At 43.8% G+C, this 60321-nt stretch overlaps 1 protein-coding gene and 1 long non-coding RNA gene across 3 annotated transcripts; both read right to left on the minus strand.

The window, feature by feature from the left end:
• Positions 1 to 7068: 7068 nt before the first annotated feature.
• On the minus strand, positions 7069 to 32977 carry LOC121845754 (zinc finger protein 271-like; the record flags this gene model as incomplete). Its single annotated transcript, XM_042317643.1, is given in 7 exon segments — positions 7069 to 7759; positions 7963 to 8224; positions 12585 to 13600; positions 13787 to 13895; positions 14219 to 15144; positions 17818 to 18031; positions 32804 to 32977. Coding segments are annotated over 7 exon segments (3227 nt in total), but the record flags the coding sequence as incomplete, so codon positions are not given.
• Positions 32978 to 45189: 12212 nt separating this feature from the next.
• On the minus strand, positions 45190 to 58866 carry LOC121845753. 2 transcript variants are annotated; one of them, XR_006082763.1, is made up of 6 exons: positions 58794 to 58866; positions 58275 to 58702; positions 57730 to 57889; positions 52705 to 54013; positions 45472 to 45893; positions 45190 to 45317 (listed from the first exon to the last, which is right to left on the minus strand). It is a non-coding gene; the product is annotated as an uncharacterized LOC121845753 (long non-coding RNA). The 2 variants fall into 2 exon arrangements; XR_006082762.1 differs by having other exon boundaries at positions 58275 to 58851.
• Positions 58867 to 60321: the final 1455 nt, after the last annotated feature.

Raw genomic sequence — 60321 nt, forward strand, 5'->3', positions numbered from 1 at the left:
AGAATGCTCTCAGCTCTACAGAATGCTCTCAGCATGCTCTCAGCTCTACAAATTGTCTCATGCTCTCAGCTCTACAGAATGCTCTCAGCTCTACAGAATGCTCTCAGCTCTACAGAATGCTCTCAGCTCTACAGAATGCTCTCAGCTCTACAGAATGCTCTCAGCTCTACAGAACGCTCTCAGCATGCTCTCAGCTCTACAGAATGCTCTCAGCTCTACAGATGCTCTCAGCTCTACAGAACGCTCTCAGCTCACAGAATGCTCTCAGCTCTACAGAATGCTCTCAGCTCTACAGAATGCTCTCAGCTCTACAGAACGCTCTCAGCTCTACAGAATGCTCTCAGCTCTACAGAATGCTCTCAGCTCTCCAGAGCAGCTCTCAGCTCTCAGCTCTACAGAACGCTCTCAGCTCTCTACAGAATGCTCTCAGCTCTACAGAATGCTCTCTCAGCTCTACAGAACGCTCTCAGCTCTACAGAATGCTCTCAGCTCTACAGAATGCTCTCAGCTCTACAGAATGCTCTCAGCTCTACAGAATGCTCTCAGCTCTCCAGCATGCTCTCAGCTCTACAGAATGCTCTCAGCTCTACAGAATGCTCTCAGAATGCTCTCAGCTCTCACATGCTCTCAGAATGCTCTCAGCTCTACAGAACGCTCTCAGCAGAATGCTCTCAGCTCTACAGAATGCTCTCAGCTCTACAGAACAGCTCTCAACATGCTCTCAGCTCTACAGAATGCTCTCAGCTCTACAGAACGCTCTCAGCTCTACAGAATGCTCTCAGCTCTACAGAACGCTCTCAGCTCTACAGAACGCTCTCAGCTCTACAGAATGCTCTCTCAGCTCTACAGAATGCTCTCAGCTCTACAGAATGCTCTCAGCTCTACAGAATGCTCTCAGCTCTACAGAACGCTCTCAGCTCTACAGAATGCTCTCAGCTCTCAGCTCCAGAATGCTCTCAGCTCTACAGAACGCTCTCAGCTCTCAGCTCTACAGAATGCTCTCAGCTCTACAGAATGCTCTCAGCTCTACAGAATGCTCTCAGCTCTACAGAATCAGCTCTCACTCTCTCAGCTCTACAGAACGCTCTCAGCAGCATGCTCTCAGCTCTACAGAATGCTCCCAGCTCTACAGAATGCTCTCAGAATGCTCTCAGCTCTACAGAACGCTCTCAGCAGAACGCTCTCAGCTCTACAGAATGCTCTCAGCTCTACAGAATGCTCTCAGCTCTACAGAATGCTCTCAGCTCTACAGAACGCTCTCAGCTCTACAGAATGCTCTCAGCTCTACAGAATCAGCTCTACAGAATGCTCTCAGCTCTACAGAATGCTCTCAGCTCTACAGAATGCTCTCAGCTCTACAGAATGAATGCTCTCAGCTCTACAGAATGCTCTCAGCTCTACAGAACGCTCTCAGCAGAATGCTCTCAGCTCTACAGAATGCTCTCAGCTCTACAGAATGCTCTCAGCTCAACAGAATGCTCTCAGCATGCTCTCAGAATGCTCTCAGCTCTACAGAATGCTCTCAGCTCTACAGAATGCTCTCAGCTCTACAGAACGCTCTCATGCTCTCAGCTCTACAGAATGCTCTCAGCTCTACAGAATGCTCTCAGCTCTACAGAACGCTCTCAGCATGCTCTCAGCTCTACAGAATGCTCTCAGCTCTACAGAATACTCTCAGCTCTACAGAATGCTCTCAGCTCTACAGAATGCTCTCAGCTCTACAGAATGCTCTCAGCTCTACAGAATGCTCTCAGCTCTACAGAATGCTCTCAGCTCTACAGAACGCTCTCAGCTCTACAGAACGCTCTCAGCTCTACAGAATGCTCTCAGCTCTACAGAATGCTCTCAGCTCTACAGACAATTCTTCCACATGTATTATTTCATTGTGCAAATAGTTTTCCCTTTGACTGTTTATTGTAATAAATTCCCCATTACATATGTAACCAGTAAATGTTCATCTCTGTCTTTTGGTTACTGCTATGTCTGTTATTAATGCCTTGTATTACAGTCATTTACTCTTCTCAGAGTGGAAACTTTCTTTACAGAGTTCACAACCTGCTACCCTTGTGAGAAACAACTTTGTTTATTTCATAACCATCATTTAGGAGTTTAGTCAAGGTTTGAATTGTCTTTTTGTTTGGAGTGCTCCATGTGAGCATGTGGTTTCTCTGTCCTGGTAATGCTGAGAGACCTATTTATTTTTAATTCAACTAGGCAAGTCAGTTAAGAACAAATTCTTATTTACAATGACAGCCTCTCCCCGGTCAAACCCGGACAGCATTGGGCCAATTGTGTACTACCTGACGGGACAATCACGGCCAGATGTGATGCAGTCTGGATTTGAACCGGGGACTGCAGTGACGCCTCAACTGAGATGCAGTGCCATATACCACTGCGCCACTCGGGCAATACAACGTTACACTTCACTAGCAATAGTGAAGTGGAAAGGGAGGCAGACATGCAGAGTAGAGAAATCAATGTGACTGAAAGAACCTGAATATATCAGGATGTTCTGTTGTCATCTGTGGGCTTTAGTCCTCTATGTATGTTACTCAGGTGATGATGGGAGTTATGGGCCTACTGCTGCATCGGCCTATAGAGGCCATCTAAGAGTTCCATGCGCTCATTTCTTTAGCCACCAGTTGATCACGGTGTAATCAGTGTGTCCATTTGGCAAAGGCTGGTGCTTTTGCGTTAGTTGAATTTCCAACAATCATTTTGAGAAAATGTTTTTATTGAGCGTGGACACAAAAAAAATGATCGTATGTGACACTGAACAAAAATATAAACGAAACGATTTCAAAGAGGATCAGAAAACCAGTATCTGGTGGGACCACCATTTACCCCAATACACTGTCAGCCTTCGCAGAGAGTTGATCACGCTGTTGATTGGTGGAATGTTGTCCCACTCCTCTTTAATGGCTGCGAAGTTGCTGGATATCGGCAGGATCTGGAACACTCTGTCGTATACATGTCGATCAGAGCATTCCAAACATGCTCAATGGGTGACATGTCTGGTGAGTGTGCAGGCCATGGATGAACGGACATTTTCAGCTTCCAGGAATTGCATACAGATCCTCGCGACATGGGGCCGTGTATTATCATGCTGAAACATGAGGTGATGGCGGCGGATCCACATGACGCCATACACATTACACGCCATCTGCCCGGGACAGTTAAAACCAGGATTCATCCGTGAAGAACACACTTCTCCAGTGTGCCAGTGACCATCGAAGGCCATTTGCCCGCTGAAGTCGGTTCTGACGCCAAACTGCAGTCAGGTCAAGACCCTGGTGAGGACGACGAGCACGCAGATGAGCTTTACATGAGATGGGTTCTGACAGTTTGTGCAGAAATTATTCAGTTGTGCAAACCCACAGTTTCATCAGCTGTCTGGGTGGCTGGTCTCAGACGATCCAGAAGGTGAAGAAACCGGATGTGGAGGTCCTGGGCTGCCGTGGTTACAAGTGGTCTGTGGTTCTGAATGTACTGCCAAATTCTCTAAAACAACATTATGATAGAGAAATGTTAAATTCTCTGGCGACAGCTCTGGTGGACATTCCTGCAGGCAGCATGCCAATCACACGCTGCCTCAAAACATCTGTAGGATTGTCTTGTGTGACAAAACTGCACATTTTAAAGTGGCTTTTTATTGTCCCCAGCACAAGGTGCACCTGTGTAATGATCATGCTGTTTAATCAGCTTCTTGATATGCCACACCTGTCAGGTGGATGGATTATCTTGGCAAATGAGAAATGCTCACTAACAGGGATGTAAACAGATTTGTGCAAAATAAGCACATGGAACATTTCAGATATGTTATTTCAGCTCATGAAAGATGGGACAAACATTTTATCTTTATGTTCAGTATTGATTTATTTTACCTTTATTTAACTAGGCAAGTCAGTTAAAAACAAATTCTTATTTTCAATGACGGCCTAGGAACAGTGGGTTAACTGCCTGTTCAGGGGCAGAACGATAGATTTGTACCTTGTCAGCTCGGGGTTTGAACTTGCAACCTCCAGGTTACTAGTCCAATGCTCTAACCACTAGGCTACCCTGCCACCCCAGCATTGTGGTGCTATCCAGGGCTCATCTGGGAAAGAGACCTCGGTCTCAGCTTTGACTCCCTGTCAAAAAAATAAACGCAGCCTATTGCCCTCTTCCCTCTACCATAGTAGGGTGGTTCCCCTCTCGTTCTCTCTCTCCTTCTGACAGAGGAGAAACGCTTTAGCCATCGTCTCCCCTTTCTTACTGCCATATCCTCCCACTGGTCAACACGGGATCCTATCCCTTCTGAACCCCACTCATTCTCTTGATCGTCCCCCCGCCCTTCCAATGCTAGCCTTGTGTATACGGTACGAAATTGATCCGTCGTTTTCCAGGAAGTAGCCTCGTAGTCTATTCCCTTTTGTAGGAGTTATGAATGGTTTTGAATGGTCTTCAATGTAAAAACATCATAAAGTGCATCTGGGAGAAGTACATTCATCCACAAACAAGAATATAATCTGAATGCTGATTGGCTGACAGCCTTGGTATAATAAAGCAATAAGGCCCGAGGGGGTGTGGTATATATGCCAATATACCATCAAGTTTATAATTTTTCACAAATTTGAGGATAGAATTGTCAAAGCCCGTTCAAAAAAAGATGGGGACAGGACCCCGGGAGCATGAAGCAGGACGACGCCACCTGCATCTGGCATTACAAACTGATTACCGCTGTAGCGAATCGGAACGCAAGCTCACGAGACCTCTGGATGGTTGTTCCAGGCTAGATCCTCTCCACTAAAACCAGAAACCACATATGTTGAAGAGGTGTCGTAATAGTGGCATGCCGTAGTGTAAATGTCATCAACAACACGTGCCGACTACAGACAATGAAAGGACTAGCACATTCACCATCTATACTTTTATTTCCATTGTTCACGTAACACGATTATGACATCACGTAACATGATTATGACATCACGTAACATGATTATGACATCACACCCATATCAATATTCCACAAACACCTCATTCTGAAATGATTGTCCACACACACACACACACACACACACACACGCGCTTCTTTCAGCAATATCCTACTTTCTAAAACAACTAACATCGTTTGCTAAGATTATGAACATTGATATTAAAAGACAAGTTATTGTAAAGTGTTAAGAACAGGGAAGAAGAGCTACTCTATGGACTACAAACCTAATATTTGGATTGTTGCATAATTAGCATATGAATCACATGAATTAAACCATAATAAAATAGAAAGAACAATGATCGCTTTATTAAAATGTTGATAGATACCACCGACTTGTTTGCCCATGTCATTTCTCACGTTGGATTGACTGATGTGTGATAGTAATGTTGTTTATCTGCTTTATACTGTTCCGTCTGCTGTCTTTATGCACCTTTTCATGCTTTTCTCTTTTTTATAGTTTAAATGTATTTTGATACAAATTGGCTTAATCTTGAAACCATTAACCTTTCACAAAAACATTGCTCACTTAAAATAAAAATACAATCCTTGGAAACATGCATCAGTGTGCAGATATATATATTTTTACATTATGAGGTCATCATTGTTCATCATTCTCAGTCTAAACCGGCACCTCGTTAGGAGACCAACGGTCATCAAGTGGCACTCATTCAATCATCACGATTATCCACCCTACTAGCATCCACTAACTGTAGAGGCTCCTCCTCTTCCTCTTCACCCTACTAGCATCCACTAACTGTAGAGGCTCCTCCTCTTCCTCTTCACCCCTACATCCAGCATTCACTAGCAACTAACTGTAGAGGCTCCTCCTCTCCTCTTCACCCTACTAGCATCCACTAACTGTAGAGGCTCCTCCTCTTCACCCTACTAGCATCCACTAACTGTAGAGGCTCCTCCTCTTCACCCTACTAGCATCCACTAACTGTAGAGGCTCCTCCTCTTCACCCTACTAGCATCCACTAACTGTAGAGGCTCCTCCTCTTCACCCTACTAGCATCCACTAACTGTAGAAGCTCCTCCTCTTCTTCATCATCATCAATACTCATGGAATACTCTTCACATCTTTCGTCAGAACCTCTTCAGTTTTTGTGTTCTGATGGATCTTCTTGTGTCGTCCCAGCTTCATAGAACTGGTGAATGTCTTACCACATTCAGCACAGCTGTACGGTCTCTCTCCTGTATGCGATCTGTTGTGTATCGTGAGTTCAGAAGCTTTTCTGAAGGTTTTCTCGCAGACAGAGCAGGAGAAAGGTCTCTCTCCCGAGTGCGTCTGTAGGTGTTCTTTCAGGCGCCCTGCTTGAGAGAAACTATTCCCACACACAAAGCAGCAGTGGGGTTTTTCTCCTGTGTGTAACTGCTGGTGTCTTTTCAAGGCGGAGGAGAAGCTGAACCGCTTGTCACAGTGGGGGCAAGGGTACGGTTTCTCTCCAGTGTGTACTTTCTGGTGGTCTTGCAGATGTCTTTTCTGAGTGAACTGCTTCTCGCACACAGAGCAACTGAAGGGCTTCTCTCCTGTGTGGATCCTCATGTGTAACTTGAATGCGGACAACTTCTGGCAATCTCTCCTACATATGTTACAGGTATAAGGACTCTCCCCCAGGTGGACTTTGCTGTGCGTTTTGAGGTACGACGCAGTAGTGAAGCGCTTCCCACACACAGAGCAGCAGTGCGGTTTCTCTCCCGAGTGCGTCGGGTAGTGTTCCTTCAAACGTGACAGTTGAACAAAACCTTTCCCACACACTGTGCAAATGTGAGGTTTCTCTTCTCTGTGTAACTTCTTGTGTCTATTCAGAGCTATGGTGGAACCGAACATCTTGTCGCAGTCTGAGCAACCATAAGGTTTTTCAACTGAATGTACACTCTCGTGTCTTCGCAGATGTCCTTTGTGGTTGAACTGCTTCCCACACACAGAGCAGCTGTACCTCAGAGCTGTATTGTGGTTCACCTGGTGTTGTTCAGTTTCTCCTGATGTTGACGGACTCTCCTCTTCCTCAGAACTCAGAGGAGGATTGAGACGAGGAGGATCCATGTCCAATCCAACTTCTTCTCCATCAGAATTGATCAGAACACCAAATTCCTCCTCCTCCTCATCTTCCTCCTTCAGTCCTTCGTTTTCAGCATTCATCTCTGGTGTTTGGTTGTGGTTGTCAAACTCAACAGGTTGTGGTAGTCCAGGTGGTAGATGGCTCTTCTGATGTTTCCATAGGTTGTGGGAACTGGTAAAGCTCTGGCCACATTCAGTGCAGCTGTAAGGTTTCTCCCCTGTGTGATCTCTGTGGTGGACTTTAAGGTCTGCTGGTCTTGCAAAACTCTTCCTGCATACAGAGCAGGAGTAAGGTTTCTCTCCTGTGTGCGTCCGGAAATGTTGCTTCAAACGCGATGACTGGGTAAAACTCTTCCCACACACAGAACAGGGGTAAGGTTTCTCTCCAGTGTGTGTCAGCAGGTGTATTTTCATGGCTCCCAAATGGGCGAACTTCATCCCACAGGTGGGGCAGTGGTAAGGTTTCTCTCCAGTGTGAGTTTTCAGATGTGCTTTCAGGTGTCCCTTCTCACGGAATTGGTTTCCACACAAAGTACAGGGGTAAGGCTTCTCTCCTGTGTGAATTCTCATGTGTTTTTGTAGCGCCGATAATTTTTGGCAGTCTTTTCCACACACTGAACAGCAGTGAGAGCTCTTAGCGTTGTGATTCTCCTGGTGATGTTCAGGTTCTCCTGATGTAGAGGGACTCTCTTCAATGTCAGAACTCTGACTGGGATTATATCCTGTGTGAAAAAAATTGGAACAGGTTAAACAAAGCAGCAGGCAAGTCAAGAGAAAATCCCCAGGTTTTACTGAAATCCTGGCAGGAATATTGCGGATTTCCTGTTTATTCCCTCCTGATTCCGGGAATCTTCCAAACAGGATTTCTGAAAAACCTGGGCATTTTGGGAAAGTTTACCTGACTCACAAACTCATCTCAACATACCAAGAAGAGAAGGATCCCAGTCCATTTCTTCTCCATCAGAATTAATCAGCCCAACAACTTCCTCCTCTTCCTCCTCCTCTTCTCCTTCTTCTTCTTCTTCTTCTTCTTCTTCTTCCTCCTCCTCCTCCAGTTCTTCAGTTTTAATCTTCAGTTCAAGTGTTTGCTCCTCCTCTTTCACGTCAACAGTCACCCCAGCAGTTTGAGTGGAGGCTTCACTCTGGCTCTGGTCAGAAGGCAGAGACTCTGTGGGTTTGTGCCCAGCCTGGTGAGAAAATAAACGTTTATTTAGGATGGAGAATAACAAGCAAAATGGTTCAAACGGCCGTAACATGTTATTTTTGGTCCACCAGCCACTAAAATGTCTTACCAGCTAAACTATTAATATCCTGCTTAAACCTGTTAAGCCTACCCCCTACTTTTTCAAACATTCTGTTAAAAATCGCGCAACATTTCAGCGTCCTGCTACTCATGCCAGGAATATAGTATATGCATATGATTAGTATGTGTGGATAAAACTGGTTAAATCACGGCTGTGACTATAACAGAGCGTGTGTTTCATCGAAAAGCGCAAGAAAAACTGATCACTGAAAACTGGAAAAAAATATCAATGCGCCACTTGCATGTATTGTCTATGGGACAGCAAATTAAATGGGGCTGAGATTGCAAGTCCTACAGCTTCCACACGATGTCGCCAGTCTTGTCAATTGCCTGGACGTTGTTTCTTGGTCAAACGAGTAAGAGAGACCCCATTCCTTCCGGTCTCCGACAGGAAGTTTTGGAAGAGAGATTTCCGAACATGATTTGAAGACGTGGAGCTATTGAATACACATCGCCCCGTGATCAATTTGATTATTAACGTTTACTAATACCTAAAGTTGGATTACAAAAGTATTTCGAAGTGTTTTGTGAAAGTTTATTGTCGACTTTTTTAATTAAAAAAATGACGTTGCGTTTTGAAACTGTTTTTTCTAGATCACAGTTTCCATAGATGGATATTTTGGGTATATATGGACCGATTTAATCGAAAAAAGACCCAATAGTGATGTTTATGGGACATATAGGAGTGCCAACAAAGAAGCTCGTCAAAGGTAATGAATGTTTTATATTTTATTTCTGCTATTTGTGTAGCGCCGGCTACGCTAATTCTTTTGTTTACGTCGCCTTCAGGTATTTCGGGGTGTTGCATGCTATCAGATAATAGCTTCTCATGCATACGAAAAGCATTTTAATAATCTGACTTGTTGGCTAGATTCACAACGAGTGTAGCTTTAATTCAGTACCCTGCATGTGTGTTTTAATGAACGTTTGAGTTTTAACGAGTGCTATTAGCATTTGGCGTAGCGCATTTGCTGATGGCTAGATGGGACGTCTGCGTGTCGGGTGGGCTTAAGAGGTTAAATGACACCAACAAAACACAAAAAAACAGATGCTTTGTAATGTTTCAAAAAACACTACGTGTTACTAGTAAAAAGAAATCTCATAATTCAAATTCAGCAAACATACAAGTATCTTATACAATTTTAAAGGTAATCTTGTTGTTAATCCCACCACAGTGTCCGATTTCAAAAAAGGCTTTACAGCGAAAGCACACTAAACGATTATGTTAGGTCACCGCCAAGTCACAGAAAAAAACAGCCTTAAAGCAGAGATAGAGATAAAATTAATCACTAACCTTTGATAATCTTCATCAGATGACACTCATAGGACTTCATGTTACACAATACATGTATGTTTTGTTTGATAAAGTGCATATTTATATCCAAAAATCTAATTTTACATTGGCGTGTTATGTTCTGAGTACTGAGAATCTGAGAATCTGAGTACAGCACTCAAGAGACCAAAACAGCCAAACAGATATCCGCCACGTTGTGGAGTCAACATTAGTCAGAAATAGCGTTATAAATATTAACTTACCTTTGATGATCTTCATCAGAATGCACTCCCAGGAATCCCAGTTCCACAATAAAATGTTTGATTTGTTCGATAAAGTTCATAATTTATGTCCAAATACCTCCTTGTTGTTAGCGCGTTCAGCCCTGTAGTCCATATTAATGACGCCCGAACAGACACGCATTTACTAGGAGCAGACGAAAAGTAAAACGTTCCATTACAGTCCATAGAAACATGTCAAACAAAGGATAGAATCAATCTTTAGGATGTTTTTAACATAAATCTTCAATAATGTTCCAACCAGAGAATTCCCTTGTCTGTAGAAATGCAATGGAACGCAAGTTATAAATATTCACGTGACCGCGCATGGTCAGTTGCTCCTGGCAGACCTCTGACTCGTTCCCCTCTCATTTGGCCCCCCTTCACAGTAGAAGCATCAAACAAGGTTCTAAAGACTGTTGACATCGAGTGGAAGCCTTAGGAATTGCAAGATGACCAATATCCCACTGTATCTTCAATAGGGGATGAGTTGAAATGCCCAGCCATAAGAAGTTAAGGGCGGTGGGTTACCGTGGGAACGGGACTCTGGAGTCATGTTTGTGCTTGTGAGATTGAATCTGACGAGTAGAAGTGCTATGTTCTCTTCCCTAGGGTGTTGAAACGCAAACATTGAAAAACCAACCTAGCTTGTGAACAAAACCACGTAGATCGAAAAGAAACACAAAGTGACACTTCAGTCCACTTTTCTTTTCAAGTAAATTAGAGAAACTTTTATACCTGTGCCCTGCGCTTCTAAAAATGAATATTTTAACTCTTTAGCTCTTCATGTGCGCACAGCCCCCAGCCAGGCAGCGTTGCAACACGAGGTGGGATAGGCTATAGGAGTCGCAGTTCTTGGACTTTGTGCGATTCATTCTCCAGTTAAGAAACAAAACCGGCAGATGGCGGATGTTAATTTTAGGCCCTGGCCACCTGAATGAAGAGACGTTGGAGTCACTTTCCCAGGATACAGATTAAACTTCTGTGTTCTCGTGACAGCGCAGGTGGTTTCACACTGTCTAGGGGGCAGAGTCAACGAGACTCAAAGGTGACAGGAGACAGGAGACAGCGTGACAGGAGACAGCGTGACAGGAGACAGGTGACAGCGTGATGCAAACAGACGGTCTTCTATTAAGATAAAAGGCTCATCTTGGATCTTCCAGAGCTCTACAGGGGTCGCTGCAGGACAGGACTAGCCAAACGGTGCAGGACAGGACTAGCCAAACAGTGTAGGACAGGACTAGCCAAACGCTGCAGGACAGGACTAGCCAAACGCTGCAGGACAGGACTAGCCAAACGCTGCAGGACAGGACTAGCCAAACGCTGCAGGACAGGGCCAAACGGTGCAGGACAGGACTAGCCAAACCTCAAGTGACATGTGCTCTTCAGAACACTCTTTCCCCATAGTGAGAGCTGCAGACCTTGAAGTCTATAGGGAGTCCATTAGAGGGCTGCCTCACCCTTGTTAAGGGAACCACGCTCAGCTGGTATCAAGGCTTGGCCCTGCTGCACCACAGTCCTGACTAAAATGCATGCTCAATGGAGAGTCTCCCAATGGATAATTTTTGTACATTTTTTATTTTATCTTTATTTAACTAGGCAAGTCAGTTAAAAACCAGTTATGCATTAGGGGGCGCTATTCAAAATTTTGGATGAAAAACGTTCCCGTTTTAAACAAGATATTTTGTCACGAAAAGATGCTTGACTATTCATATAATTGAAGCTTTGGAAAGAAAACACTGACGTTTCCAAAACTGCAAAGATATTGTTCTTCTTATGAGAAACCAATTGCCTTGACGGATATATTATCGAATAGATATGTTAAAAACACCTTGAGGATGGATCCTAAACAACATTTGCCGTGTCTGTCGATATTATGGAGCTAATTTTGGAAAAAAATTGGCGTTGTAATGGTAGCATTTTCCGGTCGATTTCTCAGCCAAGCATGATGAACAAACGGGAGCTATTTCGCCTACAAAAATAATATTTTTGGAAAAAAGGAACATTTGCTATCTAACTGGGAGTCTCCTGAGTGAAAGCATCCGAAGTTCTTCAAAGGTAAATGATTTAATTTGGTTGCTTTTCTTATTTTCGTGAAAATGTTGCCTGCTGCCAGCAGAGCTAGCATAGCATTATGCCATGATAAACTTACACAAATGCTTGTCTAGCGTTGGCTGTAACGCATATTTTGAAAATCTGAGATGACAGTGTTGTTAACAAAAGGCTAAGCTTGTGTTTGAATATATTTATTTCATTTAATTTACGATTTTCATGAATAGGAAAAGTTTCTAGGGGTATTTATGTCCGCTGCGTTATGCTAATTCGTTTGAGGCTATGATTACGATCCCGGATCCGGGATTGCTCATCGCAAGAGGTTAAGAACATATTCTTACTTAAGATGACATCCTATCGGGGAACAGTGGGTTAACTGCCTTGTTCAGGGGCAGAACAACAGATTTTTACCTTGTAAACTCTGGGATTCGATCCAGCAACCTTTTGGTTACTGGCCCATTGCTCTAACGACTAGGCTAATGCTTAGTCCAGGGTTAGTCTTAATCTGTGTCTGGGATATGGGCCTTTAGAATTAAAGGTGAAAGATTGGCCCTATATGAAGGACAAAAGTTGAGCTTTATTGAGAGGACCACAGCAACTTGGACAAAAGTTGGGTTGATAGGATAATAATTTCCACCGACCTTGACCAGTATATTCGGGAAGACAGCAGCATCTTGTAGAAGTAGAATCCCACTCCCAGTAGCCTGGTTAAGGCTCACAGCACCACAGATCCCTGAAGAGTTACGCTGGTGTCTCAGTAGGTTCTCAGAGAGCGAGAACCTCATTCCACACCCAGAGCACTGGTACGGTTTCTCTCCAGTGTGAACTCTCTGGTGTTTCAGCAGTTTTGACTCGATAGTGAAACTCTTCCCACATTCGGTGCATTGGTAGAGGTTCTCCCCAGTGTGGATTCTCTGATGTTCCTTCAGCTTGGTTGAAGTGGAGAAGCTCTGGTCACAATGGAAACATTTGTAGAAGTTGACTCCAGTGTGTGATTGGGCATGTATTTTCAAGGACACCAGTTGAGCAAATCCCTTACCGCATTCTCCACATTGGTACGGCGTTTCTCCGGTGTGGAGTCGTTCATGCTTCACCAGTGTCCCAGATAGAGCAAAGCGCTTGGGGCAGTAGGAGCAGCAGTAAGGTCTCTCGCCAGTGTGCACTCTCTCGTGGTTCTTCAGCTTGGCAGCAGTGGAGAAAGTCTTTTCACAATGAGCACAGAGGAAAGGTTTCTCCCCTGTGTGTGTCTGTTGGTGAGATTTCAGGTGCGCCAACTGAGAAAAACTCTTCCCGCACTCGGGGCAGCTATAAGGTTTCTCACCCGAGTGCAACAACTGGTGTCTCTTCAAGTCTCCCATGTGCGTAAACCTGCTCCCGCAGTCAGAGCAGGGGTATGGCTTCTCTCCACTGTGCACTTTCTGGTGCGTCTTGAGGTTTGCGGCTTGGGAGAAGCCCTTCCCACACACCATACACTCGTAAGGCTTCTCTCCTGTGTGTGTTCTCTGGTGTAGCATTAGTTTGTAGGAGCTGGATAGTTCTTTTCCACACGTTGAGCAGATGTGAGGGCCCAGAGCTTTGTTGTTCTCCTGGTGTTGGTCAGGTCCTCCTAATGTAGAGGGACTCTCCTCACTCTCAGAGCAATGGTCAGGTCTCTCTGCTGTGGTAAAGAGGTCGTATGGATAAGTAAGCACCTTAAATATGTTAAGATTTGAGACAGTCAATAATATAGATGTTTCTTAATTTGGGTAATTGGAAATACACAATTTATTTAAATTTCCTAAAATAAAGTAAACGTGAATGTGTAGGCTAACCCATACCTTAATAAATTAATCTTTGAACTCACCAAAAGCAGGATCTTCCTCCTCTTCTTTTACTTTGACATCTAGTACTAGAGTGAGACCAGACTCCTCTACAACTGTGGGTTCAACCTGGTTGTTTTGGTCAACATAAGCCTAGGGTTAATAATCAGACAACTCATTCAGTATATAATATGTCAACAGCAGCATTAATCTTAGTTATATTGTGTTAAGGGCCTTAATGACTGGTTTAAGGGTACAAAATTCCAGTAACTTTTTAAAAAAATTCCCAGGTTTTCCAGAAATACAGGTTGGAACATTCCTGGAATCAGAAAGAAATAAACAGGAAATCTGGAATCCACCAACACAGATTTAAAAAAAAATTAACTTAAGAAAGAAAATAGATAAGAAAATAAATAATAAAGAAAATGAATACAAAATAAATACAAAATTGTACTGGATACACCATATAAACCTACCTTACTGGTACCATCCACAGAGGTGGCCTCCTGCCGCTGTGACCCACCCGGCATACCTTCATGGATCCGACGACGGTGACTGGTTCTATTCGCTGACGAGGAGAAACTCTTCCCGCAGTCGGAGCACTGGAATGGTTTCTCTCCGGTGTGAACCCTCTGGTGTCTTTTAAGGAGTGACGACGACGAGAACCTCTTCTCGCATTGAGAGCAGTGGTACGGTTTCTCTCCGGTGTGCTGGCGCATGTGTATCTTTAAGGTCCATGGCTGAGTGAATTCCTTCCCACATTCTGAGCAGCTGTACGGCTTGGCGGTACTATTCGCTTCGCTTATATGGGATTGTTCATGTCTTGTTAGAGAGCTTGGGAAAACAAAGGTCTTTTTGCAGGTGGAACACTGGTAAGGTCTCTCCCCAGTGTGCATCCTCTGGTGCATCTTGAGCTCTGCTGCAGAGTTGCAGCCCCTCTCACACTCAGAGCATGGGAAAGGTTTTTTCATGCTGAGTCTCTGCTTCTCTCCGGCGTGCGTCATCATGTGGACCTTCAAGTGCCACATACGTGAGAAACTCTTCCCACACACAGAGCAGTGGCAAGGTTTCTCTCCGGTGTGTGTCCGATGGTGCAGTTTTAACTCTCCTTGGCTGACAAACCTCTTCCAACAGTTCTTTTCCGGGCAGATGTACGGTTTCTCTCCTGTGTGCAACCTCTCGTGTGTTTTGAGGGTCCCTGTATCACTGAATCTCTTTCCGCACACAGAGCAAGGATATGGTTTCTCTCCTGTGTGCGTTCTAAGATGTCTCTGTAGTTTAGATGGGTGAGGAAACTCTTTCCCACACTCCGGGCAGCGGTAAAACGTCTTCTTAGCTGTGCGATTCTCCTGGCGTCGTTCTGCTGATGCCTCATCACTAGAGCTGTGGTTTGGACTCTCTCCTGTTACAACAGTAAGGATAAAACAAGTTATGGTGCGTCCCAGATGCTACCCTATTTCCTATATAAGCACACTACTTTTGAACTGGCACTATACAGGAACTAGGGTATCATAATCTACTGTAGTGCTCTAGGTTCATGTATTAAACTAATAAATAAACTCCTCGAGGGGCATTAAAGTATCGTCTGTGGGATTTAAAGTATTGTCCATCTGTGGGTAGGGGACTTTAAAGTATTGTCCATCTGTGGGTAGGGGACTGTGGGTGGGGACTGTGGGGGGACTGTGGGTAGGGGACTGTGGGTAGGGGGACTGTGGGTAGGGGACTGTGGGTAGGGGACTGTGGGTAGGGGACTGTGGGTAGGGGACTGTGGGTAGGGGACTGTGGGTAGGGGACTGTGGGTAGGGGACTGTGGGTAGGGGACTGTGGGTAGGGGACTGTGGGTAGGGAACTGTGGGTAGGGGACTGTGGGTAGGGGACTGTGGGTAGGGGACTGTGGGTAGGGGACTGTGGGTAGACTGTGGGTAGGGGACTGTGGGTAGGGGACTGTGGGTAGGGGACAGTGGGTAGGGGGCTGTGGGTAGGGGACTGTGGGTAGGGGACTGTGGGTTGGGGACTGTGGGTAGGGGACTGTGGGTGGGGACTGTGGGTAGGGACTGTGGGTAGGGGACTGTGGGTAGGGGAGGACTGTGGGTAGGGGACTGTGGGTAGGGGACAGTGGGTAGGGGACTGTGGGTAGGGGACTGTGGGTAGGGGACTGTGGGTAGGGGACTGTAGGGGGTAGGGGACTGTGGGTAGGGGACTGTGGGGGGGACAGTGGGTAGGGGACTGTGGGTAGGGGACTGTGGGCAGGGGGCTGTGGGTTGGGACTGTGGGTAGGGGACAGTGGGTAGGGGACTGTGGGTAGGGGACTGTGGGCAGGGGACTGTGGGTAGGGGGGGACAGGTGGGTGGGGACTGTGGGTAGGGGACTGTGGGTAGGGGACTGTGGGTAGGGGACAGTGGGTAGGGGACTGTGGGTAGGGGACTGTGGGTAGGGGACTGTGGGTAGGGGACAGTGGGTTGGGACTGTGGGTAGGGGACTGTGGGTAGGGGACTGTGGGTAGGGGACTGTGGGTAGGGGACTGTGGGTAGGGGACTGTGGGTAGGGGACTGTGGGGTGGGTAGGAGGCTGTGGGTAGGAGGACTGTGGGGACAGTGGGTAGGGGACTGTGGGTACTGTGGGACAATAAAGGGACTGTGGGTTGGGGACTGTGGGTAAAATAACAATAAAGGGGACTTGTGTCTCAAGACAGTGGGTAACTGTCAGGGGACATTTAAAATAGGCAAACATTTATTTTAGGGGACTTAAAAACAGAAAGTTGGACATGTGTAGGGGACTGTTATTCCCCCCAGTGGTGAGGGGACAGTGAAAGTAGGGAACAGTGGGAATTAAAACAGTGGCAACAAGGAAGTGGGTAGGGGACCAGGCTAGGGGACTTGGGCATGGGACAGTAAAGGGGAAGTCTTTAATGGGGAAAGTAAAGGTTACTGTAAACAGGGGACACTGTTCTTTCCCCTCAGGGGACATCATTACAACCGACACTGTTCTTTCCCCCTCAAAATAAAATAACAATAACACTGTCTTCTGTCTCAAGACATCATAACCATCAAAACCTTTTAAAATAGGCAAACATTTATTTTCAGGGACATCAAAACAGCCAACAGTTCTTTCCCCCTGACTTCATTACAGCCAACACTGTTCTTTCCCCTAAGACATCATGGGACAGCCAACACTGGTTCTTTAATGGTGAAACTAAAGACATCATTAAACAACCAACACTGTTCTTTCCCCCTCAGACATCATTACAACCAACACTGTTCTTTCCCCCTCAGACAGACATCATTACAGCCAACACTGTTCTTTCCCCCTCAGACAGACATCATTACAACCAACACTGTTCTTTCCCCTCAGACAGACATCATTACAACCAACACTGTTCTTTCCCCCCTCAGACATCATTACAACCAACACTGTTCTTTCCCCCTCAGACAGACATCATTACAACCAACACTGTTCTTTCCCTCCTCAGACAGACATCATTACAACCAACACTGTTCTTTCCCCCCTCAGACAGACATCATTACAACCAACACTGTTCTTTCCCCCTCAGACAGACATCATTACAACCAACACTGTTCTTTCCCCCTCAGACATCATTACAACCAACACTGTTCTTTCCCTCCTCAGACATCATTACAACCAACACTGTTCTTTCCCCCCTCAGACATCATTACAGCCAACACTGTTCTTTCCCCCTCAGACATCATTACAACCAACACTGTTCTTTCCCCCTCAGACATCATTACAACCAACACTGTTCTTTCCCCCCTCAGTCAGACATCATTACAACCAACACTGTTCTTTCCCCCCTCAGACATCATTACAGCCAACACTGTTCTTTCCCCCCTCAGACATTGCATGGGTGACAGAACAGCAGATTCTGCAACAACAAAAAATACCCCGCTGCTGACATCCGTTTCATCTACAAAACATAAAACATAACAAAGAGTCTGTCTGGGGCAAAGAGTGGCTCTGTTTCCCCTATTGAGGATTCCATCTTTAAAGACTCATCAAATTGAACTGTCCACTTGAGAGAACCATTTTATTTCTAGTTAACATTCAGTCGGCTACTTACCTGTATAATTAAAACTCCACTCCTCTAAATCTTCCTCCTCCTCTTTGACTACGATGTTAAATCTAGGTATTTCACTGAAGCTGTCAAGGCCTCCAGGGTAACCAATCTCCTGCCCCTGTGGTGTGTAGTCCCGGTCACCGTGGCTACCGTCAGGACCTAGTGACAGCGTTGGTTGGGGTTCAGTTGAGCAGGATGGTGACGGCCCACCAAAGTCCTAGAATACAGAATCAAATCCAATTGTATTTAAAGCGCTTTTTTTTTTTTTTTAAATGAACAAGAAGTCCATCTTTAAACCGATGTATAACACCTGTATGTTTCATGAATTTTTATAACGAGTATTTCTGTTTTTGAATTTGGCGCTCTGCAATTTCACTGGATGTTGGCCAGGTGGGATGGTTGCGTCCCACACCCCCTAGAGAGGTTTAACTGGTATACTTCATTTTCCACAATTGTCTTTAACCAATGGTTGTGTTCATTTACATCTGCAAGAGGGAAACTAACTTTTCATGGCCACATGGTGCCATCTTTAGTGTTAATGGTATTGTTTTAAATGTTTATGCACACAAAAAGTGCATAGTGCTGCTAATTGTATATGTTGTTTGTTGGTTTTCAGTATAAAACTTGGTGAAATGATTTACTGACACTGATAATACTGACTATCCTGACAACACTGACAACACTGATAATCCTGACAACACTGATAATCCTGACAACACTGATAATCCTGACAACACTGATAATCCTGACAACACTGATAATCCTGACAACACTGATAATCCTGACAACACTGACAATCCTGACAACACTGACAACACTGATAACACTGATAATCCTGACAACACTGACAACACAACACTGAAAACACTGACAACACTGAAAATCCTGACAACACTGATAATCCTGACAACACTGATAATCCTGACAAACTGATAACACTGATAATCCTGACAACATTGATACAATAACACTGTAATCCTGACAACATGATAACATGCCAAATCTTCTGACAACACTGATTACAACCAACACTGATAACAACACTGATAACATGATAATCCTGACATCCTGACAACACATAACTCCACCAGTCCCATCTGTAACATCATTTACAAACTGATTATACATTCCTCAACAAACATCATTTACAATATTTCAACAAATATAATATTATTTAACGAATTAGTATATACTTTTTGAACATTTCCAGCAAATCTTAACAATAAACACTGACAATCCTGATAACCGTTTCATCTCTAACTGCATGTGTGACATAACTCCACCAGTCCCATGTATATCATTTACAAAGATTATACATTTTCCAAAATATATATATATTTTATTTAATGAATTAGTATATTTCAGTTGAACCATATTATTTGTTGTGTTATTTCTGGTGGATTAAATTGAAATTGCAACTAACTTTCTGTGGCTTGTTTAAAAAAAAGAAATTGAGATATTTCGGAGAAGATTTCATTTTAATATAACCGGAAGTACACCAAACATCTTAGTTTTGCACGACTAAGATCTCAGCAAAAAACGTCAATTTATGACGTTTATTCTCATCGCTGAAGTTATTTGGACTATTTTGAGTCCAACTGTATATTGGCTACGGCGTCTCAAAATGGACAAAAAGTACTATTGCCGCTTTTTTCTCGTTTTCCAAGGTTATGTCTTTTAAAGGGAGTATGCGAGTTGTTTGGTTAGCCGAGCCGAGCTAGGCGCCAGCCGAATCGAAGCATCCTGGCGCATTTATAAGCCGCCTCGTTTTTTTGCAGACAAGGCCTATAGGTGATCATACCTCTCTAGGAACTGATCTGTCGTCAGTATTGTGGAGTAATTCTAATTATAAATTAAGATTTGAATGTGGAAAAAGCTGATCCGAGAGCAGCGCTGCCTTTCTTTCCATCCTATCATTATCAACACACGCCTCACTTAGCGAGGATCCTCTCTGCATGGTGTTGAGGGGAAATGCATGTTCGTTCCATGCATCATTAAAAACACTCGTAAGACAGGGGTGTGGCCAAGTAGCCACGCAAAACGAAAATCGTACCGATATGGGCAATGACTTGATTCTTATTTGTTGTTGTCATTAGCTTTCATGTCAATTAGTCAGGTACGAGGTACTACGGGGTCTAAATCAGTGGTTCCGAAACGGTTGATTTATTTAAGTTGAAACAGTAAAAACGCACAAGGTGAAATGTAGAATTTGGGTAGTTCATCATCAGTTTCTAGGCCGTCATTGTAAATAAGAATTTGTTCTTTTTACTGACTTGCCTAGTTAAATAAAGGTTAAAGTAATTTTTAATTGATTTTTTAATTCATCGGTTCCTGTTGTCATGTTAGTCATTGCAGATCTTAGAGAGATATTTATAACTGATCTGAAATGTCCAGATCAACTAACGTTTTTTTAGCTTGTTCTTCTTTTAGCACATAGATTTTGTTTAATGTTTGAGTCACTCAGATATCACATCAATAAACATTATACATTGGCAAAATGTATAGAATTGCAAGAAAACGTGCTTCAAAAATTGCTACATTTTCTCTGCAGCCCATGACAAAATGTGTAGAATTGCAGGGAATAAGTTTCAAACCTGCCAAAACAGTTTGTGTCATGAACAGTGTTTGTGCCCATAGAAATAGACCTGGGAGAACAGAAGGGCTGGGCTGTTGGTCCTGCTGCTCTGATTGGATAAAGAAATAGACCTGGGAGAACAGAAGGGCGGGCTGTTGGTCCTGCTGCTCTGATTGGATAAAGAAATAGACCTGGGAGAAATGAAGGGGGCTGTTGGTCCTGCTGCTCTGATTGGATAAAGAAATAGACCTGGGAGAACAGAAGGGCGGGCTGTTGGTCCTGCTGCTCTGATTGGATAAAGAAATAGACCTGGGAGAATGTGCTCTGATTGGATAAAGAAATAGACCTGGGAGAACAGAAGGGCGGGGCTGTTGGTCCTGCTGCTCTGATTGGATAAAGAAATAGACCTGGGAGAACAGAAGGGTGGGCTGTTGGTCCTGCTGCTCTGATTGGATAAAGAAATAGACCTGGGAGAACAGAAGGGCGGGGCTGTTGGTTCTGCTGCTCTGAATGGATAAAGAAATAGACCTGGGAGAACAGAAGGGCGGGCTGTTGGTCCTGCTGCTCTGATTGGATAAAGAAATAGACCTGGGAGAACAGAAGGGCTGCTCTGATTGGATAAAGAAATAGACCTGGGAGAACAGAAGGGTGGGCTGTTGGTCCTGCTGCTCTGATTGGATAAAGAAATAGACCTGGGAGAACAGAAGGGCGGACTGTTGGTCCTGCTGCTCTGAATGGATAAAGAAATAGACCTGGGAGAACAGAAGGGCGGGCTGTTGGTCCTGCTGCTCTGATTGGATAAAGAAATAGACCTGGGAGAACAGAAGGGCGGGCTGTTGGTCCTGCTGCTCTGATTGGATAAAGAAATAGACCTGGGAGAACAGAAGGCGGCTCTGATTGGATAAAGAAATAGACCTGGGAGAACAGAAGGGCCGGGCTGTTGGTCCTGCTGCTCTGATTGGATAAAGAAATAGACCTGGGAGAACAGAAGGGCGGGCTGTTGGTCCTGCTGCTCTGATTGGATAAAGAAATAGACCTGGGAGAACAGAAGGGCGGGGCTGTTGGTCCTGCTGCTCTGATTGGATAAAGAAACCTGGGAGAACAGAACCTAAAGAAATAGACCTGGGAGAACAGAAGGGGCAGGCTGTTGGTCCTGCTGCTCTGATTGGATAAAGAAATAGACCTGGGAGAACAGAAGGGCGGCTCTGATTGGATAAAGAAATAGACCTGGGAGAACAGAAGGGCGGGCTGTTGGTACTGCTGCTCTGATTGGATAAAGATATAGACCTGGGAGAACAGAAGGGCGGGCTGTTGGTCCTGCTGCTGCTCTGATTGGATAAAGAAATAGACCTGGGAGAACAGAAGGGCGGGCTGTTGGTCCTGCTGCTCTGATTGGATAAAGAAATAGACCTGGGAGAACAGAAGGGCGGGGCTGTTGGTCCTGCTGCTCTGATTGGATAAAGAAATAGACCTGGGAGAACAGAAGGGCAGCTCTGATTGGATAAAGAAATAGACCTGGGAGAACAGAAGGGCGGGGCTGTTGGTCCTGCTGCTCTGATTGGATAAAGAAATAGACCTGGGAGAACAGAAGGGCGGGGCTGTTGGTCCTGCTGCTCTGATTGGATAAAGTGAAGTATTTCTGTATTTCTCATTCATAATTTCCCCGGTCTTTTCCTGACATGTTTGGGTCTTGTCATTCAGATTGCTGCTGCCTCCTGTTAGTCTGCTACTATGACAAATCAATAGGTAAGAACACTTGCTATGACGCTATCAATGTGCATAATATCTAACAAGCAGAGCGAAGGAAGGGAAAAAAATTATTAACGCTAACTTATTAAGGACACACACACAACCAGTCCGCACGCTGCTCCTAATCTGCAACTTTTTTGGTCGATAAATGTGCAGGGAGATTTTGCCAACATCTACTTAGCAATATTAAAACACTTCCGTTTCCCCCGATCACGCCTGTCATCTGATTATCAACTGTCAATCTACGGATACGACTCCAAAGCATTGCCATGTCGGCACACTCCTCTCATAAAATGAAGTTCCCAGAGTGTTACACTACGAAGCAAAGCTAGATCTACTCAGGCTGCTACAAAGCGAGATCTACTCAGGCTGCTACAAAGCTAGATCTACTCAGGCTGCTACAAAGCTAGATCTACTCAGGCTGCTACAAAAGCGAGATCTACTCAGGCTGCTACAAAAAGATCTACTCAGGCTGCTACAAAGCTAGATCTACTCAGGCTGCTACAAAGCGAGATCTACTCAGGCTGCTACAAAAGATCTACTCAGGCTGCTACAAAAGCTAGATCTACTCAGGCTGCTACAAAAGCTAGATCTACTCAGGCTGCTACAAAAGCTAGATCTACTCAGGCTGCTACAAAGCTAGATCTACTCAGGCTGCTACAAAAGCTAGATCTACTCAGGCTGCTACAAAAGCTAGATCTACTCAGGCTGCTACAAAGCTAGATCTACTCAGGCTGCTCAAAAGGCTGCTACAAAAGCTAGATCTACTCAGGCTGCTACAAAGCTAGATCTACTCAGGCTGCTACAAAAGCTAGATCTACTCAGGCTGCTACAAAGCTAGATCTACTCAGGCTGCTACAAAAGCTAGATCTACTCAGGCAACAAAAGCTAGATTTACTCAGGCTGCTACAAAAGAGATCTACTCAGGCTGCTACATCTACTCAGGCTGCTACAAAAGCTAGATCTACTCAGGCTGCTACATAAAAAGCTAGATCTACTCAGCTACAAAGCTAGATCTACTCAGGCTGCTACAAAAGCTAGAACTCAGGCTGCTACAAAAGCTAGATCTACTCAGGCTGCTACAAAAGCCTAGATCTACTCAGGCTGCTACAAAAGAGATCTACTCAGGCTGCTACAAAAGCAGATCTACTCAGGCTGCTACAAAGCTAGATCTACTCAGGCTGCTACAAAGCTAGAACTCAGGCTGCTACAAAGCTAGATCTACTCAGGCTGCTACAAAGCTAGATCTACTTAGGCTGCTACAAAGCTAGATCTACTCAGGCTGCTACAAAGCGAGATCTACTCAGGCTGCAACTAAAAGCTAGATCTACTCAGGCTGCTACAAAAGCTAGATCTACTCAGGCTGCTACAAAAGCTAGATCTACTCAGGCTGCTACAAAGCTAGATCTACTCAGGCTGCTACAAAGCGAGCCAGCTTCATCCGTATTACGACGGTGGATATTGCTCGTCCGCCTGCCGCTAACTCCAGCAGGCTTGTAACTGCGTGCATGTTGCGCGTCTTAATATAGATAAAGCTACTACGGCGAAAGTATAACTGCCAGAATAAAGGAAACACCAATATAAAGGTGTCTTAATATAGATACAGCTACTACGGCAAAAGTATAACAGCCAGAATAAAGGAAACACCAATATAAGGTCTTAATATAGATACAGCTACTATAAGGTGTCTAAGTATAGATACAGCTACTACAGAGAATGTATATATGAGAGAACACCAACATGAAGTGTTTTAATAGGGTGCTGGGCCACCATGAGCCATCAGAACAGCTTCAATGTGCTTTGACATAGATGGTACAAGTGTCTGGAACTCTATCGGAGGGATGCGACACCCTTCTTCCACAAGAAATTACATCATTCGTTATTTTGTTGATGGTGGTAGAAAATGCTGGCTCTGGCCCCGCTCCAGAATCTCCCATAGTTCAATTGGGTTGAGATCTGGTGACTGAGATGGCATGTGGTTTATTTACATCGTGGTGACTGAGACGGCCATGTGGTTTACATCGTGGTGACTGAGACGGCCATGTGGTTTACATCGTGGTGACTGAGACGGCCATGTGGTTTACATCATGGTGACTGAGACGGCCATGGCATGTGGTTTACATCGTGGTGACTGAGACATGGCATGTGGTTTACATCATGGTGACTGAGACGGCATGTGGTTTACATCGTGGTGACTGAGACGGCCATGTCATGTGGTTTACATCGTTTGACAGGCGGCATGTGGATCGTGGTGACTGAGACGGCCATGTGGTTTACATCGTGGTGACTGAGACGGCCATGTGGTTTACATCGTGGTGACTGAGAGGCGGCATGTGGTTTACATCGTGGTGACTGAGACGGCCATGTGGTTTACATCGTGGTGACTGAGACGGCCATGTGGTTTACATCATGGTGACTGAGACGGCCATGTGGTTTACATCGTGGTGACTGAGACGGCCATGTGGTTTACATCATGGTGACTGAGACGGCACGTGGTTTACATCATGGTGACTGAGACGGCCATGTGGTTTACATCGTGGTGACTGAGACGGCCATGTGGTTTACATCGTGGTGACTGAGACGGCCATGTGGTTTACATCATGGTGACTGAGTGGCCATGTGGTTTACATCGTGGTGACAGACGGCATGTGGTTTACATCGTGGTGACTGAGACGGCATGTGGTTTACATCGTGGTGACTGAGACGGCCATGTGGTTTACATCATGGTGACTGAGACGGCCATGTGGTTTACATCATGGTGACTGAGACGGCATGTGGTTTACATCATGGTGACTGAGACGGCCATGTGGTTTACATCATGTGGTGACTGTGACTGAGACGGCATGTGGTTTTTACATCGTTACATTTAGTCCTCATCTAATATAATGTATAAAACAATCCCATGTCCACATATAGAACAGAGTCCCAACAGCAGAAATAACACACTGTCATATTGACCAGATAAATACTCTCTGAACAGACAGGCTCCTTCATCTATAACACACTGTCATATTGACCAGATAAATACTCTCTGAACAGACAGGCTCCTTCATCTATAACACACTGTCATATTGACCAGATAAATACTCTCTGAACAGACAGGCTCCTTCATCTATAATACACTGTCATATTGACCAGATAAATACTCTCTGAACAGACAGGCTCCTTCATCTATAACACACTGTCATATTGACCAGATAAATACTCTCTGAACAGACAGGCTCCTTCATCTATAATACACAACCTTCACATCTTATATTTAAGTGGTTCTAAAATATTGCTGAATTATATTTAAGGCTTCTGGTTTGTTCAGATAAATTACTTTTGAAAGAAATGGCTTTCCTTCATCTGCCGGGATAGATAAGATGGTGCACAACCTTCACATATTGATTTAATGTGGTTCGGGATAAAGATAAGATGTGAATGCTATATTTAAAAAGGCTTCTGGTTTGCTCAGATAAATTATTCAATTTCTAAATGTAAATGTTGTCTTTCCCCCATTTCTCCTTTCTGCCGGGATAAGATGGTGGACAATCGATTCCAGGTATTGATTGAATGTCTGTCTGCCGGGATAAGATAAGATGGTGGACAATCGCTGCCAGGTATTGATTGAATGTCTGTCTCTTATCAACTCAATACTGTTGTGAATGGAGTTGGGCCATTTTAAATGGTGTAACATTGTGAAATAAAATAAGCAATGTTTTTTTCCCCCCCTCGTCTCTCAATTATCTTGTTGATTGATGACCACCCGAGAGCATTATGAATGACAACCCGAAGAATCACACCTCCGCCTTAAAAACAATCCCTCTGCTTTGTTCTGTCCATCTGCAGCCTCCTCGTGTCACTTAATGACACGTTTCATTCAGTAGCCACTGCGCATCGTGGATGGGGGTGGGGGGACATTGTCATCCTGGAAGTGTATTCTAATTCAAAAGTGTTTTATATTTGGGAAACATGTGTTACCTATAGGTCTAAGTGGGTTCAGTAATTCTTTTTTGTTGTTTTAGCCCTTTTTTCCCCAATTTCGTGGTATCCAATTGTTTTAGTAGCTACTATCTTGTCCATCGCCACTATAACAGAGGGCTCGGGAAGACGATTAGAGTCTTTTCGTCCTCTGATACTGATTAAAACAGTGATTTTGGTGCACCTTAACACAGGCGCCATGAATACTAAGCCAGCCGTTACCAATGTGTTATGTGTCAGAGGAAACACTGTGCACCTGGCAAGTGTTACCTTTATGCTCACTGCGCCCTGCCCGCCACAGGACCTGATGGTGCGCGATGAGACAAGGACAGTCCAGAATATTAAAAGCCCTCCCTAAAGGGTGACAGCTATTATTTTGCCTTAGGACCTGATTCAAGGTTAAAGACAGAGCCTGGGCGCAAACTCAGAGTCTCTGAATTTTAGCAGCTTTTTGTTAAAATCGCGCAACATTTCAGCGTCCTGCTACTCATGCCAGGAATATAGTATATGCATATGACAAGTGTGTGTATAGAAAACACTCTGAAGTCTCTAAAACTGGTTAAATCGTGATTGGCTATAACAGAACGTGTTTAGGAGTCAAAATCCTTCGAAAACTGTTCAAAAAAATACAAAAATATTATTCATCCGCCAGTCAATGTATTGTCTAAGGCTGAAGAAAATACATGGAGATCCCCTTAAACGCCTACAGCTTCCACACGATGTCGCCAATGCTGTCATTTTGGGGTTGCTTTATCCTTGGTTTGGTGACGTATAAGCACTTCCTTTCATTGAGTACATTACAGGATGTTATGAAAGTGAAAACATGGAGTATGATTTCAAGACTTGCTGCTATCAAATACAGATGATTAAAGTGATCAATTTGATAGATTATTAACGTTTATTAATACCTAAAGTTGGTTTAGATAAGTAGTTTGAAGTGATTTGTAAAAGTATATAGGCAGTTTTGTAATTTTTAAAAAGTGATTGCGTCTTGTAAAGGGGCATTTTCTGGATCAGACGGTGATTAGCAAATCACATTTTGGGTTACAATGATGGATTAAATCAGGAAAAGACCCATTGTGATGTTAAAGTACAGTGATTAAAGTGATTAAAGAAGATTCAAAGGTACATGATTAATGTTTTAATTTTATTTCTGTGATTAAAGTACGTGATTAAAGTGATTAAATACAGTTGTTTTGTTGACAGTGTATTCTAAAGTGCATGATCAGATAAAGCTTCTCAGTGATTAAAGTTTTACAAATCTGACTTGCTGGTGATTAAAGTACAGTGATTAAAAGTACCTTGTAGTGATTAAATGAAAGTTTGAGTTTTATCGATTAAACTATTAGGTGATTAAAATTTCCGTGATTTGAGCCACAGGGATTAAATAACAGTGATTAAAGTGATTAAAGTACAGTGATTAAAGGACATGATTAAAGACCAAGTGATTAAACCGGGTACAGTGATTAAATTGATTAAAGTACAGTGATTAAAGTACGTGATTAAAGTGTTTATTAAAGCCTGGGCAGTGATCAAGTCTCTGAGTACAGCGATTAACCACTGCGCCACCCGGGAGTGATTAAAGTACAGTGATTAACCACTGATTACCGGGAGGCCCAGTTTAGTGGTTCTTAACCTGGGGATTAAGGGGTTGCCAGTTTTGCCTTAGCACTACACACCTGATTTCAATCAGTCATTAAAGTGATTGAATTGATCAGTGATTAAGCTGTGTCGTAAAGTGATTAACTTTCAGAAAACTGATTAAAAACACAGATTAAAACAACAGTGATTACACCCTTTAACCTGTGTTTTATATTGAAAGGCAGTAGTGTTCTTTTGCTTCAATAGAGTGATCAGGGGCAAATACAGCCAATAAAGTACAGTGATTAAAGTGATTAAAGTACAGTGATTAAAGTACAGTGATTAAAGTACAGTGATTAAAGTACAGTGATTAAAGTACAGTTAGTACAGTGATTAAAGTAAAGTGATTAAAGTAGTTAGTATAGTGATTAAAGTACAGTGATTAAAGTACAGTTGGTACAGTGATTAAAGTAAAGTGATTAAAGTACAGTTAGTACAGTGATTAAAGTAAAGTGATTAAAGTACAGTTAGTACAGTGATTAAAGTAGTGATTAAAGTAGTGATTAAAGTACAGTGATTAAAGTACAGTGATTAAAGTACAGTGATTAAAGTACAGTGATTAAAGTACAGTGATTAAAGTACAGTGATTAAGTCTAGCAGCCACATTCAGTAAAATAGCTTACAATGAAAGAGCAAGGTATTTCTTGCAAAGAGGATGCATGGCTACCGGAGACACACATGACGTCACAGGCGAGAAGTACACATTAGTCAGAGTGAAGTCAACTGATCGAATGCACAATGCCCATGTTAACCTTGACTGCCAGCTTAATGGAGTCTGCCACTAGCACAGTCAGTGTAGTCAGATCCCCATTGAGACCGTGTCTGTGCCTCGATCTAGGTTGGGCAAAACTAAACATGGCGGTGTTCTCCTTAACAATCTCACTGGAATAAAGACCTCAATTCCTGTCATTATTGAAAGATATTCTGATATCTCACATCTCAAAATAGGCTACTTAATGTTAGATCCCTCACTTCCAAGGCAGTTATAGTCAATTAACTAATCACTGATCATAATCTTGATGTGATTGGCCTGACTGAAGCATGGCTTAAGCCTGATGAATTTACTGTGTTAAATGAGGCCTCTCCTCCTGGCTACACTAGTGACCATATCCTCGCGCATCCTGCAAAGGCGGAGGTGTTGCTAACATTTACGATACCAAATTTCAAATTTACAAAAAAACCTACTGCATTTTCATCTTTTGAGCTTCTAGTCATGACATTGATGCAGCCTCCTCTCACTTTTTATAGCTATTGTTTACAGGCCTCCTGGGCCATATACAGCGTTCCTCACTGAGTTCCCTGAATTCCTATCGGACCTTGTAGTAATGGCAGATAATATTCTAATTTTTGGTGACTAACATTCACATGGAAAAGTCCACAGACCCACTCCAAACGGCTTTCGGAGCCATCATCAACTCAGTGGGTTTTGTCCAACATGTCTCCGGACCTACTCACAGCCACAGTCATACGCTGGACCTAGTTTTGTCCCGTGGAATAAATGTTGTGGATCTTAATGTTTTTCCTCACAATCCTGGACTATCAGACCACCACTTTATTACGTTTGCAATCGCAACAAATAATCTGCTCAGACCCCAACCAAGGAACATCAAAAGCTGTGCTACAAATTCTCAGACAACACAAAGACGTCAGAGTACAGAAATCAGTTAGCCAACTGAGGAACTAAATGTAACCTTGCGTAATAGCCTAGATGCAGTCGTACCCCTAAAAACAAAAAACATGTGTCATAAGAAACTAGTTGCCTAGTTTGTTTTCACTATATATTTGACCTCTTGGTGATGTCATTCGGAAACATAATATTAACTTTCACTGCTCTGCGGAAGATACACAGCTGTACATTTTGATGAAACCCCAAAATTACCCTCCCTGGAAGCCTGTGTTTCAGACATAAGTGGAAGTGGATGGCGGCAAATGGTTTACTTTTAAACTTGGACAAAACAGAGACGCTTGTTCTATATCCCAAGAAACAAAGAGATCTTCTGTTGGATCTGTCAAATAAAACTGAAGGACCTCGGTGTTCCTCTGGACCCTGATCTCTCCTTTGACGAACATATCAAGACTGTTTCAAGGAGAGCTTTTTTCCATCTACGTAACATTGAAAAAATCAAACTCTCTGTCCAAAAATGATGCAGAAAAGTAATCCATAATTTTGTTATTTCTAGGTTAGACTACTGCAATGCTCTACTTTCCGGCTACCCGGATAAAGCACGAAATGAACTTCAGTTGGTGCTAAACACGGATGCTAGAATCTTGACTAGAACCCAAAAGGTTTGATCATACTACTCTAGTTCTAGCCTCTCTACACTGGCTTCCTGTCAAGGCAAGGGCTGATTTCAAGGTTTTACTGCTAACCTACAAAGCATTACATGGGCTTGCTCCTACCTATCTCTCTGATTTGGTCCTGCCGTACATATCTACGCGTACGCTATGGTCACAAGACGAGGCCTCATTATTGTCCCTAGAATTTACATTTCTTATTGTCCCTAAAACAGCTGGAGGAAGGGTTTTCTCCAATAGAGCTCCATTTTTATGGAATGGTCTGCCTACCCATGTGAGAGACGCAGACTCAGTCTCGACCTTTAAGTCTTTACTGAAGACTCATCTCTTCAGTGGGTCATATGATTGAGTGTAGTCTGGCCCAGGAGTGTGAAGGGGTGAACGGAAGGCTCTGGAGCAACGAACCGCCCTTGCGGTCACTGCCTGGCCGGTTCCCCTCTTTCCACTGGGATTCTCTGCCTCTAACCCTATTACAGGGGCTGAGTCACTGGCGCTTTTCCATGCCATCCCCAGGGGGGGTGCGTCACTGACGTGATCTTCCTGTCCGGGTCCCCCCCCCCGGCTTGTTTCCCATGGGGGAGATCTTCGTGGGCTATACTCGGCCTTGTCTCAGGGTAGTAAGTTGGTGGTTTGAAGATATCCCTCTAGTGGTGTCCGGGGGCAAAGTGGGTGGGGTTATATCCTGCCTGGTTGGCCCTGTCCGGGGGTATCGTCGGACCACAATGTCTCCTGACCCCTCCTGTCTCAGCCTCCAGTATTTGTGCTGTATTAGTCTACGTGTTGGGGGGCTAGGGTCAGTCTGGTGTATTTCTCCTGTCTTATCCAGTGTCCTGTGTGAATTTAAGCACGCTCCCTCTAATTCTCTCGAAGGACCTGAGCCCTTGGACCATGCCTCAGGACTACCTGGCCTGATGACTCCTCTCCACGCTTCTTCCGTGGTTCCTGCTGTTCTAGGGAGTTTTTTTCCTAGCCACTGTGCTTCTACATTTGCATTGCTTGCTGTTTGGGGTTTTAGGCTGGGTTTCTGTACAGCACTTTGTGACATTATCGGTTAATGTAAAAGGGACTTTATAAATACATTTGATTGATTTTACCATTTGAAAGTAGTCAACTGGGTGGGACTTCAAAGGATAACATAATTTCATCCAGGTAGGCAGGAGGGACCTGCTAATGAATTATACTCATGAGCAGAAGGATCACATAATTCCATCCTGGTAGGGAGGAGGGACCTGCCAATGAATTATACTCATGAGCAAACATACCATAACTGCAGGCCAACCTTGGCTTTATAACTGTTTAAATAACATCCTCCGGGTGGCGGTATGCACCCTTTCAGGTTGTTTACCAACTCATAGAAGTAGTAGTAAATTGACTAATTCAAAATGGAGATGGCCTCAATGGCGCTGCCCGTGCGCTCAGAGACGCCTTAATGAGAGATACAACGCTGCGATCTTAATAAGACATCTCTATTCTCCCAACCGACACAATCAGAGACCGGTTAGATCTGGTTCAGGCTTCGGAACGGAATTCCACGACGTCCGGTCTCTGCTCTGTTCTTCAGAAACTTCCTTCACCATGGAGTTGAGTTGAGTAACCTAGCTAGGTCTGGGAGAGATCTGGAGACCCAACCAACAGAAATAACAAGGCATTCCACTAGTGCTGAGCAATTCACCAAAATATATGCTATTCTTCATTTTTTAAACAACTAATTGACCAACGTTTAATTTCTTTCTGTGAGCTCAATGCGCACACTGCAGTTTCTCTAGAGATACACCAGATCCAGCCTGAACTGTGAGATGTAGTAGGGAGTTGTAGTTTCCAACAAGCTAATATTCCACATAATTACCACGTTTGATGCGCTAAACTAACTACAATGACCATAATCTAATGTGCATCTATTTGTCTGGTCTGTGTTTCTTTTATGCCTGCAACAGCACGATTTGAGAGGTATCTCTACCTGAAAATACATGATCTAAGTGATTGATGGTTGCATGGAGAGGCAGGTAGCCTAGTGGTTAGAGCTTTGGGCCAGTAACCGAAAGGCTGCTGAATCGAATCCCTGAGTTGACAAGGTAAAAATCTGTCGTTCTGCCCCTGACATGGTGGATGTTGAGTAAGGCAGCCCTCCGCACCTCTCTGGTTCAGAGGGGTTGGGTTAAATGTAGAAGACACATTTCAGTTAAGGTATTCAGTTATACAACTGACGAGGTCTCCCAATTTCCCCAATCAGCAGTCATAAACATATGCCTTCTTTACTTTAAAGAACTACAAAATAGTGATTGTCAAGCAGCAGCTCTGAGATGACTTGACATGAAAGTCATAAAATAAATTAAATAAATTAATGGTTAATATGTGAAACGCAGTAACTCATCACTACCATCATGGGAGTTTTATTACTAGTTGTATCCTGTGCATTCAACCCCAATAATCGAAACAGAAGAGAGTTTATTTTTCTGAATCGAACCGATCTCAAAAATAACTAATCGCTCAGCGCAGCGGGACTGGTCGTGTTCGTGTGTAAACCGAGTATATGTCGGAGAAGAGTGGAGAATGTTAAAGGCTAGCTACTATTCTGCCGACGTGTACTTGGTTTACACAAGATCAATCCCCGCTACTGATAGCTAACGCTAGTTATCTCCATCCAGCCACTACCCATTGTGCTAACACCAATCCGATACTTGTTTTAAATCTGAGTGCACACTTTGGGAAAAGGGTGGAGAAACGGGTCGCAACTAGCTGGCTAGCAACCAAAGTCGTGGTTCTCACCTCCTCCATCTTGAATCCTTCAGGAATTGTTGAAGCAGCTAGCTAGATGCTGTAGCGGGAAATTAATTTCTGAAATCGTCCACGTCCTTTCTCTGAAATGAAATGTTCACCACGAGGTCACGTTAGCTAGCGAATGAAATAGCCTCGCTACTAGTAGCACTTGCCATTACAATTTGACAAGGTTAGCGAGCTAGGCTAACGGCAGCCAGGAAGCTAGCTAACTGCTTTGCTAAACCCGATTACAAAACTATTAAAATAGTACTTGAAATATTGCCTGCTCCGTGTTTACAGTTCAAGTTTGGCAACGTCACAGCATATTTTTCAACCGTATCATTGTGATATTTGACGAATTTCCAACAAAATTACATGGACAGCTAATCCAGACGGCTGCCTAGCTACATCAGCGTCTTTCTGCTTCCGGTCTAACTTCCGGTCCGGATTAGCTTCTACTGTGGACTCCGCTATACCGCCACCACCAGTTCAGGAGCACATTGCAGTGGTGTTTTACCATATGTATATTTTAATTTCTTCATCCAAATAATGTTATTTTAATAATACTGAGTTGACTGTTATTGACATTTCATATGCAGAGCTCCTGAGGCATCATCTAAATATGTAATACACAGAGTGGAAGAGGAGAAGTCCAGGGGCTACATGACTCATGTCATGACAACCTCTACAAGATTGTCAGCAGATTCCATCACCGTCATCTACCATCCTCTGACCACTCCCTCCGCTCAAACCATGAACTGACCCGCTCCTCTTCTGAGGGTGCAGCGTTCAAAGACTCGGCCTCTATTCGTCGACCTGTCATGATATGTTGCTTGTCATTTTTGTTGTTGCAGGGTAGTCTAGTGGTTAGAGCGTTGGACTAGGAACTGGAAGGTTGCAAGTTCAAACCCCTGAGCTGACAAGGTACAAATCTGTTATTCTGCTCCTGAACAAGGCAGTTAACCCACTGTTCCTAGACCAGTTAACCCACTGTTCCTAGACCAGTTAACCCACTGTTCCACTGTTCCCAGACCAGTTAACCCACTGTTCCTAGACCAGTTAACCCACTGTTCCTAGGCCAGTTAACCCACTGTTCCTAGGCCAGTTAACCCACTGTTCCTAGGCCAGTTAACCCACTGTTCCTAGGCCAGTTAACCCACTGTTCCTAGGTTAACCCAGTTAACCCACTGTTCCTAGGCCAGTTAACCCACTGTTCCTAGGCCGTCATTGAAAATAAGAATTTGTTATTAACTGACTTGCCTAGTTAAATATAGGTAAAACACATTTTAAAATGTGATGTTTTTGAAGCGTTTTGGGATTCCATGAAAAACCCTATAGAAGTGTAATAAATTATTATTAGTAGTGTATTGTAAATCCCAGTAATATACTTCTGACGAGGGGTAGCCAACCCTTCTCACGCATCGCTAGTGGACAAAAGCAACGAGTAGTAACAACTTTTACAAGTTGTAGATCACAAATTCTTACTCTTAATACAATTAATTATCAATTAATGGTCTTCATTTTCGGTTCCGCTTCCTGAACCATGAAACACATTATTTGAAGCCTGTTTTGTTGGGTGGGCCTTAGAATTTACTTCCATGAAAATTTGACAATTGGAATTTACTTCCTGGATTGAAATAGCTGTGAAAGCGACGGCAAAGATGACGGATATACTGACCGGATACAGTACGTCTCTCCGTTGGGAGTCGTTGTCACAAAAGCGGCACCGCGGGCTGTCAAGCTTCGGTCTATCCTTTCTTTGGATTGGTGAATACATCTCATATCATTATTGTAATCCAGTTTTGAATATTCAATGAGGGTTGTTGACGTCAACCGCCGTTATTCAATGGGGAGAGATGCTATGCCCCATTTCATGAATATGTATAACCATCTTGAGACGCCGCGGATTTAAAGTGGGTTTTTTTCTTAAACTTGCGGGGATGTCACGTGTCCTACTTATATAAGTACACTCGTTACAATTTAAGCTTTACGCCTATTAGAGCAAATAACTCAGGTAGCAAATAATTATTTGTTGTTGAACAAATCCGACACTCTTTGGCCTCCATACAAAACTCCTTGCTTGGTGGGCGAAACAACGCCACCTGCTGGAGAGAGAAAGATTTCCCGCCGAGTTGGACACTGTTTCTTTCCTCTGGTGAGGGCCACTTCCACGTTAATTCTGGGTTGTGTCCCATAATCTCTTGAATGGGCTTCAAGATTACATGATCAAAGTCATGAAAACGCGGACATTTATGATATATACATTTGCTCATAACCGTTGCCTTTTACCAAAATATTTGACGCTCAGAAACGAATACCCATCTCCTAAAGTTAGAAATTTGAACTACCACTCTTGCAGCCTTGTTACCATACTGGAGCGAGGTAAAAATATTATGCTGGGTTTTGTGACTGAACCTTTCCAGTCAGTCGTTTATTTGTAGACCTGCAAACCAGACTGTATAAAATAAGGACGAAGCCATCAATGGCGCCACCCCATTGTTTCCTATGTGAAGTCTCAGTGGCGCGTTTGAAGATCAGGAAGTGTCATTACAGCATGTCGCCATCTTGCTATATGGAGGAGTTTTTGGAAAGATCACATGCAGTTTGAGCTACTCCAGGAGTTGAAACATCTCATGCAGTTTGAGCTATTCCAGGAAGTGACGTTGAAGGCTAGCTCAGTACTGCTCCCTTTCATTGGGATGTGTGTGATTTTTAAATAATCGGTTCAAGGACATACCTTGTTTGGGGGCGGCAGGTAGCTTAGTGGTTAGAGCGTTGGACTAGCAACCAGTTACTAGATCAAATCCCCGAGCTGACAAGGTAAAAATCTATCGTTCTGCCCCTGAACAGGCAGTTAACCCACTGCTCCTAGGCTGTCATTGAAAACAAGAATTTGTTCTTAACTGACTTGGTCAAAAGTATTGGTCATATTGTATAATGATGTCAACGAATATTGACCATGATGTTTTGCCATATTCCCATTGATTATAATGGGGGCTCCAACTTCCTGAAAACACTGCCTCAGTACCCCGGTCGGCCTTGATATCCTAAATGAGAGAAGGCAGCTTGTTCTCCCCTGCTGCAAACTCTCAAAAGATAGACATATACAGCTGTCGGGAGTTGTAGTTTATGGTGAATGAAATGTAACCTTTCGGCTTCGTACTCCTTTTGGGCATCAAATAAGTTGAAAACCGATATGGTAATTCATTCAAATGAAAACACATGCATTTTACGATGCAGTTCCAGTCAAAAGTTTGGACACACCTACTCATTCAAGGGTTTTTCTACATTGTAGAATAATAGTGAAAACATCACAACTATGAAATAACGCATATGGAGTCATGTAGTAACCAAAAAAGTGTTAAACAAATCCAAATATATTTAAAACATTTCAAAGTAGCCCCCCTTTGCCTTGATGGTAGCCCCCCTTTGCCTTGATGACAGCTTTGAACACTCTTGGCATTCTCTCAACCAGCTTCCTGAGGTAGTCACCTGCAGTGGTGTAAAGTACTGAAGTTAAAGTACTAGTTACATTTGGAATGCTTAGCAGGACAGGAAAATGGTCTAATTCACACACTTATCAAGAGAACATCCCTGGTCATCCCGACTGTCTCTGATCTGGCGGAATAACTAAACAGAGAACATCCCTGGTCACATCCCTGGTCATCCCGACTGTCTCTGATCTGGCGGAATAACTAAACACACATGCTTCGTTTGTAAATGATGTCAGTGTTGGAGCCCCTGGCTCTCTGTAAATAAAACCCCCAAAAAAACAAGAAAATTGTCCCATCTGGTTTCTTAATACAAGGAAGTTGTAATTAGTAATACTTCTACTTTTGATAGTTAAGTATATTTCAAATCAAATACTTTTAGACTTTTACTCAAGTAGTATTTTACTGGGTGACTTTCACAGTTACTTAAGTAATTTTCTATTAAGGTATCTATACTTTTACTCATATGACATTTTGGTACTTTTTCTACCACTGGTGACCTGGAATGCATTTCAATTAACAGGTGTGCCTTGTTCAAAGTTAATTTGTGGAGTTTCTTTCCTTCTTAATGTGTTTGAGACAATCAGTTGTGTTGTGACAAGGTAGGGTTGGTTTACAGAAGATAGTCCTATTTGGTAAAAGACCAAGTACACATTATATCAAGAACAGCTCAAAATAACAAAGAGAAACAACAGTCCATCATTACTTTAAGACACGAAGATCAGTCAACCCGTAAAATGTAAATAACTTTGAAACTTTCTTCGAATGCAGTCGCAAAAACCATCGAGCGCTATGATGAAACTGGCTCTCATTTGTTTTTCAACAGGACAATGACCCAAAACCCATCCCCAGGCTGTGTAAGGAGAGTGATAGAGGGCTGCATCAGATGACCTGGTCTCCACAATCACCCGACCTCATCCCAATTGAGATGGTTTGGGATAAGTTGGACCGCAGAGTGAAGGAAAAGCAGCCAACATGTGCACAGCATATGTGGGAACTCCTTCAAGACTGTTGGGAAAAAAAGCATTACTCACGAAGCTGGTTGAGAGAATGCCAAGAGCGTGCAAAGCTGTCATCAAGGCAAAGGGTGGCTACTTTGAAGAATCGCAAATATATATATGTTTAAATATTGATATGTTTAACACTTGGTTACTACATGATTCCATGTATTATTTCATAGTGTTGATGTTGTCACTATTGTTCTACAATGGACTACAATGGACTGCGCAAAAATGCAAATACTTTCCGTTTGAGTTATATTAGGTTTTAGGTAAAGTGAAAACACACATGGTAGAATACTAAAATAAGGTTTTTCATTTCGATGTTCATTTGAAATTGCTATGATTGTATTGTTCTTATTTAATGTCTCATTGAGAAGATAATTATTTACATGCATGTTTGTTTCTTAAACTCCCAAATTGTCCACATCATTGTAGAACAATAGTACAAAATAATGAAAAACCCTTGAATGAGTAGGTCCAAACCTTTGCCTGGTACTATACATCTCAAATTCATTTGAAGATGCCCATTTTTAGCCTACAAAACCAGAACCCAGAAGTTAAAATGACACGTCACTTTCATAGGGTATTGAAATTCACCCCAACCCTGCAGTGCCATATCGATGATCCTCTCCTCCATACCAGGTAACTAAGGTGTATCTTCGAACACTCCTGAGGTAACTGTCAATGACATTTGCTTACTGTGTATCACAAATGAAAGAACCAATCAAAGTCATTATTTACTTGGCTCTTTATTTTTTCGACAACACTACAGATAACATATTTTCATAATATTTAGCCGTCTTTGTTGAGTATAAACAACGAAATAAAAGAGAGCTTCTTGTAAACATACACCAGTGTTCTTCCAAGAAACATAGTGCCTTCAGAAACTATTCAGACCCCTTGACTTTTTACACATTCTGTTACGTTACAGCCTTATTCTAAAATCCTCATCTATCTCCACACGACACAATACGACAATACCCCATAAAAAAACAATACGCCGCCATGCCACAACACCCCAATGCCCCATTACCCCACAATGACTCAATACCCCACAACGCCACAATACCACAATGACACAACAATAACCCACAATGCCACAATACCCCACAATGCCACAATACCCCAATGACACAACAATAACCCACAATGCCACAATACCCCATAAAACCCAATACACCACCGTGACTCAATACCCCATAGTGCCACAATGCCCCATAAAACCCAATACCCCACAACGACTCAATACCCCATAAAAACCCAATACGACTCAATACCCCACAGCGATACTATACGCAACAACGACACAATACCCCACAATGCCACAGCGCCACTACGCCACTGTACCCCACAGCGCCACTGTACCCCACAACGACACTGTACCCCACAGCACCACTGTACCCCACAGCGCCACTGTACCCCACAACTGTACCCCACAACGACACTGTACCCCACACGACACTGACACTATACCCCACAACGACACAATACCCCACAACGACACAATACCCCACAACGACACTATGCCCCACTATACCCCACGACACACAACACAATACACTATACCCCACAACGACACTATACCCCACAACGACACTATACACCGACACTATACCCCACAACGACACAATACCCCCACACACTGACACTATACCCCACAACGACACTATACCCCCCACTGTACCCCACAACGACACAATACCCCACAACGACACTGTACCCCACAACGACACTACCCCACCCCACAACGACACTGTACCTCACAACGACACTGTACCCCACAATGACACTATACCCCACAACGACACTATACCCCCAACGACACTATACCCCACAATGACACAATACCCCACAACGACACTGTACCCCACAACGACACTGTACCCCACAACGCCACTGTACCCCACAACGACACTGTACCCACAACGACACTGTACCCCACAACGACACTGTACCCCACAACGACACTGTATCCCACAATGACACTATACCCCACCCACATACCCACTGTACCCCACAACGACACTATACCCCACACTGCCCCACAACGACACCCCACAACGACACAGTACCCCACAACGACACTGTACCCCACACACAGTACCCCACAACGACACTATACCCCACTGTACCCCACAACGACACTATACCCCACAACGACACTACCCCACAACGACACTATACCCCACAACGACACAATACCCCACCCCACAACGACACACTGTACCCCACAACGACACTGTACCCCACAACGACACTGTACCCCACAACGACACTGTACCCCACAACGACACAATACCCCACAACACACGTACAACACACTGTACCCCACAACGACACAATACCCCACAACGACACTGTACCCACAACGACACTGTACCCCACAACGACACTGTACCCCCCACATACCCCACAACGACACTATACCCCACAACGACACTATACCCCACAACGCACTGTACCCCCAACCCACTGTACCCCACAACGCCACTGTACCCCACCCCACAACGACAATACCCCACAACGACACTATACCCCAACGACACTGTACCCCACTAACCCCACTGTACCCCACAACCCCACAACGACACTGTACCCCACCGACACTGTACCCCACAACGACACTGTACCCCACAACGCCACTATACCCACACGCCCCACAGTACCCCACAACGTACCCCACAACGCCACAACCCCATACCCACAACGCCACTATACCCCACAACGCCACTATACCCCACAACGCCACCATACCCCACAACGACACTATACCACACAACGACACTGTACCCCACAACGACACACCACACAACGTACCCCACAACACTATACCCCACAACCCCACAACGACACAATACCCCACAACGACACAATACCCCACAACGACACTGTACCCCACAACGACACTACACAACGCCACTGTACCCCACAACCCACTGTACCCCACAATGCCACTGTACCCCCACAATGACACTATACCCCACTGTACCCCACAATACAGTACCCCACAACGACACTGTACCCCACAACGACACTGTACCCCACAACGACACTGTACCCCCCCACTGTACCCCACAACACTGTACCCCACAACGACACTGTACCCCACAACGACACTGTACCCCACAACGACACAGTACCCCACAACGACACTGTACCCCACAACGACACAGTACCCCACAACGACACAGTACCCCACAACGACACAAAGCTGAAACAGGTTTTTAGACACGCTGGCAATTTTTTTGTTGGCAAAAAAAAAAAAATATATATCTTAATTAAATAAGTATTCAGACCCTTTGCTGAGACTCTAAATTGAGCTTGGGTGCATCCTGTTTCCATTGATCAACCTTGAGATGGATCTACAACTTGATAGGAGTCCACCCGGTGTAAATTCAATTGACTGGACATGATTTGGAAAGGCACACACCTGTTTTTCAGCAGAAGGGACTGAAAGTCTAGTCAGGATTGAGGGAAAGAAGAACCGAGCAAAGGACAGAGAGATCATTGATGAAAACTTGCTCCAGAGATCTCAGACCGGGGCGAAGGTTCACCTTCCAACAGGACAACGACCCTAAAGCACACAGCCAAGACAACGCAGGAGTGACTTCGGGATAAGTCTCAATGTCCTTGAGCGGCCCAGCCAGAGCCCGGAATTGAACCCTATCAATCATCTCTGGAGAGACCTGAAAATAGCTGTGCAGAAACGCTCCCCTTCCAACCTGACAGAGTTTGAGAGGATTTGCAGAGAAGAATGGGAGAAACTCCCCAAATACAGGTGTGCCTAGCTTGTTGCGTCATACCCAAGAAGACTATGCTGTAATCGCTGCCAAAGGCGCTTCAACAAAGAACTGAGTAAAGGGTCTGAATACTTACAGCTGAAGACAGAAGTTTACATACACTTAGGTTGGAGTCATTAAAACTCGTTTTCAACCACTCCACAAATTTCTTGTGAACAAACTATAGTTTTGGCAAGTTGGTTAGGACATCTACTTTGTGCATGACAAGTAATTTTTCCAAAAATTGTTTACAGATTATTTCACTTATAATTCACTGTATCACAATTCAAGTGGGTCAGAAGTTTACATACACCAAGTTGACTGTGCCTTTAAACAACTTTGAAAATTCCAGACAATATGTCATGGCTTTAGAAGCTTCTGATAGGCTATTTGACATTATTTTAGTCAATTGGAGGTGTATCTGTGGATGTATTTCAAGGCCTACCTTCAAACTCAGTGCCTCTTTGCTTGACATCATGGGAAAATCAAAAGAAATCAGCCAAGAATTTCCCAACGCCTGAAGGTACCACGTTCATCTGTACAAACAATAGTACGCAAGTATAAACACCATGGGACCACGCAGCCATCATACCGCTCAGGAAGGAGACGCATTCTGTCTCCTAGAGATGAACGTAACTTGGTGCGAAAAAGAACAAATCAATCCCAGAACAACAGCAAAGGACCTTGTGAAGATGCTGGAGGAAACAGGTACAAAAGTATCTATAACCACAGTAAAACGAGTCCTATATCGACATTACCTGAAAGGCCACTCAGCAAGGAAGAAGCCACTGCTCCAAAACCGCCATAAAAAAAGCCAGACTACAGTTTGCAACTGCACATGGGAACCAAGATGGTACTTTTTGGAGAAATGTCCTCTGGTCTGATGAAACAAAAATAGTACTGTTTGGTCATAATGACTATCGTTATGTTTGGAGGAAAAAGGGGGAGGCTTTCAAGCCAAAGAAAACCATCCCAACCGTGAACCACGGGGGGTGGCAGCATCATGTTGTGGGGGTGCTTTGCTGCAGGAGGGACTGGGGCACTTCACAAAATAGATGGCATCATGAGGCAGGAAAATTATGTGGATATATTGAAGCAACATCTCAAGACATCAGTCAGAAAATTAAAGCTTGGTTGCAAATGGGTCTTCCAAATGGACAATGACCCCAAGCATACTTCCAAAGTTGTGGCAAAATGGCTTCAGGTCAACAAAGTCAAGGTATTGGAGTGGCCATCACAAAGCCCTGACCTCCATCCTATAGAAAATGTGTGGGCAGAACTGAAAAAGCGTGTGTGAGCAAGGAGGCCTACAAACCTGACTCAGTTACATCAGCTCTGTCAGGAGGAAATGGGCCACAATTCAACCAACTTATCGTGGGAAGATTGTGGAAAGCTACCCAAAACGTTTGACCTAAGTTAAACAATTTAAAGGAAATGCTACCAAATACTAATTGAGTGTATGTACACTTCTGACCAACTAGGAATGTGATGAAGGAATAAAAGCTCAAATAAATAAATTCTCTCTACTATTACTCTAATATTTTACATTCTTAAAATAAAGTGGTGATCCTAACTGACCTAAGTCAAGGAATTCTTACTGGGATTAAATGTCAGGAATTGTGAAACTGAGTTTAAATGTATTTGGCTCAGGAGTATGTAAACTTCTGACTTCAACTGTCTGTAAATGTGAAAATTCTGAGGACAAAATACCTTTTTGCTTTGTCATTGGTATTGTGTGAATGTTGATGAGGGGAAAAAAATTTTTTAATCAATTTTAAAATAAGGATAATAATAATAATAAGTAAAGAAAATGTGTAAAAAGTCAAGGGGTCAGAATACTTTGAATGCACTGTATATATTTTACGTCAAGATGTTCAGGGCTAGTTCTTGTTTCCCCCCTTTCCACCATGCTACTGTTGACATAAGAGGTTGCTTCCTCCTCTTCATCTCTGATACTATTGGAGTGCTCTTCAGTCTTGACCCCGCCAGCCTGGTCCTCCTCAGGAAGTGAGATGTGGCGTCTCTTCTTGTGTCTCCCAAGACTCTGAGGAGTGTTGAGTCTCTGGCCACATTCGTCACAGCTGTAAGGTTTCTCTCCTGTATGAACTCTACTGTGTATGTTAAGGTCTGATGATCTTGTTAAAGCCTTCCCACAGACAGAACAGGGTTTCTCCCCATGCGTCTCCTTTGTGTGTCCAAAAGTGATACTTCATCAAGCTTGCTCGTCTAAAACTCTTCCCACAAACAAAACATCTGTACGGTTTCACGTGTCATTTTGTCTTTTTCAGATCAAATAACCGTTGCCAGTCTGTCCCACACACAGAGCAACTGTATCTCTGAGCTTTGAGATTCCCCTAAGTTTCTTCAGGTTCTCCTGATGTAGAGGTTCTCCCCTCCGAACTCTTGTCTGTGTGATTGAGAAAACATAGGTTGGAAGGTCCAGTAACGTCAAACATGTGATTTCCTGTCTTTTATACACACTAGGAGGTGGAAAAAAACAACTGAAAATTATGATAGAGCAAATTCTCAAGCAAAAATTGTATTATGTTTATTTTTATTTTAAAATGTAATTTTTTGGGAATTTTACCCCTTTTTCTCCCCAATTTCGTGGTGTCCAATTGTTTTTAGTAGCTACTATCTTGTCTCATCGCTACAACTCCCGTGCGGGCTCGGGAGAGACGAAGGTTGAAAGTCATGCGTCCTCCTCCGATACACAACCCAACCAAGCCAAGCCGCACTGCTTCTTAACACAGCGTGCATCCAACCCGGAAGCCAGCCGCACCAATGTCGGGAGGAAACACCGTGCACCTGGCAACCTTGGCTAGCGCGCACTGTGCCCGGCCCGCCACAGGAGTCACTGGTGCGCTGATGAGACAAGGATTTCCCTACCAACCAAGCCCTCCCTAACCCGGGCGACGCTAGGCCAGTTGTGTGTTGCCACACGGACCTCCCAGGCGCGGCCGGTTATTTTAGTTGAAAACAATCACAGCAGGGTAATAAATTAATAAAATAAAGATTCATATGGAGTTAAAACAGTGGCATTGGATTTTTAAATAAAAGAGCGATGTTCATTCAAAGTCAATTTTGTATTCATGTACTTCATGGCTGTTCTGCTTCCACTTACCGAGACGATGAAGATCCCAACCAACCTCTTCTCCAGCTGAATGAATCAGACCACCAACTTTCTCATCTTCTCTCTCCCGCTCTCCTTCAATTGTAACAGGGTTTTGAAACTCAACAGGTGGTAAACCAACATGAGTTTTCTGATGTCTCTGAAGTTTTTGAGAACTAATGAAGCTCTGGCCACATTTAGGACAGCTGTAAGGTTTCTCTCCTGTATGATACCTGTGGTGGACTTTAAGGCCTGCTGATCTTGCAAAACTCTTATCGCAGACAGAGCAGGAGAAAGGTTTCTCTCCAGTGTGTGTCCGGACATGCTCTTCAAGTAACGTGCTTCAGAAAAATTCTTCCCACACACAGAGCAGGAGTGGGATTTCCCTTCTATGTGCAACAGTCTGTGTTTACGCAGGGACGAAGCACATCCAAACCTCTTGTCACAATCAGGGCAAGGGTGTCGTTTCTCTCCAGTGTGCACTGACCGGTGGTCTTCAAGATACGCCTTCTCGCTGAAACTCTTCCCACACACAGAGCAACTATAAGGTCTCTTTCCTGTGTGAGTCTTCTCGTGCTTCAGGAGTTGTTTAGACAAGGCAAAGCTTTGCTCACACACAGAACAGTGGTGGGGTTTCCCTGTGTGTTGCAGAGAGTGGTCCTTTAACTGATCTGGACGGCTGAAACTCTTTCCACAGACAGAGCAGGAGTGGGGTTTCTCTCCCGAGTGCATCAGGAAGTGTTCCTTCATGCGTGATTGTAAGCTAAAACCCTTCCCACACACAGAGCAGGAGTAAGGTTTCTCTTCTGTGTGTAACCACTGGTGCCTTTTCAAGGCTGAGGCAAAACCAAACCTCTTGTCACATTTGGAGCAGATGTAAGGTTTCTCTCCAGTGTGCACTATCTGGTGGTCTTGAAGATGTCTTTTTACACGGAACTGCTTTCCCACACAGAGCAAGGGAATGGCTTTTCTCCTGTGTGTATTCTCATATGTATTAGCAGTTTTGATAACTTTTGCAGTCTTGTCCGCACACTGAACAGCAGTGAATTTTCTTAGCTGTGTGATTCCCCTGGTGTTGTTCAGGTAGTCCTGATGTAGAGGGACTCCCTTCACTGTCAGAGCAGTGGTCATGTCTCTCTGCTGTGGGATAAGATGGGATGGATGAACTATGCGAAAATTTGGAACTGTAACAAAAAATATATTTTTGTCCTTTGAATAACTGAAAGTTATACAAAGATGTATAAAAAAATGTTTTGCAATTCAAGCCCTTACAGAATAAGTACCTTAAACTTACCAAAAGCAGGATCCTCGTCCTCCTCTTTCACTATGATAACCAATGGTGGTGTAAAACCACACTCTTCTACAGACACTTGACTCTCTCCTGTGTGTGTTATCTGGTGTTTGGTAAGATTTGACAATGAAGAGAAACTCCCCCACACACGGAACAACTGTACTGCTTCTCTCCTGTGTGCACCGTCTGGTGTTTTTCAGGTTTCCTTTGTCACTGAATTGCTTCCCACAGACAGAGCAGGAGTAAGGTTTTTCTCCTGTGTGAGTTCTCATGTGTATTTGTAGTTTTGATAACTTGTGACAGTTTTTTTCCACACACTGAACAGCAGTGAATCTTCTTAGCTGTGTGATTCCCCTGGTGTTGTTCAGGTAGTCCTGTTGTAGAGGGACTCGCTTCACTCTCAGAGCAGTGGTCAGGTCTCTCTGCTGTGGTAACGACATAAATATGGATTAACTCAAATTAGTCAACTCCCTGACTAAGTCAAAATGTTTGTTCCTGACGAAACAGAAAATAAATATTGTAAATTTATAGGGTCCATACTTTTCTCGAAAATGCTACATGTTAGCTTTTCCCATGAGATAACCTGGCACAGTTAGCCCTAAGCTAACCACCAGAAGCATATTTTAAACCTCCAAATCAAGGCTGTTCCACTTAAAATCAAATAAAATGTTATTGGTCGTGTACACACAGTATTCTGCCATTATTATAGCAGGTGCAGCGAAATGCTCATGTTTCTAGCTCCAACAGTGCAGTGTTACCTAGCAAAATAAAACAAATACACACAAATCCCAACAAAATGTATCAGAACAGTCCGGAATATATATACAATGTATAGACAGTATATGAATAGGAACGGTGTGTACAACAGTAGTTATATAGGACAAACATAGACTAGAATACAGTATATACATATGAGGTGGGTAAACCAGGATGTAAACATAATTAAAGTGACCAGTGTTCAATGTCTATGTCCATAGGGCAGCAGTCTAAGATGGTAGCCGGCTAGTAACAGTGACTATGTCCATAGGGCAGCAGTCTAAGGTGGTAGCCAGCTAGTAACAGTGACTATGTCCATAGGGCAGCAGTCTAAGGTGGTAGCCGGCTAGTAACAGTGACTATGTCCATAGGGCAGCAGTCTAAGGTGGTAGCCAGCTAGTAACAGTGACTATGTCCATAGGGCAGCAGTCTAAGGTGGTAGCCGGCTAGTAACAGTGACTATGTCCATAGGGCAGCAGTCTAAGGAGGTAGCCAGCTAGTAACAGTGACTATGTCCATAGGGCAGCAGTCTAAGGAGGTAGCCAGCTAGTAACAGTGACTATGTCCATAGGGCAGCAGTCTAAGGTGGTAGCCAGCTAGTAACAGTGACTATGTCCATAGGGCAGCAGTCTAAGGAGGTAGCCAGCTAGTAACAGTGACTATGTCCATAGGGCAGCAGTCTAAGGAGGTGGTAGCCAGCTAGTAACAGTGACTATGTCCATAGATAGGGCAGCAGTCTAAGGTGGTGTTAGCTTGTAACAGTGACTATGTCCACAGTGACTTTGTCCATAACAGTGACTAGGGCATAGGGCAGCAGTCTAAGGTGGTAGTTCAGCTAGTAACAGTGACTATGTCCATAGGGCAGCAGTCTAAGGTGGTAGCCGGCTAGTAACAGTGACTATGTCCATAGGGCAGCAGTCTAAGGTGGTAGCCAGCTAGTAACAGTGACTATGTCCATAGGGCAGCAGTCTAAGGTGTAGCCAGCTAGTAACAGTGACTATGTCCATAGGGCAGCAGTCTAAGGAGGTGGTAGCCAGCTAGTAACAGTGACCATGTCCATAGGGCAGCAGTCTAAGGAGGTGTTCAGCTAGTAACAGTGACTATGTCCATAGGGCAGCAGTCTAAATCCAGCCCAGTCACGGACCAGGATGTCTTGCTCCCAGGCAGACTAAATCACTTTTATGCCCGCTTTGAGGACAATACAGTGCCACTGACTCGGCCTGCAACGAAAACATGCGGACTCTCCTTCACTGCAGCCGAGGTGAGTAAGACATTTAAACGTGTTAAACCTCGCAAGGCTGCAGGCCCAGACGGCATCCCCAGCCGCGCCCTCAGAGCATGCGCAGACCAGCTGGCCGGTGTGTTTACGGACATATTCAATCAATCCCTATACCAGTCTGCTGTTCCCACATGCTTCAAGAGGGCCACCATTGTTCCTGTTCCCAAGAAAGCTAAGGTAACTGAGCTAAACGACTACCGCCCGTAGCACTCACATCCGTCATCATGAAGTGCTTTGAGAGACTAGTCAAGGACCATATCACCTCCACCCTACCTGACACCCTTGACCCACTCCAATTTGCTTACCGCCCAAATAGGTCCACAGACGATGCAATCTCAACCACACTGCACACTGCCCTTAACCCATCTGGACAAGAGGAATACCTATGTGAGAATGCTGTTCATCGACTACAGCTCGGCATTCAACACCATAGTACCCTCCAAGCTCGTCATCAAGCTCGAGACCCTGGGTCTCGACCCCGCCCTGTGCAACTGGGTACTGGACTTCCTGACGGGCCGCCCCCAGGTGGTGAGGGTAGGCAACAACATCTCCACCCCGCTGATCCTCAACACTGGGGCCCCACAAGGGTGCGTTCTGAGCCCTCTCCTGTACTCCCTGTTCACCCCCACGACTGCGTGGCCACGCACGCCTCCGACTCAATCATCAAGTTTGCGGACGACACAACAGTGGTAGGCTTGATTACCAACAACGACGAGACGGCCTACAGGGAGGAGGTGAGGGCCCTCGGAGTGTGGTGTCAGGAAAATAACCTCACACTCAACGTCAACAAAACTAAGGAGATGATTGTGGACTTCAGGAAACAGCAGAGGGAACACCCCCCTATCCACATCGATGGAACAGTAGTGGAGAGGGTAGCAAGTTAAGTTCCTCGGCATACACATCACAGACAAACTGAATTGGTCCACTCACACAGACAGCATCGTGAAGAAGGCGCAGCAGCGCCTCTTCAGCCTCAGGAGGCTGAAGAAATTCGGCTTGTCACCAAAAAGCACTCACAAACTTCTACAGATGCACAATCGAGAGCATCCTGGCGGGCTGTATCACCGCCTGGTACGGCAACTGCTCCGCCCACAACAGTAAGGCTCTCAGAGGGTAGTGAGGTCTGCACAACGCATCACCGGGGCAAACTACCTGCCCTCCAGGACACCTACACCACCCGATGTTACAGGAAGGCCAAAAAGATCATCAAGGACATCAACCACCCGAGCCACTGCCTGTTCACCCCGCTATCATCCAGAAGGTGAGGTCAGTACAGGTGCATCAAAGCTGGGACCGAGAGACTGAAAAACAGCTTCTATCTCAAGGCCATCAGACTGTTAAACAGCCACCACTAACATTGAGTGGCTGCTGCCAACACACTGACACTGACACTGACTCAACTCCAGCCACTTTAATAATGGGAATTGATGGGAAATTATGTAAATATATCACTTGCCACTTTAAACAATGCTACCTTATATAATGTTACATACCCTACATTGTTCATCTCATATGCATACGTTGATACTGTACTCTATATCATCGACTGCGTCCTTATGAAATACATGTATCACTAGCCACTTTAACTATGCCACTTTGTTTACATACTCATCTCATATGTATATACTGTACTCGATACCATCTACTGTATCTTGCCTATGCTGCTCTGTACCATCACTCATTCATATATCCTTATGTACATATTCTTTATCCCCTTACACTGTGTATAAGACAGTAGTTTTGGAATTGTTAGTTAGATTACTTGTTGGTTATTACTGCATTGTCGGAACTAGAAGCACAAGCATTTAGCTACACTCGCATTAACATCTGCTAACCATGTGTATGTGACAAATAAAATTTGATTTGATTTGATTTCAGGTGGTAGCCGGCTAGTAACAGTGACTATGTCCATAGCCGGGCAGTGCAGATAGGGCAGCAGGCTAAGGAGGTGGCCAGCTAGTAACAGTGACTATGTCCATAGGGCAGCAGTCTAAGGAGGTGGCCAGCTAGTAACAGTGACTATGTAGGGCAGCACAGGCGGTGGCCAGCTAGTAACAGTGACTAGTAGGGCAGCAGTCTAAGGTGGTAGCCAGCTAGTAACAGTGACTATGTCCATAGGGCAGCAGTCTAAGATGGTAGCCGGCTAGTAACAGTGACTATGTCCATAGATAGGGGCAGCAGTGCTAAGCCCCCTGAACTTTGGCCACATTTCAGCAAACAGCTACAGTAATCGCAGCAAAGTGACTATGTGCCCATCAGTTTTTGATTTGTTAAAAAGTTTGAAATATCCAATAAAGTCGTTCCACTTCATGATTGTGTACTTGTTGTTGATTCTTCACAAAAAATACAGTTTTATATCTTTATGTTTGAAGCTGAAATGTAGTAACAGTGACTGTATGTACATAGATAGGGCAGCAGGCTAAGATGGTAGCCAGCTAGTAACAGTGACTATGTCATAGGGCAGCAGTCTAAGGTGGTAGCTAGTAACGTGACTAGTAATAGTGACTATGTAACACTGACTATACCGATAGGGCAGCATCTTCTAAGGTGGTAGCCGGTAGTAACAGTGACTATGTACACTGCTATAACAACGGCAGATTATTATGATCTTCTAGATGGTAGCAGGGTGAACAGGATGTGGCTCGGGTCCATTCTGATCTTCTAGATGGTAGCAGGGGAACAGGCTGTGGCTCGGGTGGCTGAGTCCAGTCCATTATGATCTTCTAGATGGTAGCAGGGTGAACAGGCTGTGGCTCGGGTGGCTAAAGTACATTATGATCTTTCTTGGCCTTCCTGTGACACCGGGGGCTGTAGATGTCCTGGAGGGCAGGCAGCGTGCTCCCAGTGATGCATTGGGCTGAAGGCACCACCCTCTGTGGTTGCGGACGGTGCATCTACCGTACCAGGCAGTGATACAGCCCGACGGGATGCTCTCAATGGTGCATCTGTAGAAGTTTGAGGGTCTCCGGGGGCCAAGTCAAATTTCCTGAGCCTCCTGGGGAGGTTGAAGAGGCGCTGTTATGCCTTCACCACACGGCCTGTGTGAATGGATCATTTCAGGTTTCAGTGATGGGCCTTAAGCTTTTCACCACCTTCGTCTCTCTCTGCCATCTCCAGGATCAGCTCCTTCATTTTGCTGACGTTGACGGAGAGGTTATTATCCTGGCTCCACTCCACCCGGGCCCTCACCTCCGACCTGTAGGCCGTCTCGTTGTTTTTGGTAATCAAACAATCCCAACACAACAGGCAAAAATTTCAGGCGGCAGTTTCAAACAGCTCTTACACAAAAAGGGTATTATCATCATTTTTACATTTTCACAGTATGATTCCATCCTCAGCGTGGACATACAGGACCAGTCAAAAGTTTGGAAAACTACTCATTCAAGGGTTTTTCTTTATTTTTTACTAATTTCTATATTGTAGAAAAACAGTGTAATAACACACATGGAATCATGTTGTAACCAAAAAAAGTGTTAAACAAATCCAAATATATTTTCTATTTTAGATTCTTCAAAGTAGCCACCCTTTGCCTTGATGACAGCTTTGCACACTCTTGGCATTCTCATTTCAAGGTGCGCCTTGAACTGGAATTTCTTTCCTTCTTAATGCGTTTGAGCCAATCAGTTGTGTTGTGACAAGGTTGGTTATTCAGAAGATAGCCCTATTTGGTAAAAACAAGTCCATATTATGGAAAGAAAAGCTCAAATAAGCAAAGAGAAATGACAATCCATCATTATTTGAAGACATGAAGGTTAGTCAATTCAGAAAATTTCAAGAAGTTTGAAAGTTTCTTCAAGTGCAGTAGCACAAACCATCAAGCGCTATGATGAAACTGGTTTCATGAGGACCGTCAAAGGAAAGGAAGACCCAGAGTCACCTCTGTGGAAGAGGATACGTTGATTAGAGTCACCTCTGTGGAAGGATACGTTGATTAGAGGATACGTTGATTAGAGTCACCTCTGTGGAAGAGGATACGTTGATTAGAGTCACCTCTGTGGAAGAGGATACGTTGATTAGAGTCACCTCTGTGGAAGAGGATACGTTGATTGATTACGTTGATTAGAGTCACCTCTGTGGAAGAGGATACGTTGATTAGAGTCACCTCTGTGGAAGAGGATACGTTGATTAGAGTCACCTCTGTGGAAGAGGATACGTTGGAGTCAGAAGGATACGTTCATTAGAGTCACCAGCCTCGGAATGCAGTCCAGATAAATGCCTCAGAGTTCAAGTAACAGACACAACTCAACATCAACTGTTCAGAGGAGACTGCATGAATCAGACCTTCATGGTCGAATTGCTGCAAAGAAACCACTACTATAGGACACCTATAAGAAGAAAAGGCTTGCTTTGGCCAAGAAACACGAGCAATGGACATTAGACAGGTGGAAATCAGTCCTTGATGAGTCTAAATTTGAGATTTTTGGTTCCAACCGCCGTGTCTTTGTGAGACGCAGAGTAGGTGAACGGATGATCTCCGCATGTGTGGTTCCCACTGTGAAGCATGGAGGAGGAGGTGTGGTGGTGCTTTGCTGGTGACACTGTCAGGGATTTATTTATAATATTCAAGGCACACCTAACCAGCATGGCTACCACAGCATTCTGCAGTGATATGCCATCCCATCTGGTTTGTGCTTAGAGGGACTATCATTTGTTTTTCAACAGGACAATGACCTAACACACCTCCAGGCTGTGTAAGGGCTATTTTACCAATTTTATAGAGGACCAGGGCTCAACATATGTGGGAACTCCTTCAAGACTGTTGGAAAAGCATTCCAGGTGAAGTTGGTTGAGAGCATGCCAAGAGTGTTCAAAGCTGTCATCAAGGCAAAGGGTGGCTACTTTGAAGAATCTCAAATATAAAATAATTGTTTTGTATCCTACATGATTCCATGTGTTATTTCATAGTTTTGATGTCTTCACTATTATTCTATAATGTAGAAAATAGTAAAAATAAAGAAAACCCCTTGAATGAGTAGGTGTGTCCAAACTTTAAATTGGTACTGTATATATAAAACACAATATGTAAAAAAAATATATATATATATTGGCTGATGTGGAATTTGTTACAGGAAATAATCATGTTGTCAACTGGTCGTGTTAGCACAGGGCTACGTTTTCTCATGGTTAAAGCTAAAGCAAGAGGTCGCAAGTATGGACCCATTAAATATCAAAGCTGTAGTACAACAAACACTTTTACTCACCGAAAGCAGGATCCTCCTCCTCCTCTTTCACTTTGACATCCAGTACAACAGACTCCTCTACCGCTGCAGACACCTGCTGCTGTGATCCCTGTCCAGGAGCTTGGCTCAGGCTAGCCACAGATCCTTCTCCAGCATGGAGACAGGACTGATTTGCCGACGAGGATAATTTATTTCTGCAGAGAGAGCAGGGGTAAGGTTTCACTTTAGTGTGAACTCGCTGGTGTCTTTTGTGGAGTGGTGAAGCTGAGACACTCTTATCACACCGACAGCAGTGGTGTGGTTTCTCTCCGGTGTGCTGTTGCATGTGTATCTTGAAAGTCCACGATTGGCTGAATTCCTTCCCACATTCTGAGCAGCTGTATTGTGCGACACTAGTGTGGGATTGTTTGTGTCTTGCTAGAGAGCTACGGTGAACAAAGGTATTTTTACAGGAGGTACACCGGTAAGGTTTCTCTCTATCAGCATTGACAAAAACAACAATTTCCTCCTCCTCCTCTTTGACATTAATTGCCAGCTCCTGTTCCTCGTCTTCGATCTTGATATTCATAGTTTGACTGCCTGATGATGCCGTATCTGCAATTCCCAGTGTACACTGGTTGCTATGGTTACTGGCATGGCTGCATTGACGTTTGCGAAGACCTTCGGTCGAAGCGAAACCCCTCCCGCAATCAGAGCACTCGTAAGGTTTCTCTCCAGTGTGCACAGTCTGATGCTGCCTGAGCCTCGATGGTGACTCGTATCTCTTCCCACACTGTGAGCATTGGTAAGGTTTCGGTGTGGGTGCTCCTGTATGGCGTCGTACGTGTCTCGATAGAGTTCCTTACAGCCAAAGCTCATCTCGCAGTAGGAGCACTGGTGAGGTCTCTCCCTGTGTGCTTTCTCATGTGCATCTTCAGTTCATATGCAGAGAAACATTCCTTTCCACAATCGGAGCACGGGTGCTTCTTTGTCGCGTCTGGCTGTTTCTCTCCAGGGTGGGTCATCTGATGTCTTTCCAGGTGGGGCTTTAGTGTGAATTGCTTCCCGCACACAGAGCACTGGTAAGGCTTCTCTCCTGTATGTGTTCGGAAATGTCTCTTCAGTTTGGAGGGGTGAACAAAATCTTTCCCACATATTGGACAGACGGAAGACTCCTTAGCAAGGTTTGTGTGTGTTCTCAGGTGTCTGTTGAAATTAGATGGGTGAGCGATCTCTATTCCACATTCTGGGCAGCGCCAAAACTTCTTAGCTCTAGGATTCTCCTGGTGCTGTTCAGGTTCTGCTGGTGCCCCATCACTAGAGCTGGAGTTAGAACTCGCTCCTCGTTCGACTGGAAAATAAAGGGGGGAGGGGGTCATTCAACCTCAGAAAACACAAGAGGCTTTTAACACCCGCGTTCTGAAATCATTTCTATAGTTAGATAACAAGCGTTCCAGAAACATTTGTGTTCAAATGATGTGATTTGATCTCTGAGGAATACAGCTAATTGATTGCACCCAAATTGGCCATTCTAATTTAAGGGATTCATATGATCTTCATATAATCAGTAATACATAAGTAATACATAATAAGTACCAGACGGATTTGGGGCAGAGCGACAGATTTGTACCTTGTCAGCTCGGGGATTTGAACTTGCAACCTTCCGGTTACTAGTCCAACGCTCTAACCACTAGGCTACCCTGCCGAACCCTTTACGAAATAGTGACGATAAAAAAGCCATTGCTTAAAGAAAAAAAATAAGCAAACACGTTTGGTGTTTGCCAAAGACATGTGGAAGACGGTGCTCTGGTCAGATAAGACTAAAATTTAGATTTTTGGCCATCAAGGAAAACGCTGTTTGGCAAAAACCCAACACTTCTCATTACACCGAGAACACCATCCACAGTGAAGCATGGTGGTGACAGCATCATGCTGTGGGGATGTTTTTCTCATCGGCAGGAAACTGGTCAGAATGGAAGGAATGATGGATGACGTTAAATACAAGGAAATTCGAGGAAACCTGTTTCAGTCTTCCAGAGATTCGAGACTGGGACGGAGGTTCACCTTCCAGCAGGACAATGACCCTAAGCATTCTGCTAAAGCAACACTCAAGTGGTTTAAGGGAAACATGTAAATGTCTTGTAAGGACCTAGTCAAAGCCCAGAACTCAATCCAATTGAGAATCTGTGGTATGACTTAAAGATTGCTGTACACCAGCTGAACCCATCCAACTTGAAGGCGCTGGAGCAGTTTTGCCTTGAAGATTGGGCAAAACCCCAATGGCTAGATGTGCCAAGCTTATAGAGACATACCCCAAGAGACATGCAGCTGTAATTTCTGCAAAGGTGGCTCGACAAAGTAATGACTTTTGGGGGGGGTTAATAGTAATGAACGCTCAAGTTCAGTTTTTTTGGTCTTATTTCTTGTTTGTTTCACAATATAACATATTTTGCATCTTCAAAGTTGTAGGCATGTTGTGTCAATCAAATGATACAACCCCACAAAAAAATCTATTTTAATTCCAGGTTGTAAAAGCAACAAAATAGTAAAAATGCCAAGGGGGGTGAACACTTTCACAAGTCACTGAATGTCTGACGAGAACTGCGGCTTGGAGTATTGCTTCTTTGTAATGCACTCCTTGTGAATCTGGTGATTTTATTTTATTCCCTGTTCAGACAAAATTCGCCATTGAAGATGCTTGCTTTATTTGCCATTAATTATTGTGGAGGAACCAGGTTTTGCCCACTAGAGTCTGGTTAAAGCATCAGGCTGCTAAGAGATGAACAAACAATTGCTTTCATGGGAGGACTGGCTTGACTTGTGAGGATGACCACACAATTTATTTTCATTATGATAAAAAGTTATTGGTTTTCTACCCAAAGTTGCATGGAAAATGTTTTGATCCATTTAATAAACACAGGAGACCAGTAAAATTGATAAAATGATGTGGCACTAGCAGGAATAGTGGAATCTAGCGGGAAAAAACTGGTACTTGCACACAAATTTATGGTAAATAATGCAAGTTATTTAAAAGGCTAATTTCTCTGAACAGATTTTAAAAAAACATCACCAGATTCACAGGGAATGCATTACATAGTATGGAGAAGCAATACTCCAAGCCGCAGCTTCGTACTACTTCTCAAACATAGAGAACTGATACTATACACTGGTTGTTAGGGTGAGATTGGCATTGGGGTGTGGGGTCGGTTGGTGCCTTTTGAGAATTGTATTGGATTTCTCATACACTACATGGCCAAAAGTATGTGGTCACTGCTCGGCAAACATCTCATTACATAATCATGGGCATTAATATGGCCTCACTTTGATATGGACTCACTTACACCAAACTTTATAGCTGGCACTATGCATTCGGACAGGTAGCGTTCTTCTGGCCTTTGCCAAACCCAGATTAGTCCGTCGGACTGCCAGATGGTGAAGCCTGATTCATCATTCCAGAAAACATGTTTCCGATGCTCCAGATTTCAATGGCGGGGAGCTTTCCACCACTCCAGCCGAAGCTTGGCATTGCGCATGGTGATCTTAGGCTTGTGTGTGACTGCTCAGCCATGGAAACCCATTTCATGAAGCTCTCGGCGAAGAGTTCTTGTGCTGACGTTGCTTCCAGAAGCAGTTTGGAACTCGGTAGTGAGTGTTGCAACAGAGGACATATGATTTGTACACGCTACAGCACTCTGCGGTCCTGTTCTGTGAGCTTGTGTGGCCTACCACCATGCGGCTGAGCCGTTGTTGCTCCTGGACGTCTCCACTTCACAATAACAGTGCTTACAATTGACCGGGGCAGTTGAGCTCTTCAGTCCAATGATGATGCCACGTTGAAAGTCAGCAAGCTCTTCAGTAAGGCCATTCTACTACCAATGTTTGTTTATGGAGATTGCATGGCTTTGATTGATTTTTATTTTATAAATGTTTTCAATTGAATTTGACATGTTTTATTTATTTTTTACCCCCTTTTCGTGATATCTAATTGGTTGTTCCATTCTTGTCCCAACGCTGCAACTCTCGTACGGACTCGGAGAGGCGAAGTTCGAGAGCTTTTGGCCACGTAGTGTATCTTACTCAATGGAAGGACTAAGTTTGATCCAGATCAGATGTGGGTATTTATTGACTATTATGTCAATCCTACAAATCAAAAGGGCCCATTTGGATTCAATCAATGAGCTTCATTTCTCAGAGATTAAATGTAATTTCAACAAAATAATAATGTTGCAGGAAAGCAAATCTTATTTGTTACCAACTACAGACGCAATTTCATAAGAATCATTGTGATGGTGGTTGTCATGGCTACCTGAAATTACATGGAATGATTCAAGGGGTAAACAAAACGTATGACTATTTTATAGCTATTATCGGTCATTGTCCTGTGTTTTTATTACATAAACAATTAACCTTTTATTGAATTAAACAGATAGTCCATCTACAGATAGATAGTTTGTTGATAGTGTGACTATCTGTTGATAGAATAAGCAAGGTTATGTTTAGAATGGCAAGGTTATGTTTAGAATAAGGGCAAGGTTATGTTTAGAATAAGGGCAAGGTTATGTTTAGAATAAGGGCAAGGTTATGTTTTAGAATAAGGGCAAGGTTATGTTTAGAATAAGGGCAAGGTTATGTTTAGAATAAGGGCAAGTTATGTTTAGAATAAGGGCAAGGTTATGTTTAGAATAAGGGCAAGGGTTATGTTTAGGGCAAGGTTATGTTTAGAATAAGGGCAAGGTTATGTTTAGAATAAGGGTAAGGTTATGTTTAGAATAAAGGTAAGGTTAGGGTTATGTTTAGAGTAAGGGCAAGGTTATGTTTAGAATAAGGGTAAGGTTATGTTTAGAATAAGGGTAAGGTTAGGGTTATGTTTAGAATAAGGGTAAGGTTAGGGTTATGTTCAGAGTAAGGGTAAGGTTAGGGCTAGTAGATAGCTAGTTGACATGCTACTCATGTCTTTACAGGATCTACAGGTGGACTATCCAAATAAAGTGTTACCAATTAAACTGCTATACATAGAATGGAACTGTATAATCTCTGAGATGTAATTAATGAAGCATGTTAATTTACCAGTATCATCCACGTCCCAGTCTTCCTCCTCCTTGACTACAATGTTAAATCTGGGTATTTCACTGCAGGTGTCGATGTCTCTATGGTTAGAGTCAGGAGGGTCTGGAGGGTTGGGTTCAGTGGAGCAGGAGAGAGGGGGGTTGGATGGGTCAGCAGAATCCTAAAATAAAGAATAAGATTGAATTAGTTATATATATACCCATCAGAACCCAAAATATAAACTTGTTTTACCCCGATGGCTGTAAACAAAGTAAATATAAACAAACACTATTTAACCTCAAAACATGGTTAAAACTATCATTTTCATATCATGGATGGTCAGTCCTTGCATCAATAGCCCTGTTTATGAATTTGAGAGTGGTTACATTTCTTCAGGCCACCTCTCAGCTTTTTATTAGCTTCTAAGAGGGGAGGCAAGACCCTTTGTGATCGTTTCAACTACTAATTGAAGCTTTAATACAGAGCTAAATGAATGATCTAACTAGCTAATACTTTAGGCATATAGCCATCCCGACTGGTTCAGCATTAGTTATAGTCATTCTCACCTCATCCATCGTGATTTCTTCAGAAATAGTTTCCTATGAAAAAGAGTTGGGTCACTGAATTAAACTAAAGCAGATTCTTCTCAAATCCCCGACAGTTCACCACGAGGTCACATTATCTAGCGGATTACTTCCCATACAACTCAGATAGCTAACTAGCTAGGCCAACAGTAGCTAGATAATTTACTTTCCTAGACCAGATAGCAAAACTATATGAAATGGTCGTTGAAAATATCGCTAGCTCCACGTATATAGTCCGAGTTGGGCAAAATCCAAGTCTAATTTAAACGACATCAAATGATATCAGACACATTTCAGACACTACTAAACTAAGCTAACTAGCTATCAACATAAGCATCTTCTTTCTTCCAGGCCAGCTTCCGGGTTAGATTCTTCTGTCAATCCGCATTACCGCAAAACAGCAGAAGGCTCTACGGGACACAAGCTTGTTACTAACGTTACAGTTTGAAAATATTGAAATGTTTTACCGGTACAATTAATAATATATGCATGGTTAGCTACCAGCTAGCTACATTAGTGTCTTCCTGCTTCCGGCCTAACTTCCGGTCCGTCCTCGACTCTGCTGCCGACCCATTCTGCATTACCGCCACCACCAGTTTACCGTCTTCTATGTGTCACGGCGGTCTGCAAACAAACGTTTATTTGCATGCCGCCATCTACTGTGCTGGAATTTACGATCAATCATGATCTTCCAAATTCTGTGCTACCATGAAAATAATATAACAACCAAATACCAACTTCTACCACCCAGTGGCGGTTCTAGACCATTTCAACTGGGGGGGCCAAGCTGGGGCCAGTTGTACTGTTAGAGGGGCCAGTTACATTAGACGTTATTGTTGTCATTTCGTTTTCTTCACTGCATTGCAGGCATTAGCAGGCAAAATACCATGTTCGACGTTGCCACTGTCTAATAATGGATGTATATAAAAAAAAAACGATAGCCAAAATGTGTTATGTCAAAATGATTTCATACTCCACACTTAGGGGGGGCCACAAGGGGGTCCAAAATTGTTGTCACAGGTGCACTGTCCCCCTGTCCCCCGCCCCAGCACCGCTAATGCTAACCCCCCAAAAAACACTCCCCAACCCACCTACCCTATTAAACTGTATCTACAGTGCACTGGGAAAGTATTCAGACCCCTTGACTTTTTCACATTTTGTTACGTTACAGCCTTATTCTAAAATGCATTCAATCATTTTTTTTTACTCATCAATCTACACACACACACACACACAATACCCCATAATGTTGAAGCACAAAAAAACAGATTTTTGGGAAATGTATATAAAAAAAACTGAAATATTACATTTACTAAAGTATTCAGAGCCTCAGTACTTTGTTGAAGCACTTTTGGCAGCGATTACAGCCTCAAGTCTTCTTGGGTATGACGCAACAAGCTTGGCACACCTGTATTTGGGGAGTTTCTCCCATTCCTCTCTGGAAATCCTCTCAAGTTCTGTCAGGTTGGATGGAGAGCATCGCTGCACAGCTATATTCAGGTCTCTCCAGAGCCACTCAAGGATATTGACTTGTCCCGAAGCCATTCCTATGTTGTCTTGGCTGTGTGCTTAGGGTCGTTGTCCTGTTGGAAGGTGAACCTTCACCCCAGTCTGAGGTCCTGAGCGTTCTGGAGCAGGTTTTCATCAAGGATCTCTCTGTATTATGCTCCGTTCAATCTTGGTTTCATCAGACCAGAGAATCTTGTTTTTAATGATTTCTGAATGCTTTCCGAAGGCACTGTATATCATACTGAAACACTCCTTAGTATTGTTCAGCAGATCAACAACCATTTCAAATGTAACATCTGTTACCCCCCCAATATCTCTTTTGCCGTCTCCACAGTAACCTTCAATCTGGCATTTCTTCTTTCCACAACCTCGAATATAATATGTAAATATAAATACCATGTGAACTTTCATGTGCCTTAATAACAAACTCGTATATAATATGTAAATATAAATAAAATGTGAAATCACAAAACTGTTTAGACGCAGAGAAAATACAGCACCTTGCCAAGCCGTGATTGGT

The sequence above is a fragment of the Oncorhynchus tshawytscha genome, unplaced genomic scaffold, assembly GCF_018296145.1.
Source record: "Oncorhynchus tshawytscha isolate Ot180627B unplaced genomic scaffold, Otsh_v2.0 Un_contig_1019_pilon_pilon, whole genome shotgun sequence".
NCBI lineage: Eukaryota > Metazoa > Chordata > Actinopteri > Salmoniformes > Salmonidae > Oncorhynchus > Oncorhynchus tshawytscha.